General features: G+C 50.8%; 1 protein-coding gene and 1 pseudogene across 3 annotated transcripts; one reads left to right on the top strand and one right to left on the bottom strand.

Moving 5' to 3' along the window:
- Nucleotides 1-10058: 10058 nt before the first annotated feature.
- On the bottom strand, nt 10059-49009 carry HM13 (histocompatibility minor 13). Of its 3 annotated transcripts, none has more exons than XM_070420097.1 (13): nt 48724-49008; nt 39047-39145; nt 34185-34267; nt 28849-28937; nt 26527-26612; nt 26302-26427; nt 25554-25611; nt 22521-22604; nt 19351-19387; nt 17428-17530; nt 13203-13288; nt 11360-11506; nt 10059-10476 (listed from the first exon to the last, which is right to left on the bottom strand). In XM_070420097.1, exons 1-13 carry the CDS (start codon nt 48949-48951, stop codon nt 10377-10379), a joined length of 1326 nt encoding a protein of 441 aa, XP_070276198.1. In that variant the 5' UTR covers nt 48952-49008; the 3' UTR covers nt 10059-10376. The 3 variants fall into 3 exon arrangements, 2 of the variants coding, with proteins under 2 accessions (XP_070276198.1, XP_070276199.1); XR_011472123.1 differs by having other exon boundaries at nt 10389-10476; nt 11304-11506; nt 48724-49009; XM_070420098.1 differs by lacking the exon at nt 11360-11506 and having other exon boundaries at nt 48724-49006.
- LOC139014271 (small ribosomal subunit protein uS15m-like) lies at nt 42412-45048 on the top strand (annotated as a pseudogene).
- Nucleotides 49010-70648: the final 21639 nt, after the last annotated feature.

Raw genomic sequence — 70648 nt, 5'->3', positions numbered from 1 at the left:
TCTGCACATTTTAGATTTTGTTTCGTGCACACGTCTTACCTATTCAAAAGTGAAATTAAATTGAAGCAAGAAGGAGAGCGGTCTGGACCCTTAAACGTTTAAGGGAGAGTGCGATGCCCCTGGGGCTCCCCGCTCCCCCCCAGACCGTGTGATTTCAGGAGTGGAAGAAACCCCCCTGGGTCCATGACGGGGCCTGAGGACTGCTCACATCATTGCCACCTGGGAGAGGTGTGAGCACCTGTCACTGGGCGGGGAGCTCAGAGACAAGCATTTCTAGAATTTACTTTTTTCCTTTTTGACAGCTTTGAGATTCTTATTCTATTGAGATATAATTCATATATCATACAATCCACCCATTTAAATATACGATTCACCCAAGCAATGAGTTGTGCAATCATTACCACAATTTTCAACAGCCCCCCCCCCCCCCAAAAAAAGAAGCCCACACCCATTAGTAGTCTCTATAGACTTCCCTATTCTGGACATTTCATATTAGTGGAATCGTATAAAATATAGTATTTTGTGACTGGCTTCTTTCAGGTCACATAATGTGTTCAAGGTGTCTCTAAAACATACTTGTTAAATGCCCAGACCCCAGCAAGGTGTAGAGGGATTACCTTGCGGGGGGGTGTGGGATCATGTAGAGGATTCAGATGGAAGGTGGACCCTCCCCTTTTTGTTGTATGTACCTGCAGGATTTTTTTTTAAAATATATTTTATTGATTTTTTACAGAGAGGAAGGGAGAGGGATAGAGAGTTAGAAACACTGATGAGAGAGAAACATCGATCAGCTGCCTCCTGCACACTCCCCACTGGGGATGTGCCCGCAACCAAGGTACATGCCCTTGATCAGAATCGAACCTGGGACCCTTCAGTCCGCAGGTCGACGCTCTATCCACTGAGCCAAACCGGCTAGGGCAGGATTTGCTTTTTTGTAAAAAGATATTCCTTGTATTAAAGCTGTGTAAAGTGACAACGCATATTCATCACAGAGCATTTGGAAATACAGAAGGGCTCTAAACAAAATTTAAATACTCCTTAATTGTATCCCTACACCCATAAATGCATAGAGAAAGCCTCCATTTAAATATTTAAGGTGGGGGCTGGATTTGCACCAGGTGCAGGAGAGGAAACTCATACACTGGGGAGCAGCAGTGGTGGGGTGGGGGAGCCTGTGATTTCCATGATTCCATTTAAAGAAGCAACGATCTGCCCAGCCTGTGTTGCTCAGTGGTTGAGCGTCGAACCTTGCACCTAGAGAGCCTGTTCGATTTCCGCTCAAGGAACATGCCCGGCTTTTGGGCTTGATCCCCAGTAGGGGGCAGTGCAGGAGGCAGCGATGGATGTTTCTATCCCTCTCTCCCTCTCCTTTTCTTTCTCCCTCTCCCTTCCTCTCTCTGAAATCAGTAAAAATATATTTTTTAAAAATAAAGAAGCAATGATCCGTTTTTCTGTTACCTGCGGTGAATGCCTCCCTCTGCCTCTTCCCCAGCCTCTGTGACTTATCACCGGTGGAATTATGTCTTATTAGGGGAGCATTTTGGTTCCTGGAGGGTATAAACCAGTGATGGCGAACCTTTTGAGCTCGATGTGTCAGCATTTTGAAAAACCCTAACTTATCTCTGGTGCCGTGTCACATATAGAAATTTTTTGATATTTGCAACCATAGTAAAACAAAGATTTATATTTTTGATATTTCTTTTATATATTTAAATGCCATTTAACAAAGAAAAATCAACCAAAAAAATGAGTTCGCGTGTCACCTCTGACACGCGTGTCATAGGTTCGCCATCACTGGTATAAACCAATAGGAGAACAATTCCAGCATCACTCAGTTAAAGAGCATGTGGTAAAGTTTGAAGTCAGCCAGGCACAAGTCCTGGCAAACAGTCGGTGCCTTGGGCCTCCGTGTCTCCTCCGGCAAATGGGGTCCTAGCAGCGCCACCCTCAGGGTGTGGTGGGGACGCACTGTGACGATGATGCAACGTGCTGCACCCTATCCGGTCCAGCATACAACAGTGGTGATGACTGACAGCTTATCCTTGATCTCACTCCCCAGGTGTCTGCAGTGCCAAGTTCCCTGTGGCATTCTCCCCGCCACACTGTGACTCAGGACTATCACCTCCATCTGGCAGATGAGGAAACGGAGGGTGCAGACTGCTGAGGATGGCCGGGGAGTCCAGGACAAGGCGCTCTAACTGTCTGACTCCCAGGATCAGGGTGCAAGTGTGGCTGGGGGCCTGGGAGGAAGGAGCTCTTCTCCACCCTCCCTCCCTTCCCTGGGAAAATCCAACAGGTGGTGGGGCCAAGGCTCTGGGGGCCATTGTGTGCTGGCCTGGGAGGGTCGGAGGGCCCAGTGTGTGTCTGGGAGAAGATGGATGCCTTCATTACCATGTGAATCCTGGGAAACTGCCGCTGGGGCTGGGTGGTGGGTGGGCGTGGGCTGCAGGGGCGGGGGGCTCCGTGTTCTCAGGCCTGGACCACACAGCGGCTGGGATGGGGGTCCCGTGGAATCCTGAGGGACCCATTAAAAAAAAACAGATAATGGGATTTTCCCTCTTGTTTAATTTCTTATTTTAGTTCATCTCCATCCTGTGGGGCTCAAAAGAGACACAGATTGAAAACAAAAAGACTTTTTTTTTAAAGGAAGAAAAACCCTTTTTTCCCCTCTCAGTTGCAGCTTTCCCACCGATTGCTCTGAACATTTGGGCTTGAATAGTTAAAGTCCCAGCTTTTCTCAGCCTGCACACTAATCAGCATCTCCGTGGGGCATTTCCCAGCGCTATTTACTGAATGGCTTTTTCATTCATGTAAAATATGTCCCAGGTAAATCCAGGGTGATTAGCAAATAGTTGCTGAAGTTGTTGAGCAAGTTGGGGGAAAACAGGTTTTAGACTTAAAACACAAAGGTGTTATCAATTTAGTGGAGGAGAAAGGACTGGCCAGTGTTTACAAAGGAGCAGGCGGCAGAAAGAGAATAAGAGTAAACTGAGTAACAACAATAACCAGTCACTCGGTCCCCCCATTTTACAGATGAGAAACTGAGGCTTCAAGTTCGATGGCTAAGGCCACACAGAGAGAGGATGGCCGCGTTATAACTTCAAACCCTGTTTCTCTAACTCTGTGCTCTACCTGGAGTTCCTCTATGAAGCCAGAGAGCAGAGATGCAGGGAGACCCACGGAGACCCCGAGACTGGGGAGTGACCCAGGCAGAGGGGACGATGGACCACAGAACGAGACCTGGGACACAGCCTCACACACACACAGACACGTGGGCAGAAAGTCGAACAGCACACATTCACCAGCTCGTATAAGCAAAGCCTTTCCAAAAACCCTTTCCAAACGCACACACCACCACGCCAGAGCTCCCTCTCACACACACGCCAGTGCAGGCACTAGCTCACAAATGTTCTCACAAACACACACTCAACATATCAAGACAGATTCAGACCGTGAGCACACGTTCACAAACAGAGCCGGGTGGAAACGCACTGACAACACGCTCCCACATAAGATTTCAAGACTCTCACACCTACCCAAACCCTTGCACTTACACACTCTCACCAGAACACACACTCTCTCTCACACTCATAACTGCACAGAGAGCCTCTCAGGCAGAAAGGACCCAGGTCAAGCAGAAAGAGGCTGGGCCCCGCCCAGCAACTCCACACCTTGGCAGCTGGCTTTCCAACGGAGGCCCCGGGTTTTCTCTACCATCTGTGACACGTGTGTCCAAGTGCGCTCAGCTCCCCTCCCCCACTTCAGGGCCCCAGCTGGACCCCCAAGCGGCCGAGAGCAGGTGGGCAGCCAGCTCTTAGCAGCCATGTGGGGCAGGGGTGGGTGTGTGCCTGCCGGGGACAGGCACGTGGGGGCCTGGAATGCAGCACCAATGGCCTCCGTCTTATCTGGGTCTTCTCCCCCATCCCCTCAGGGCTGGCACCAGGCAGGCACAGGGTTCAGCCATTCACAGCTTTGAGGAGGGCAGGGCAAAGAGGGGAGGCAGGAAAGGCCCTGGGCAGACCCTGGCGGGCCTCATCCGCCGCCACAGCCACGCAGAGGTCTGCCTTCTCATGCAGATTCCTGTTGGGTGAACTTTAAAACGACAGAGCTTGGCTGCTCTCTGGCTATTCCAGGAGATGACAACTGACCAAAATGGGAAGCGGAAGGTTGTTGACTGTGAAAGCAAAATCGATATAAAAATAATATGCACCATAGATGTGATTTGCATTAAAAAATACATGGTTGGTATAAAGAAAATCTGAAATCTACATAAAATCGTTAACAGCAGTAATCTCTGGGTGGCAGGAATTTGCTGTTTTATTTCCCTCCCCCTTTTTAAGCACATATTCTAATTTTCTACAAGGCACAGATGTAGTTCCTGGATAATAAAAAGTTTTTATAGCTGTGGCAAGGTGGTTGGTTGGTTGGAACATCGGCCTGTGCCCCAAAAGTTGTGAGGTCCATTCCCAGGCGGGCACATATCTAGGATCTTTTGGGAGGCAACAGATGTTTCTCTCTCTCTCTCTCTCTCTCTCTCTTCCCACCCCCCGCCCTTCCTCTCTCTTAAAATCAATAAAAACATATCCTCAGGCGAGGATTTAAAAATTAAAAAAATTAGTTTTTATAAATGAATATTTAATGACATGAAAAATGACAAAGGGGGTGGTGGCCTCATGTGAGCCCAGAGATTGGGAAGGCTCTTGACTGCTGTGTGGACAGGTTCCTTCTCTGTGTCTTTGTTCCTTCATCTGGATAATGGAGACTCATCTGGGGAGTGATGTGAGTATTAAGGATGAAATGCATGTAAACACCGGAACCAGTGCTTGGCACATGGTGAATGCTCAATAATGGTAGCTGCTGTTCTTTGTTGTACAGATTGGACACCTCCACCTGCAGGGATAGGTGTGCACGTGTGCAGTTCACATTCACATGGGTCTGCGTTTGTGCAGGGTGCCTCATGCACACTGACGTCTGCATGTTGCATGAGGCAGATTGCACTTGCGTGGGGGCATCAGGCACAAATGTGTGCAAACAGGATCACAGGCCCTTGGCTCTGAGACCAACATTCTGGGTGGGGGCAATCCGGTTCTGTTTTCTACCCAGCACACTCATCTCCCTGGTTCCCTTCAGCTCACAGCTGCTGGGAATTTAGGCTTCTTCCTGGCACCTGACCAGACCCAGGGATGTTGAGGGATCATAGGACATTTTAAAGGTTGTCAGTGGTATGGGTTAAACAACCTCCAAAGAAGAGGAAATCAGTTAGTAGAATTGGGGCGCCTGGGTTTGTGGCCCTGTCATGCTGCTGAGGGACGCCTGGGCCCATGCTCTGGCCAGCCTTCCACCCCCATGGCCCTTGCCCTTTTATCACTCAGAGCAGCACCATCAGTGGCCTGGAGCCCCATCCCAGGCTTCCTGGTATTCTCCATTTCTCTTTCCTTTTTAAAAAACAGGAAAAAGTTTTTACTGATTTTAGAGAGAGAAAGGGAGAGGGAGAGAGAGAAACATTGATCAGTTGCTTCCCACATGCACCCTGACAGAGACCAAACTTGCAACCTGGGCATTTGACCAGGAATCAAACCAGTGACCTTTTGGTGCACGGGATGACATGCAACCAGCTGAGCCACACTGGCCAGGCTGGTCTTTTCCATTTCTAATGCTTAGAAAGGACTGGTCAGAATCCTCCCTTGGCTCCCCACTGCCTCCAGGATAAAACCCGAGTTCCTTGCTTTGCCTTGTGGGGTCTGCTCACCTTTCCCCATCTCTTACTCTTCTTCACTCTGCTGGTCTTTCCCCTCTGCTCAGACTGGGATCCCCTCCTGGCAGCAATGAAGAGTAAATGATGAACCCTAGCTCGTTGGGCTCAGTGGATAGAGCATCAGCCTGCGGACTGAAGGGTCCTGGGTTTGATTCCAATCAAGGGCACATGCCTCGGTTGCAGGCTCAATCCCCAGTAGGGGGCATGCAGGAGGCAGCCAATCAATTATTCTCTCTCATCATTGATGATTCTATCTCTCTCTCCCTCTCCCTTCCTCTCTGAAATCAATAAAAATATATTAAAAACAAAAAGAGTAAATGAGAGAGATGAACTTCTCCTCACTCCTCTTTATTTTTTATTTTTTCAATATATTTTATTGATTTTTTACAGAGAGGAAGGGAGAGGGATAGAGAGTTAGAAACATCGATGAGAGAGAAACATCGATCAGCTGCCTCCTGCACACCTCCTACTGGGGATGTGCCCGCAACCAAGGTACATGCCCTTGACCGGAATCGAACCTGGGGACCTTTCAGTCCGCAGGCCGACGCTCTATCCACTGAGCCAAACCGGCCAGGGCTCCTCACTCCTCTTTATATTTGATTTGAAGTCTAGCAACTTTGCATTCAGATCTCATCTTTGCCATTTCAAGCTCTTTGTGACACTGGGCAGGTTTCAGCCCCTCTGAGTTTTACTAGTAGATAGATGCCTCCTTTGCTAGATGGAGATACATTAATATTTCTTTTTGCTAGAGGTGGATTCATTTTTATTTTCAATTGTATTTGTTTTTAAAAAATATGTTCACTTGGCTGAGAACTTTAATGATATAAAATATACTCAAGATTACACATACAGCAAAAATTTCTTCCCGACACCCAGTTCCTTTGACTCTTTCTTGGCTTCACAGCTTTTACACATCTTGCACACGCTTCCATAAGTGTCATCTATCGAGGGCCTACACTACATGTGCTCGCCATGGCTATTTCACTCCGTGCTCACAGCCACCCGGCAGGTCGATGCGGAAACTGAGGCTCAGAGACGGGCAGCCACTTGCCTGAAGTCACACACTGGGAAGCAGTAGACCCAAGACAATGTGAGCGTGTGCACTTATGAAGTGCCTACTGTGTGCCAGGTCCCCAGGACTGTCCCAGCCTTGGGACATTCAACAAATCATTCAGCTGATGATGAGTGCCCTCATCTTTTGGGCGCTGGGCTGGGTGCTGGAGACGGCTCATCGCGGGAGCCATTTTCCGGGTAAGAAAACCAAGACACAGAGGGGAAAACCGCTCTGAAGCCCCAGAAGGGTAACCAGCCCCGTTTTCCCGGTGGGAAACTGGGGCACAGAGAAGGAGGGGACAGGCCCGGAAACCCAGGGGGAGAGGCAGAGCCAGACTGCAAAGCTCCGACGGCTACCCGGTCGGTCTCAGCGAGCGGCCGTGGCCCCGCCCCGAGGGGGCGTGTCCGAACCTGGACCCGCCCCGCCCGCCCCTCCGGCCGCGTTCCAGGCCGCCCCGGCCGCGTTTCCTGCCTGCGCCACTGGGCGGGCGGCCGGCCCATCTGGCGGCCCCCACGGGGCGGCGCGGGGAGGCGGCCCAGACTCGCTGGAGCCAGGCGCGGGCCGGCCCCCCTGCCGCCTGCGGAGCCCAGGTGTGGCCGCGGCGGGGGAGGGGGTGTGCCTTCCTTCCCGCTCGGCCCTTCCTGACGCAGCGGGCAGGATGCAGCCGCTCCCGCCCTCCGCGGCCTCCGCCTCCCACCGCCCAGCCTGGAACCGTGGAGCGAATCCGAGCTCTGGGGGAGCGGGCGCCCACGCCGTGTGCGACCCCGGCCAAGTCTGCCCCCTTTTGGGGGGAACTCAGTTTTCTCATTTGTGCAAGGGCAGCTGGACTCTGACCTCCTGGACTCTGGCCTGGCCCCGCAGGGACCCCAAACAGGATTGTGGGAGCCGGGGCAGCTTTTCTGTCCCAGGGGTTGACATTATCCATTTATTCACCCGTTTCAAGTCTGTCTCCCCATCACCACTCCGCCGGCCGCACCGGCGGGGCGCCGGCCCCGTGCTCCCTGCTGCCCAGCGCACACTGGTGCCGAGGCCGGACGGACGGCTCCAGGCTGCACCTCCCGAAGGTGGACCTGCTGGGAGGGACGCTCCCCTCCATTTCTCCGCTGAGGGAACGGGACCCAGTGGGCAGGCCCTTCCGGTCCCATCGTGCAGCCAGCCCTTCTGTCAGACTCGGACTTTCTTCTCCCACGTGCCCCCCGGAAATGGGACCCAGCGCCCAGCATCCTGTCAAACAGCACCGCTGGCCAACATCAGTCGCGGTGCCTCGGTTCCCATCCCCGCTGGGCGCTCAGTGTCTCTGCTTCAGTCTCCGTCTCCGTGACCATGATGGCACCTGCCTCCCAGGGTCGCAACAATAACATATTTCTGAAATACACAGCACGATGCTGGACGCGGGGTGAACGCAACCGAGAAGCGAGTCTCCCTCGCGGACTCCTCCCATCACCGCTGTTAACGGAGACCGAGGCCACGGAGAGGGAGACCCAACAAACCAGGCAGAACGCGGGGTTTCGGAGCCATTTCCCAAGAACCGCCCCCACCCTGGGGTGAGGCTGGAGCCAGGCCTGCCCAGGGCCCCGCCCCGACACCCGCCCCTGCTGCTCGGCGTGCAGGCCCACCCCGTGCCCAGCCTGGTGCCATTTTTCCACGGGACTCTGGCGGTGGCAGCTCACATCTGGAGTCTAGACTCGGAGGCTCTGCGGGCCGGGCCTACCGCCCAGGCTGGGCCACCGCTGCCCGCTGTTTGCTCAGCTGAAGCTGGTTAATTGGAATTAGAGTGGCCTCTGCGGTGCCGGCTGGCCGGGCGGGCCCTGGACGGCCGCTGCCGAGGCCTGTGGAACATCTGGCCCGGCCAGGATGGTCATTAGGTGGCGGGCGCCCGGCGCCACTGCCACCTCAGCCTCCGCCGGGGGCCGGCGGTGACTCAATGAGGCCTTTGTGGGCCCCGGGCCGCAGAGCCAACCACACTGTGTGCCTGGGCTGCCTGCCCCATGGGCCGCCCTCAGAGGGGCCTTGTTCCAGGACCACACGGCCTTCCCTCCGGAGGCGGCTGGAGTCGGGAGAGGTCCCAGAAGCCCCCGAAAGGGACCCCCCGCCAGGACAAGCCCCTGAGATTTCCTCCCCTGGCTTTTCTTCCCACAGAATCCTAGGCCCAGAGACGCTGGGTGGATGGCTCAGAGGTGCCCAGCACCAGCCACAGTGACCAGGCCCAGGAGGGGAGGAGCGGCACTGCCCTTAGGAACTTTAGAGACCGAGTCTGTCCACTGGGCGCCCCCACTCATCTCAGCTTCTCTGTGACCCCACTCCAGGCAGGCGGGTGAGTCCACGGGGTTTCCTGCAGGCCATGGAAGACCCTGTTCCTGGGAGCTGCAGCTCTTGGGCCCAGATGCCCGCTCAGGCACTGGCCCAGTCCCGCCCTGTGTTTCTCTAATGGCTCTGGCCCTTGTGTTGTGACCAGCACTGCTGTGGGAAAGTAGGTCGCTCCGAGCTTCAGGATCCTTCTGGCCCTGCAGGAGTCATTTTGGGAAGAACCCCAGGAACGACAGCGCTGGGGCCTTGATCTCCAGGACGTAAGAGTCAGGTGCTCTCCAGATGAAGCCATGTCCACACTGGGACCAGGGACAATGGTTCTTGCCTGGCCGTGGTTGAGCTCCTGGTCGGGGCACATGCCCAGGTTGTGGGCTCGGCCTCCAGTGTGTGGCATACAGGAGGCAGCCAATCAATGATTCTCCCTCATAACTGATGTTTCTCTCTCTCTCCCTCTCCCTTCCTCTCTGAAATCAATAAAAATATATTTAAAAAGAATTAAAAAAACAACTCTTCCCTGGGGACCACGAGGCCCTGCCCATTTCCCCACTTTACAGATACTGGTCCCTTTGCTGAGTGAGGTCAGCCTTTTGGTACCAACCCTCCACTTCCCTTGATGGGCTGGGTGGTAGTGAAACATCCAGAACCTGTCGATCCTGCTTGCTGCCCCCTAGTGTGAGGACAGTGGTGAGGAAAACTGGACGGCTAGTGGGAAGGAGGGCTCGTGGGCCCCCTCTGCTGGCCACATGGCATCCTTGGGGTTCAGAGCCAGGACTGGGTAGGCATCCGGGATGGGACAGAGGGGCCCAGAGGTCAGGGCACCCCCCCACCCCCCCGCCCCCAGTTGCATCAGTCCAATCCCCTAGAAGGGGCTTACAGGTCAGTTTCTGGGTGGGAGAGTGAGAGCTAGAAGACCCACTGTAAGATGCTAGGAGCGCAGGGGTCTGCGTGGGCAACGGGATGAGTTTTTAATGTGAGGCAGTCAGTTCACGATACAAAAATCTAAAAATCAGACCCATTTTCCCACCTGGCACCTGGGGCAGAGGGGACCTGGGGGCTTCCTTTGCCTGCAGGTGATAGGGAGGGGCAGAGGAAGGCCAGAGGAGGGGAAGGGGAACCAGGCCACAGAGGCGTCACTGCAGGGTCCTGCTGCCCCGCCCTCCTTGGAGCTGCCAGGCCTCGGGCACCCTCTGGCTGTGTGCGCCTGCGCTGGTCCATCCCCGCCTGCCTGGTCCAGCCCTCGGAGGGTCAGGCACCAGCACATCATTTCTCCTTCTTCTCCAGCCCCTCTGATGCTGACGCCTCTGCTCCCTCTTTGGATTCTGTCACAGCTGCTGGATCCTTAGGATTTGACTCTTCATAACTGACAAAAAGCAAAACAATAAAACGAACACATTTAGAGGTGAGGGAGAGAAGATTCCTTGTGCCCCGCCAGCCCACCAAAACCCGGGGCTCACGAGGAATGCCAGCCCTCTCTCCACTGCCCAGCCTCCTCCAGTGCTTGGCCCGCCCGCTCTGTGCCCTTCCCAGACAGGCGGCTCTGCTTTCCAGTGCCCAGTGGTGCCAAGAGGTGGCCAGGGCAGTGGCAAATGGAGGAGTGGTTGGGCTTGTGTGAACCAACTTTAAGCTTCTTGAACCTTCTGCTGGAGACAGTGGGGAAACAAAGGGGCAGCCAGGATGCAGCTCTGGGAGATGGCTGACTCCCAGGCCACATGGCAGAAGTCAAAGAACTCAGCCCCAGGGGTGCGGGCGGGCAGAGGGCTGCTCTACTGGCAAGTGGCAAGGCGCCACTCTCGAAGGCGGATACCCTGGCTTAACTCTTACTATGGGCTCCACTTATTGAGCAACTGAGTTCATGCCAAGGACAATGCCCACATTTCCTCACTAGATCACCCCCTGAGGCAGGAATATGCCCACTTACAGATGAAGAAAGAGGCTTTGAAAGGAGAAAGTGACTTGCCCAAGATTCTGCACAGCGAGTAGTAACAGTATCTACTACTGTACGACGGAGGTGTTGACACCCACTCTCTCCAGAGCCCCGCGTTCTCGGTGAGGACACCGAGGTTCGGGCTGCCTGGTCCCTGGCCCCACAGCTGGGTGCAGGGACTGCCTGATGCCTGTGCAGGAGCAGCCTCCTGCCCCTGGCAATGCTCCCTACCCCACTCACTGGGGCTGGGGTGTCTGCCCTACCTTGGGCCCTGGGGCAGTGGGGGGAAGCGGGCAGGTGGGCACCCGCTGGGCATTACATGGCGCTGGGATTCTGCGGGCGCCGGCGGTGAGGGCCAGCTAGCTTCTGCTGCATGGAGTCGGCCAGACTGGCTGGGGAGCCCGAGATCGTGGGGAAGTGGGTGAGCCTCGGGGTATGAGGCAGGATTTCCGCTGAGGACTCGTAGCTGTGTGAGAGACAGACAGACAGAAAAGAGAGATGGCGAGGAAAAGACTAGAGGACAGAGCCTTCTCTTCCCAGGAGCAGCGAGCAGAACTGTGTCTTTCTTTTACCTCTCTGCACGTTCAGCTTCTCTGGACAGAAGCCGCTATTACTTGGAGAATAAAAAAGAAAAGATGTACTGATACAAGGGGATACTAGACGTCTACGGGCTGCTGGAAACATTTCTCAGATTTGCTGCTGGGTGAAAAATCAAGATGCAGGTGCTCCGAGAATGCCACCATCTGTGCAGGAACACGTACCAGTACTTGCTCTAAGGTGCAAGGGTGTCTGAGTGTAGACACACTGCGACAGAGCTGGCCTGTGGGGTGTCTGGGCCATTGAGGGTGTTGTCCCTCTCAGTTAGGGGATTTTGTTACCTATTGGAAAGTAAATGAATGAATGAAAAAAAGGGGGGCATAACAATAAAGGGAAGAGTAAGACAAAGGATAAGGTGGAGAACTGGGGAGAGAGCTGGACAGAAAGAGGAGAGAGACCACCTACTTTCCCACCTCAATCTAAGAGCCTCCTGAGGGGTGGGGCTGGGGAGGGAGGGCTGGATGCCCCTGTGCGGAACATTTAGGGAAACCAAGTCCAATGGGTGAAGGGGCCCCCTCTGTTCTAGCTGGGGGTGCTCAGAGCTTGACTCCATGCGGGTACAATAGGACGGGGACTGGAGAGGTGACCCAAGGGGTGGGTGGGGGCTGAGATTGGACAAGAGCCAGAGGAGGAGGGCAGGTGTTCAGCTCAGAGGTGAGGTCCCACCTCTGCCCCCAAAGCGCCCTGATCTGTTCCCAAGTTCACCTGCAGTCTTGTCTCAAGAGTCCATAGACTTTACCAGAACAAGAGATAAGAGCAGGCAGGCTGGAGCCTGGGGCTTCTAGGCAGGGCAGGTACGGGGGAGGGGTGAGTCACAGGCTCCCTTGGAGGCAGCCAGGTGCACAGAAGGCCCTGGCAGGCGCTCGAGGGACAACGTAGAGGCTGGCAGGTGAAGCTGGGTGGAAGGCCCGAGTGGGCAGCTTCGATCGCAGCTGGCAGCTATTTCTGGGTCCCTGGCAGGTGGGGTCAGTGGTGCTGAGGAGCAGACACCTGTTGGAGTCACGAAGGCCTGGGGGTGTGGGTGGGGCTGTGCATGGGCGTGGCTGGAGTGCAGATGTGACTGACAGAGAACCCAACTAGCTGGGGGTGACAGCTACAGGGGCAGCTGAACGGGGACTGACACCTGACTTCTAACCTGGGGTACTTCCACCACACGGGAGCCTCCCTCATACTCCTATGTGACGACCGAGGCCAGGGGAGGGGAAGGACATGCCTGGAGTCACACGGTGGCACAGCACAGGTGGCACGGCACAGTCCGTGGGAACTCGGGACTCCTGACAGTGAGGCAGCCTGGGGGGGAAATTCTACACCAGCCAGTCCCTTCTCACGAGCAGCTGGCCTTTGGCTGTGGGAGCTGTCTGGAGAGGCCCGAGGCCTTGCCCTCTCCTGGCTCCGGCCCACAGAAAGGCTCCTGTGGTGCCCACAGGCCAGGCACCCACCTGCTGGTGGAAAGGGCGAGGGGTGGGGCTGGTGGTGGGAACAATGTTCCCCTGGAGACGTGTACAAACAGCTCCCCTGGCTGCCTGCAGGTGCACCTGTGCAAACGTCTGCTCCCTGCCCCTTACCTGAACATCTCTGTCACTTCGCCCTTAGCCAGTGCCACCAGGACGGGGAAGCCGATGCAGGCGGGGACCAAGTACAGGAGGGCAGGCTGCAAGAGGATACAGGCTGTGAGGCGATGCTGGGCAGGATACTTCTCAGGGCCACGCACCCTTTCCTTGGCATGACAGGGCCAGCTACTGCCCAGGTTCACAGAGCCAGTCAGTGTCTGGGCCTGAATCTGGGCTCCTGACTCCTGGACTGGGGCTGCTCCTCCCTAGGAGGGAAGGCAAGAAACCCAAAGAAACTCAAGTATGCAGGGCTCTAAGGGTGCTCTGGAGTCTGGCTGACAGCATCCCAATCACCTAGGACTTTAGTTTCAAACATGTAACCTCTTGGTTAGTCTTATTTCCAGAGACACTCCTTCCCTAGGTTTAATTAATTAAGTATTTAATTAATATCATTAAACAATCAAATAGTATATTTAATATGTATAATTAGCCCTAACCAGCTTGGCTCAGTGGATAGAGCGTCGGCCTGTGGACTGAAAGGTCCCAGGTTCGATTCTGGTCAAGGGCATGTACCTTGGTTGCGGGCACATCCCCAGTAGGGGGTGTGCAGGAGGCAGCTGATTGCTGTTTCTCTCTCATCGATGTTTCTAACTCTCTATCCCTCTCTGCAAAAAATCAATAAAATATATTTTAAAAAATGTATAATTAAATCCTCACTTGAGGATATGTTTTTATTGATTTTAGAGAGAGAGGAAAGGAGAGGGAGAGAAAGATCGATGTGAGAGAGAGACATTGCTCAGTTGCCTCCCGGATGCACCCTGACTAGGAATCGAACCCGCAACCCTTCGGTGCAGGGACAATGTCCCAACCACCTGAGCCACTGGCCAGGGCCTAGGAGTTTGCATTTTGGGCACATGCTCCAGGAGACTCTGCTTCAGTAACAAGATGATGATGGTGACACAGCTGCTGTGGGTGAGCACTTGCTGTGGCCTGTACTGAGGTCACCCAGGCGGTCACTGGCTCTGCCAGGATTCACACCCCAGTGGTCTGGGCCTGAAGCCTGTGCTGAGACTCCAGGTGAACCTGGGTTTGGAAGATGGCAATTATTCTAAGAGCCCTTGTTCATGGAACACCTACTGTGCACACTGAACTCAGGCCTCCCAGCCCATCTCCTCATCCCCTGTGAGTGTCCTCCTGGGCATAGAAGGCTGATGCTTTGGGAGGAGAGGGGGGACAGTTGAGGCCTCAGAGGTCTACATAGTAAACGGGGATTGAGTATTGGGCATTCTAGACTCTAAAACCATTCTTTCCCCTGTAGCATCTGAAAGTTGGATGTCATCCTACTGTTCAACTCCCCATGGCCCGCTATGCTCCCTTCTTCCTTCTCCACCTTCGCCTGCCCTGTCCCACTCCGGCCACACTGGCCTCATTCCAGTCCTCACCATCACCGTCAGCCTCGGGACCTCTGTGTGTATAGCTGCTGCTCTTCCCCCTTTGCCTAGATCTCTCGTTCAGTGCTCAGCTCAGCTGTTACCTCCATGGGGAAGCCTTCACTTGCATGGTCAGGTCTCTTGTTGGACACCCTCAGGGACCCCTGGAATTCTCCACAGCTGCCTGCTCATGGCTGGATCGCTGGCACCCAGAAGAGGCCCTGGCAAATACTAAGCAAATGGTGTCTTCCTGGATGTTCACAGTTAGGAGTGCTGGGAGATGACTGGGGAGGGTACATCCTTCCGAAAGCCAGCCAGCCCCTCACCAGAGAACAGGGCTCCACAGCCGTGGGAGCCTGACCTTCAGATCGTTTTTTGGCAACCTTCATGGGTGGGCTGCGAACCACACACACTTCACAATTACATTATCCTTGAATCTAATAACACCATAAATATTAGGATCTGAGTTTTATAGACGATGCTACTGAGGTTCAGACGGAAGCAATGACTTGCCCAAGTTAACACGGGGTGTCTATAAGAGGTTGAACTTGGATTTGAACCTGGGAAGCTGAGCTTCTCCCACTGTAGTAGGTCTCTGCTATGAGCTAGGCTTTGGGCCAAGAGCAATAGAAATCACAATGACAAAGGTCTACACCAGAACTTGCGAGGCAGCTAAAGCAATACTCAGAGCCGATGGGAGTGGCTCCTCTGGGAGGCAGGGAGTTCGAGATTATCATGAGGGCACAAGCCTACTATTTCCTTTCCTCTCAAGGCACCAGGGAACCTCTCCAAATAGTCAGTGCTGAAGAGGCTAGATGTACAAGCAGCTCAGGGCGGTGAGCAGGGATTAGGACTCCTGGCTTTTCATCCATCTTGGCTTTGCTATGTGACCACAGCTAAACCACACCCCTCTCTCTCTGTACAATGAGGTCACTGATCATCTCCAAGGGCCTTTCTTGAAGGCGTCTAGACCCCTGGCTTAGTGTGGCTTTTTGGTAGCGGTTCAGTGGGTTGAAAGCTGCACAGGCAGAGGACACCCCTACCTAGGGAACCGCTGGCATTGGGACTGCCTGTGTCTGGGAGAGAGAGAGACCTCGCAGAACAGGCCCCTTATGTCCTGGATCCCTTTCTCAAGATTTTTAGGGAGATGCCCACATGGATGACTGGGGAGAATGGCTGGGCTGCTGCTGGGGAGTAGTACAGGCCTGGGCCTAGGGGACAAAAGTCCAGGGTTCCAGCTGGGGCCCAGCTTGACTTGCTGTGTGACCCAGGAAAGTCTCCTTTTCTGTCTGGGCTACAGCGTCCCCCACAAAGAGAAGACCACTGTCTCCTGCCTCTGCTCAGCTGTGTGAGAGCTCCCAATGGAATCCTCTAGCCAAGGCAGAAGGCAAGCCTGCCACCTGGTGGCCGCCGGCGGAATGGCTCTGGGCTTGGAATCTAAGGTCTGAGAGGAGAAGAGATACCCAAGCTCCTTCCCCAATCCAGGTTCAATCACTCTCTGCAGCCTCCTTGCCAAGTGTAGGTCACTCTCAGCTTGCACTGACCCGGGGCTGTTTAGAGCAGAAGAGAATGAGAGATGGCTCTGCATTGGGTCTTGGTTTCTTCACCTATGGGGTAGAGGACCGTGGCCCTTCTGTAAAACAATACTAGTATCTACTTCAAGCATACTGCAGATACTAAATACTGTAACAACCAAACAAGTGAATGAGCGGAAGGGTTTAGGAGTGCCTGGCACAGAGTAACTGCTCAAAAGTCCTTGGCTGGTGCCCAGGAGGGTCAGGGAGGCGGGGAACAGCAATGACAGCTAATACAACGTGGGCCAGGCATGATTCTGAGCACGTTACTTATATTAACTCGTTTAACTTCAAGCAACTCCAAGGCGGCTACTACTATTTGCCCCGGTTTTCTGTTTTTATCCACCTATGAGGAAAATCAAGAATAAGTTCAGCAACCTGCCGGCGTCCCACAACCACAGATGGTGGGTTCTATATCTCCATCAGGGCTCCCTTAGCTCCTTTCCACACTGCCCTTCCCAGAGCCGGGGGCTCAGAGCCTGGGCTTGGTGTCCCCGTGACACAGGTTTGAATCTCAGCTCCACCACATACTTGCCGCCTGGCACCTGAACTCGTTTCATCTGTTCACAATGACCCTCGTGCAGTGCCGGGCAGAGCCTGGCACACAGAAGTGCTCTGTTGCCAGTAAAGAGCAATTCTGTCTGCTTGCTTTGCCTTCCCAGTCTCCCCCTCTTCAGGGCACACTGACAATGGCCCCAGCCCCCACCCCACCCTGGTTCACTCTGTGGCCATTCAGTACCCATTTTGGTGGGACAAAGAGGCAGAGCCTGGCCAGCTTGGGGAGTGAGGGAGGGGATCCCCCAATACCCTATCACTCATCTGGCAGGGCGGGCACTGGGCTGACACACCCAACACGCACCCCAACCCCATTCTTCTGTCTCCCCCCTACTGAGGCTGAGGCGTCACACCCACTCTCAGACTCCCTGCAGCTGGGGCCACGTGACATGGATCTGGCCCATGAGATGTGGGAAAGTCTTCTGGGAAGGTTCTGGGGAAGGTGTTGCCCTTCTGATGAAGGCAAACAGGCATGGCTGGTACTGTTTTTCCTCCTCCTCACCACCAATGTGTGTGCTGCCTGAAGCAGAGGCAAGAACCACGAGTGAAAGGTGGAGAATCAGACATGCTTGCTCTGACAGCAATGGGTACCGCCCACCTCTGTATATGACAAATACCCCCTATGACGGCCCTGTTACCTGCGTGAAGCATTCCCGATACACTGAGGGCGGCCCTGCTCACCTGGGCGTGCTTAAAGATGTGCATGATGAAGATGGTAAGGCCCAGGCCGAAGATATAGGCCGCAAAGCTGGTGTAGAAGTAGGTGTGGGTGTTCTTCTTCAAGCTTCGGGAAAGGATAGAAGAAGGGGGGAGTGTTAGATGCAGCATCCCTCTGAGAGAGGAGCTGGGAAGACCCTGGAGGCGTTGGGGTGGCTGAGAGCTCTGGACTGGGACAGTCCAGAAGTGGGCACACATTCTGGAACTGCTCCAGCTGTGTCTTTGGACAAGCCACTTTCCTTCTCTCAGCCTCAGTCTACTCATCTGCAAAATGGGGATCTATCTACCACAATCTATCTCCCTGATGGTTGTGAATATCAAATGCTATATTCTAGGACAGCCGGCACAAAAATCACCTGGAAACCTGGCAAAAAAAACACACCACAAGAGTTCTAGGTCCAATGACCAGGGAGTCTGATCTAATAGGTCTGGGGCAAGGTCCTGGAATCAGCATTTTGAAAAACCCAGGGGAATCTGATACAGGTGGACCATGCTTTTAGAGAAACTGTAAAGCTATTTAAGTGCAGTGCACATAATAATTCAGTTCCCTGTTGTGAATAATAGATGCTGCCTGCATAGATAAAATGCCAGTGGCTTCCTGGAGGTGATTCATCCAAGATCAGCTTCAGAACAGCTGAATCACAAGCAGCCTGGCATTGCCACGACATGACTTTCCTTTCCAATGCCAGCTTGTGACCTCTGCGTGTCACCAGCACTTGGGACAATGCCTGGTAACATCTGTGAAATGAATGAGAACTTCTGACCCCCTTCTCTCCTTGCCTTGGCGGCTTCTAAGCCTTGAGCTACAAGTACATTGAGAGCCACTCTGTTTGGAGGCCTGGGGAGCAACCGACTCCCTTTGGGAATGTTGCACAAATTCTGGAACCAGCTCTAATGGGCTTGCTTAGCCTCAAGTCCAGGCTGGGAGATCTGAGGATGCTGGCAGCTGAATGTGCGTCTCCAGCAAACAGTCCAGGGACTTTTGTGGGTTTCTCTTTATGTCACCTCTGAACAGCCAAGAGTAGCTGGCTGACACAGGCGTGCCCCAACTTACAAACTGGCCCTTTCCAGAGGCTGGCGGTAAGTCTGTGGTGGCACTACACAAACAGCCAGATGTATGCGAGTGGGGAAGGTTAAGTTTCGCATGCAAACTGGATTTCAGTGACGCTGGTACTGAGTTTCTCATGACCACTGTTAACACAATTACTGCTTTTGCAATATTTGGTATAAGCCACCTCAGAATTAAGGGCATACACTGCAAGCTCCCCACTGGGGTGACGGAATGCCACCTGCTGGCCAGGTGCATTATTAACTCAAGCGCGACCTTCCCTGTGTTTTAACTGGTGACTCAAGCTGGCCCCTTTCCTCCCCCTTGTGCTCCCTTTCTACAATGGACTGAAAAAGTCTGAGAAGGTGAGGGTGGGGACAGCTGGAGCAGCTGGGCCATGGCGACCTGCCCCAGGCTGATAAGAAACTCGAGGGCTGACTGCAGCTAGATCTTCCTGGGAGCTCCCGAGGTCAGATTGTGCTCAGCGCTCTCCAGACCTGCGATCCTGAGGCAGAAACTTGTTCACCACTAACCTAAGGATGAAGAGCCTTAGCTTTAAAGGTCAGGTCACTTGCCAAGGTCCCAGTGGGAGAAAGCACTATGGGTTCAAATCCTTTGGCCTGTGATTCTTAACTTTTTTTTTTTGTCACAGGTTCTTTGAACACTTAGAACCCCAAAATGCAAAATGCAGATAAAATCAGAACTGCCCCGGCTGCGGGGGGTGGAGGGCCTGGTCCCCTGAGGTCCCGTCTCTGGGCTCCTGGAAGGCAGTGGAGAAGCCCCGCTAGGGGAAGGCCCCTCACTCACGGAGCTGGATGGTAGGGTCCTAAGGAGCTTACCTGATGTCAAAACGCAGCAGCAAGGCAATGAAGATTCCTGTCGGGAGGAAGCCAGGGTTAGACAGTGGCGGGGAAGCCAGCACCTCAGAGCTGGAGCCCTTTGGCTTGGCCAGGGAGGAACTAACACACAACTGGGTCCCCGACCTGGTGTCCCCAGTCACAGAGTGATCACTGGGACCCAGGGAGTGGCCAATACGCCACTGCCAGCAGAAATCCTGTTTCCCTGCCATCAGGCCACCTAGAACCATGAGGAGGCCCCAGGACTTTGCTTTGGCTGGGACCACACTGACCTGGCACCTCGAGCACCATGCTGTGCCACAATGGCTCCTCTACCCAATGTTTATCGAGGGCTGCTAGTACCAGGCACCACAGGCAATAGGAGGGTAAGGAAACCACTGCACCCCGAGTTCAGCCAAGGGGGCATGGGGTACACACTCTGCTCGCCCAGAACCAGAGCCGATGTAAGATTAGAACAGCGAGAGGGCGCGTCCTGCCCCAGGGAAGGTGTATCAAGATGAGACCCAGGCTCAGGGGAGGGTGGTGGTGGTGGGGGAGAGTTCTTTGAGGAAGTGACATTTGCCAGGGAGAGGGAACAACATGTGCAAAGATCCTGAGGAAAGAAGGCTCAGGGGATGTGGCAGAGGTCAAGGACAGCCAGTAAGGCTGCAGCCCAGAGCAGGAGAGGCAGGGACAGACCAGCCATGCAGGGCCCACGGGGCATGAGGAGTTGGGTCTCTATGCTGAGCAAGGAAGCACATTGGAGAGCTCCAAGTAGGAGAACTAAGCATATTTAGAAAAAGACCCTGTGCTGGCTGCAGGGAGAGAGGAGAAGCAAGGAGATCACCGGGAGGCTCCGTGGGAACTCAGGCGAGGATGGTGAACTCTGTCCATCCACTGAGCTTCTATTTGCACTTCAAAACCCAGCCCAGACACCCTGAAGTCCCAGGACACACGGTCTAGTCCAGGGGTCCTCAAACTATGGCCCGCGGGCCACATGCAAATATAAATATTGTATTTGTTCCCGTTTTGTTTTTTTACTTCAAAATAAGATATGTGCAGTGTGCATAGGAATTTGTTCATAGTTGTTTTTTTTTTAAACTATAGTCCGGCCCTCCAACGGTCTGAGGGACAGTGAACTGGCCCCGTTTAAGAAGTTTGAGGACCCCTGGTCTAGCCTCTGCATGCTGAACACACCCCACACCAGCCTGTCTGTCTCCCTGACTGGTCTTTGGGCTCAGACAGGGCAAGGGTTGAATCTCATTTAGTTGAGAGCAACCTCTCAGGAACCAAAACATTCTTTGTTGATCAGAAGCACCGACTGACAACATATATTTAACTTTAAAGAGGGAATGAGTTAGTCCCCACTGTAGACTGTGAGTAGGGAGTTGGTGGGTAGAGAGCAAACGCTGCCTTTCTGTAAGCAAAGTGGGGAACTCAGTGCCCCCTGGCGGCTGGATTCTGCAACTGTTCCCCAACTGAACCAGGGGTCAGAGCTTTGCCAAGAGCTTTCACTATTCCTAATGCATCTGGTCCTCAAAACAATCCAGCGACCTGTTCTTTGAATATCACCGGGCTCTGTGAGGGGACAATCGGCTGCCGTCTACTGCGATTGCTGAAAGACAGGTACCGGTGGGCACACACGGAAAGGCAGAGATGTCCCTCCCGTGCGGGCCGCACGCCCAGATTACAACCAACATGGACACTGGGGAAGTCTGTGTGGGTGCCCGTGAAGGCCCGCTGCAGAGTGAGCTGCGTGCGCTACGGGACTCGGTTCTCTAAGGGAGCTGCCTCATCCCAAGGAGGACGTCTCCTTGCCTCACAGCACTGCCCGTTGTGGAGACACCTGGGTTCAAGACCACACCCCCCTATGCTCCCAAGCTATAGGCAAGACTCCCCGAACCTCAATTTCATTTGTAAAATGAAAGCACCTTCTATCTCATCGGGCTGCTGGAGTAGCAAAGACAATGTATGGAAGGCACCGAGCACAGTGCTGGACAAACGACAGCTGCTGTGATGATCTCACTGTTGCAATGACTGTTTTAACAGCAGCCCTGAAGGTGTCACCGATTCTGCAGTCAGACAGAGCTGGTCTCAGCCCCAGCCCTGTTGCTGGCTAGTGTGTGAAGTAGGGGAGCCCCCTCACTTTTGAGCCTCAGTTTCCTCATTGGCATGAGAGAGAAAGCCTCTGCCCCGCCGATAGATGTGTCACAAAATGAAAGTATCACCACAGAAGTACTTGTACACCCCAGGTTACCAGCACTGCTATTACTCTCCGCAGTGGAAAATAAACAGGCTTTTAATTTGTTGCAAACTTTTCTCGTATTAAGCCCTGGGATACTTCTAACCCCCCGGGACTAGGAGAACAAGTATGCCCTTTAGCTGTCATCAGGCCCAGATCTGTAGACACACATCCAGACCTTAGCCGCTACCCCTGCCCTCAGAATGGCAGCTCAGCTTTGCCCATAGTCTCTTTCTTTTTTGTTGCTGCTAATCCTCACCCAAGGTATTTCCCCCATTTTTAGAGTGGAAGGGAAGGGAGGTGGGGAGGGAGAGGGAGAGGGAGACAGAGAAACATAAATGTGAGAGAGACACATTGATCAGCTGCCTCCCACATGTGCCCCGACCAGGGCCAGGGATTGAACCTGCAACCCTGGTTCGTGCCATTGACCAGGAATCGAACCCTTGACCCTTCAGTGAGGGGGCTGATGCTCTAACCATTTAGCAACACAGGCATGTTCTGCCTGGAGCCCTCCCAGCGCTGGGAGCGGAGGACCAAGGGGCCTTCGGCGGTCCCAGCACCTCTGTAACACCTGCAAACACTGGTGAGGGGAGTGTAGTGTGTGGGTGTGTGAGAGGGTCAGCTTCTTTCACGACTGTCATGAAATGTGCCTTTTCGTGTACTTCAGCCTGTCACACACGCTTATTTTTGTAGTTCCTGAGTAACATCTTCCACCAAGCCAGCTCAGTGAGGACGCTCTTGGCACTGCTGTCCCTCCAGCGCCCAGCCAGGGCCTGGCACCCGACTGGTGCTCGATCATGTGTGTGGGGTGGATTCCTTCACCAAGCCCTGGGCTGAATCACCTTTCCCCTCTTTCCCACTGGGGAAGGCTGTCTGTTTCACAGTATTCCTCCCTGATCCAGGGAGCCCTCCCCAACCCCCGCCTGGTCACCTGGGATGACGATGTCGCCGAGTCCCAGCATGGCGAAGTTGTTTGCTTCGAGGCCCCTCTCCAGCAGATCCTGGGGAAACACCACTGTAGGGGAGGCAGGGAGGCGAGGCGTTGGTGCTAGCCCAGCTCACTGACTCCTAGCCCACCTCTGCTGTAGGAAGCTCACACACCTGCATTCTGGGTTGGGGGTGGGGGGTGGAGGGGGTGGGGACGAGAGGATGCTGACGGGCTGATGGGCAATGTCTTCACCTGAGACCACAGCTGGTCAGAGCAGGGAAGACTCTAGGATCATCTGGTCAAAGGCTTAATGCCCTCATGGATTACACAGCAATGGAACCCTTGGTTAAATGGGACTGACCCTAAGCCAAGAAGATAAAAGAGCCCACACAGTGCTGAGATGTGATAGGCTTTCCGTCTCACTACGACAGGGCAGTGGCAGTGGGATTTTTGTTCTAAAGCAGGGGAACCTGGGCTCTAGGCTCTTACTGCATCTGCTGAGGGAGAAAAGGTCACACGCCTACACATTCTTTGCTGAAAGCCTCTCACTCAGAAATCCCTCTGTGGGCTTTTCTGGATAAATAGATTGAGACACCCCCCCTCCCCCCATGTCCAGTTATGGCTAGAGGCGGCTGTAACTGGATTTTATCCTCAGGGCCTTGACAGCAGAGCAGTTAGGTGTGAGCTTCAGGGTCAGAATCCTGGCTCTGATGTGTGACTTTGCACAGGTGACCTAACGGCTCTCTGCCTTAGTTTTCTCACCTGTGAAATGGGTGTGACAACAGAACTGAGTCCATAGGTTTGTGGGGAGAATTGGATGATTGGCACATTGTTAACTGCTACCTCATGCCTTCTTTACTAACCCAGTCCCGACTTTGGGTGGGGCAACCTTTCCAGGTGATGGATCAAGTGTGCTGTAAGGCTAAGATGAGCAGGACAATCCTGGTCCTTGAATTCCTGACTTCCCTTGCTGCTGAGGGAGGCAGGGGTGGGGGCCGGGAGGTCAAATGACCCAGCTCTGGGCAATGATCTATAGGCAGAGGCACGCTGGGGGTTGGGGTAAGCTTGTGCTCCCCTAATAAACGTAGACGACCTTCCCTCCCTGCGGACTTCTTCCTGCTTTGAACGCAGTTACGATGATGTACAGATTTCCCCATTCAATCTCTCAGTCCTGGTACCATCCAATTCTGAGTGGCAGATGTGGAAACCAGGGCCCACAGAGGAGCAGTCTCTTCCCTAAGGTCTCACAGCGAGCAGCTGTCAGAGCTGGGATTCAAGTCCAGGCAGCCTGACTTCAGCATATGTGCAGGCAACCCTCTGCGATACCGCCTCTGAGCGCCGCTCCCAGCAGAAGAGGAGCCGGCCTTCCCCAGCCAGAAAACCAGACTCTAAGCACCAGAGACCAAATAGGACAGCCGTACGTACCCTTGCTCGACTGTCATATTTCCCCTACTGAGAAGTCCAAGTCCCTGGCATGATATCCTTGCCTTCCCCAAATCTGGCCCCTTTCCTGCTGCTCCCCTAACTCATCACACTCGCTCCCAGGGCCCTCCACGCAGTTCCTGTCTCCAGCCCTTCGCGGAAGCTGTGCTCATCAATCTTGCGCATGCCCACACTGCCCCTGTATGCTTGGTAAAGGCACATTCCTCCTTCATGACGCAGGAAATCTTTCCCCGACACTTTGGCTGGTTCATCCATCAAAGCATGTGGGGAACGTCTCTGGGGAACTGTCCCCACCGGACACCCTTGGTTCTGGAAGGCTGCTAACTAAAATACCTCAGGAGAGCAGTGGCCTGTCCCCCTGACCCTCCACCTCCCCAGCAGGAGTGCCTGGCTCAGGGGCCAGGGCAGGCTCCATACATTTACTCAAGCTAAAGCTGGGAGACACTGGTTTTCCTCGGGTCCCTGAGCTGGGACCAGGGCATTGAGGAGCCGTGTGTGGCCATGATTCCCTCTCTGGCTCATGGAGATGTCCTGTCTGCAGTAGTGCAGAATGAGACTGTGGGAAAGACAGCTCTTAACTGACTCTCTGAGGCCGACTTCACTCTGACTGCCGAGCCAATGCTTCCCATGGAGCCCACTCACTGCTCATGCCTTCCCAACGGCACCCTCCCCTTCACCTGCTGTCATGCCTGGTGCAGCCCCCAGTGTGGGTCTCCTGACCCCAGAGGTGACTCTTGAGCAGTCTAAGGCTTAACCTCTAAGCTAACCATGCTTTCTCTCATCCCCCTTGCTGACGACTGGTCTGGATTTGGGCCTGTGACCCAACTCTGGCCAGTGAAATATAAGGGAAGCTGCAGGGCAGATGTGGGGAAAACATTCCTCTTTGATGAAAGAGAGACAAAATTCCCCCCTTCTGCCTCTGCACATGGCTGTGTGTGGGATCCACACTGGGAACTGTGGCAGCCACCTTGGGACCATGAAGGGATGAGCTTAAGGGACAGGCGGGCATGCTGAGAATGGTGGGGTGGGAGGACTGAAGTCACCTGGCTCTTGGCGACTCCACCGGGGTCATTAACCCAACCCCGAGACGCTCTACCACTGGGCTTGCTATAGTGTGCATTACAAAATGTCCACATTGTTTAACGATGCTTGTAGCTGGATTTTCTAATATTTATAAATGATGGATACAGGAAGAACACGACCAGGCAGTGTGAGACACATGGGAGATGGTGCCCAATTGCTGGCATTAAAGGGATCAGTGAGGAGCTGCAGGTCTCTGGAGTGCCCCTGCGTGCCCGCCACATGTGCGTGAGACCCCTCTCCATGCTTGCTTCCATTCCAGCCCACCCCACAGCACACTGCACTGTGAGCAAGTGGCTAGAGGCCAGGGCTTGGGCAGAGGTGGCTGGGTGTGAACACGGCCAGATGAACCAATGAAGACAAGGAAAGGAGGTTGGAAACGCAGGAGAGCTTGGAGGAAGACCAGGTGTGTGGGGAGAGCTAACGGACAGGAATGACCAGAACAGGGACCACAGGGGGAAGGGCCACTCGGGTGGGGGCAAAGGGGCTCCCCATGTGGGGGTGGTCACTTACATTTTATTGGTGCTTCAAAGGACCTGGCCACTGTCACCATTACATTGGTGCCAAATACCTAGAAGGAGAAGAAAGGCGCCTAGAAGGGGGTGGGGGCCGGGAGGGACAGAATGGCTGACCTCGGAGCCTTGATGTCCTGCAGAGATCTGCAGGGAGAGGGCAGGGAGCTGGGAGGGGCTCCAGAGCAGATGTGAAGTTGAGCAGGTGGCCCCCGAAACTGGCCCTGGGGACACTTCAGGGGACTCCTGGTTCTGGGCAATTCAAAGGTGTCGGAAAAGGGCCTCTGACGTCCCTGGCCAGGCACCCTGTTTGTCTAGGGCTCTGCCCTTCCAAGAGATGCCCCTGCAGTCTCACCCACTTAAGAGAAGAGGCTGCCTGAGGCTGGAGAGAGGGCACCTGCATGAGGCTGCCCACGACCCCACAGCAATGCCTCTCGGTGTGAGTGTGGCAGGTCTCAGCCCAGGGCTGTGTAGCCAGAGCGCTCAGTCAACAGCAGCCTGTGCTTCACACATCAGTGCCCGTGCCAGGCCCACTGATCAGCATTAACTACCCCTGCCAGGGCCACCGTGAGAAAGAGACGAGGTGGGCTGCAGGCACCGGGCACAGGGGGGACCTGCTCTCTCCTCTGTCATGGATGAAGGCAGCTGAGCCCAGAGGGACCTTCGCTGGGGCGACTTCCAGGCCACACTGCTGCCCTCCGTCAGATGACCGCTGCCAGGCCAGAGGAGGGGAGCAGGGAGAGGCTTACCCAGAAGATATCGTAGATGAAGAGGCCGCCTAGCAGGATGCAGCCGGTGCTGACGTTGTTCAGGTGCAGGAGCTCCACCCCGTTAAGGGAGAAGGCCAAGCCGAAGAGGTTGTTGGCAATCCAGTGCTGGGGGGAGGTGGGAGTGAGACCGGTTCGTGTGCCTCCGTCCCATCCAGTGCTGCCCCTGCCCCCCCACGAACCTCATTTCAGGCCCTGGCTACTTACTTTCCTCAGCAGGTACCAGACGCCAACGATGCTGCTCAGGCCCAGGCACACCAGGTCCTTGGTGTCAAACTCATAATTGATGATCTCTGGGCAGAGAGGCCGGGTAAGTCCACTCCCCGGGGGCGGGGCTGCCCCTCCCACCTGTCAGCCCCTGGACGGAGGAGGGCATGGCTGTGGGCACTGTCAGAGGCTCAAGGGAGCCACCCCCAGTCTCTCCATTTTCCTAGAGGGGGGAATGGAGGCTCAGAGAGAACACAGGCCTGGCCTGGTGCGGGGTCAATGGGAGGTGGCCGGAAGCACAGTTCTACACTTGTAGGTGGGTGACCCTGGGGGAGGCCGTTCCCTTTCTGAGCTTGTTTCCTTATCTGTAAAATGAGGATCACATCACCTCCCTGATAGGCTGCTGTGGGGAGCAAGTGAGAGGGCCCTTACGAAGCTCCCAGCACGGTGCCTGGCACACAGTGGGAGGCCAATCAATGCCAGCTGCCACAAGCCCAGGTCTTTAGCAAGGTCCCCGTTCCTTCAGGAACCTTTCTATTTTGCCGCCAAAGGAATCAGGAAGGTTGCTGGCAGCCCTACATCACTGGCAGAGGAGGAAGAAAGTAAGAGATGGCGCCTGGAGAAAAAGCAAGAGGGAGTCCCCGAGTCGGCTCCTGTGGGGAACCCTGTGGCAGAGGCAGTCTCCTCACTTCCAAGTTTCCTCACAAGGAAGCCCAGGGCCACAGAGCACAGCCCCTGGTCCAGATTTCAGAGGGTAGGAGGCTGCTGCTGGGCCCATTTCCGCTTTTCCCCTGATGATTTTTAATAATTTTTTTTTCCTTTTTTTCTTAAATATATTTTATTGAATTTTTTTACAGAGAAGAAGAGAGAGGGACAGAGAGCTAGAAACATCGATGAGAGAGATCGATCAGCTGCCTCCTGCACAGCCCCCAGTAGGGATGTGCCCGCAACCCAGGTACATGCCCCTGACCGGAATCGAACCCAGGACCCTTGAGTCCGCAGGCCGATGCTCTATCCACTGAGCCAAACCGGTTCGGCTCCCCTGATGATTTTTATCTGGACACGCGGCCAACCAGCTCCTGGCCACAGTGTCCAGCTTCCCCTGTTGCTAAATGGGGCTGTGGTACAGCTGCCTCCCCTTCCATCTGGTGGGCCTGAGGAGTGACGGAGCACCATCCAAGGCCCAGGGTCATGGCATGAGGCAGAGCAAGATACAGATAGCGCCTGGGACCCCGAAGACTCTGGTGCAAGCTTAGCCTTTTTTAAAAAATTTTTTTTAAATCAACAGATGCACTAGGGATTCAAGAAAGTCACATAAAATTGCTGTTCTTTAGAAACAAGGTAGAATGTGCTAGGCTCCAGTAAGAGAGTGCGACATTCACAGACTCAGACTTTTACGAGAAACCCCTTCCGTTTGGTCAAGCCATTGTAATCCTGTTACAACATTCGAACCTACAACCTAACTAATCCCCAAAACCCAGGCTTCCCCCAATTCCCTGTAGTTTTCACTTTCTTTTTAAAAAATGTTTTATTGATTTTTTTCTTTTCTTTTTTTTTTAATAGAGAGAGGAAAGGAGAGGGAGAGAAAGACAGAAACATCGATTGGTAGGCTCTGGCTGCCTCCCACATGCTCCCTGACAGGAGATCAAACCTGCAACCTGGGTATGCGCCCTGACCAGGAGTCCAACTGGCAGCCCTTCGGGGCATGGATGACAATCAATCAACCAGCCGCTCTGGCCAGGCCATAGTTTTCACGTTTTATGAAGCCGTGGAGCCCTGGACAGTGCGGCTCGGTTGGCTGAGCGTCATCCCACGCACCAAGTCCTGGTCAGGGCACATGCTCAGGTTCGGGTTTGACTCTGGCTGGGGCTTGTGGGAGGCAACCAATTGATATTTCTCTCTCTTTGTCTCCTTTCCTTTCTCTCTTAGGAAAAAAAAGCCATAGAATCTCCCTTTCAAATCTTAGGTAGGAAAGTAATCCTACTAAAAACAGCTACAATAGCCAACTTGTACTGAGTGCTTACTCCAGCCAGGCAGCATGCTGAATGCTTTCCACTCATCACCTACTTGCCTCCTAACAACATACCTAAGTGGGAGGTAATAGATCTCTTTTATTTTACAGATGAAAAAACCCAACAAAACACCCAAGGCTCAGAGAGGTAAAGGTGCTCATCCAGAGTCCCCCAGGCAGGCGGTGGCAGAGCTGGGCTGTGAACACAGGCAGTGTGACCCAGAGCCCACCTTCTCCATCACTCGCTCTATCCAAGAGCCCCAACATCAGAGAGACTCAGGGGAGCGGAGGAGGAAGCGGGCAGCACTGACCTTCCTTGTTCTCCCCGGAGCCCTGCGTGAAGAGCAGCTGGTACTGTCGATTTGGGAAGTTGGCTGGAAAAAACTTACTCATGAAGGGGCTGGAAGAAAAGACAAAGCAGATTGGCAAACAGAGCCCCCGGGGGCACCCACAGACCCAACCACCCCAATTAAGCCTCCATGCACAGCTGTGGTCTCCAGCAGCCTCACAGCGGTCCCGACAGGCAGGTGTTACTGTGCCCATTTTACACATTTGGAAATCGAGGCCCTCAGAGGGTAAGTGACTGCCCAGGGTCACACAGGGAGTCAGTCTCTGAGCTGAGATGTGAACCTCGGGCTCTGGTGCTTCCATACTGCCTCTAGGTTATCACCCAAGAAACACAAAGCAGCCGACTTGCATGTAAAATGCAGTTTTAAGGAGAGCAATGGATCTCAAAGTCTGGTCCGTGCACCACCTGTATGAGAGTCCCTTGTCAAGAACGCATATTCCTGAACTCCCTTTCCAACCTAAGTTAGGTGACCTGATGGTCACCCCACTCCCTTGACTTGTGAGGCCTGAGATTTTTATGAACTCGTTGGACTCCATCAGCCAGACAAATCACAGCCCCATGGGTGGAAATACCCTCACATTAACCCAGCATGGGGTTGGCCCCTTCTCTTGTAATCCAGCATACTCTGCTTCCTGGCCAGGCAGGGAACAGACACTTGCTTTTCTGGATTACCTACGGAGCAAGATTAGCTAGCACACTGGGCTTCTGTGTGCAGCCTGGAGCGGCTACAAGCTTGGGGGGCTCAGCCCCGAAGCCTAACCTGCCACACACCAGCTGTGTGTGGGGATACTACCATCTGTGTGAGGTGTTGCTGTGAAGACAGGAGAGAGGGCAGGGAGAAGCTAGGCCAGCAGTGCATCTACAGTTGGAATGTAAGAACTGTGAGTTTCCCTCATCAGGAGCTTGTCTGGACTCTGAGCTCGAAAGCATTTGGCAATGCCAGATAGACTGACATGACTAATGAGGTGGGCAAATCCAGAACAGTGTTCCCAATGGCAGGTAAATGGAGGCAGGCCAAGAGGTAACTAGGGCACAGTGGTAAAGGCAGGGGAAAGGGGCTTGGAGAAAGATGTGGCATTAAGGATCTCTGGGCTCAGTTTCCCCACTTGTCAAACAGCCAATCCCTCCCAGTCTGCAAGGCTGTGCATGATGAGATGTGGCAGGCCCAAGGATGGAGTCGGGAGTGGGCTTCCACAGCGGGCTCTGAGGAGGTGGAGGCGGAAGCTGGGATGAGTGAGGATGATTCAGCTCAGTTTGCTGAACCACTTCTGGGAAAGTCTAAAGCCAGAGTGTATGTGTGGAGGCAGAGAGAAGGCCCAAGGAACTAAGCCCTTCACTCCAGCCTGGCCTCGTCCTTAGAAGCTTGATGCTCGCCTTCTCAACCAGCGGAGAGTAGCAGTTGAGAACATGGACTCTGGAGGCAGACTTCCTGGGTTCAAATCCCAGCTCTGCCACTTATTAGCTGTGTGACTTTAGGAAAGTTACTTAATTGCTCTGTGCAACAGTTTCCTCACTTGGAACACTACAATGTCCTCCTCATAGTCGCCTGGTGCCAAGAGGCTGCTGGCAAATGCTTGCTTGAAGGCCTTCAAATGCAGACTATTGTTCCAGGCAGATATTTTTTTCTGGTCCTTGATGGCCCACATCAAAGCTAAAGGTCACTGCTTCCTGTTGGGAAACCACATCCGGCTGCCCTCTCCCCTGGGGGTGGAAGGCACAGGACAGAGAAACTGGTGACATGGCCTCCTCTTCCTAGAGTGGCGAAGTTTGGCTTTCTGACTCCTTTTTTCCTCTAAAGGTGAGCTGGGGAATGAGCTCACAGGTGATAAAAAAAAAGTCGAGGTTCCTTGGCAGACAGGATTTTGGCATGGGCTCGAGTCTCAGTGATTGTGCAAGGTAAAGGCAGGCTACAGGCCCTGCCTTCCCCAAAACCCTAACCTGCGGTTTCTTCCGAGGATTGAGGTGGGCCAGGAAATGGTGGTGGAGATGGAAGGAATCTCACAAGCCTTGGGGCTGAGAGGCTCGGGCTCAGGTCTTACAACCTTTCAGCAGGTCTCCTCTGCCAATCCTCAGGGGCCGCAGGCCCCCTGGGAGAGGGTGGCTGGCCAACCCCCTCTTTAAGTTCTCTCTTCTCCCTTTCATTCATCCCAGTTTCTCATCCACATCACATTTTTCAGAGAACAGCTTTGGCCCTATATGGTGAGAACACCCCTTCTGCCCATGGCTATCCACTGTTATTGTATTATTAAAAATTTTTTTTTTGCCTGGCCGGTGTTGTTCAGTGGTTGAGTGTCGACCCACGAACCAGGGGGTCATGGTTCAATTCTTGGTCAGTGCACATATCCAGGTTTCAGATTCGACCCCCAGTAGGGGGTGTGCAGAAGGCAGCTGATCGATGATTCTCTCTAATCACTGATGTTTCTCTCTCTCTCCCTCTCTCAGTTCCTCTCTCTGAAATAAAAAAACCACACGTCTTTACAAAATTAAAAATAATTAATATGAGAGAGAGAGGAAAGGAGGGAGAAAAATATCGAGTGTTGTTCCACTCATCCTTGCATTCATTGGTTGACTCCTGCATGCACCCCAATCAGGGATCAAACCTGCAACCCTGGCACCTCAGGGCTGATACTTTAATCAACTGAGCCACCTGGCCAGGGCTTCACTGTTTTTATAAATTCTAATCTTCCCAGGTCAAACTCTGTGCTCTAAATTTTATCAAGAAAACGATTCTTCTTTATATATTGATTGATTTTAGAGAGATGAAGGGAGAGGGATAGAGAGACAGAAACATTGATGAGAGAGAAACATCGATAGGCTGCCTCCTGCAAACCGCCCACTGAAGATCGAGCCTGCAACCCGGATATATGCCCTGACCAGGAATCCAACCCTGCCCTCCTGATTCATGGGCCAACGCTCAACCATTGGACCACACTGGCTGGGCAAGAAAATGGTTCTTCCGATAATTTGTAGTCACTCACAAATGTTACCATGTGCAGTTTTAGCTGCTGTTGGTCCTATTTTCTGTTGATAATTTTTATCAGTAAAAATTATGAATTTGTTAAAAGGTAGACAGACAAAAAGGTAGTTGGACAACTGCTTCTTAGATAATCCAGGACAAATTTGGGACCATTTTCCTCAGTTATTGTTCAAAAGGGTAAAAATGATACAGGTTCAAAATATTCTATTTGAGCAGTTGGATGGAGCTCTCTTGCAGGGTTATTGAAATAAAAGTGAAATAATCAATGCCTCAACACATGGCCTACCAGTGGCTTTCAAAATATATTGTGTTCTCTCACTCTGTGATGGTGGTTGGGCTGTGGGGAGGGGTGGGGGTTTCAAGCTATTCAAAGATGGTGAGAACTGGAGCTGGAATGGGGTTTACAGTGGGTAAGAGGCTAATCAGGACGGGTCCCAGTGTCTGGAAGTGACTTCCTGGATCCCACCCCACCCGTGGTCTACCAGGAAGGGAGGTCTGTCTTTGAGGAAGAATAACTGGGTTTGCCACTATCTTGCTAGGGTCAAATTACAGAGGTGTCTTGGATTCCATAGGATGGAGGCTGGAGTAGAATCCTCCCAAGCTGCCTAGACAAGATTTTGTGGGTGAAGGTAGGTGGAGTTGAAAACACTGAACTCAGTTAAAAGACCAGAGTTCAAGCCCCTGCCAGTGTGGCTCAGTTGGAGGAGCATCGTCCTGTGCACCGAAAGGTCGCTGGTTCGATTCCCTGTCAGGGCACATACCCAGGTTTCAGGTTCCATCCTGGTTGGGGTGTGTGTGGAAGGCAACCGATTTTTCTTACATTGGTGTTTCTCTCTCTCCCTCTCTCTTTAAAATCAACGAAAACATTAAAAAAAATAAAAAAAGACCAGAGTTCAAGTTCCAGCTGTGATCATGGGCCAGCGCTCACTCGTGGTGGGTTAGCACTGTGCTCTAGGCAGGTTACAGATTTGTAACATGCTAGATCTGCCCCTACCAGGAGGTACCTGGAGGATCTCCATCTTGAAGGTGAAAAGCTGGTGCTCAGAGAGCTGGGGTAGTTTACACAAATTATGGAGCCTGCAGGGCCAGGCCATCTGCCTCTTGAGCTCACACTCTTGACTAACACTGTTCTGCCAACGTGCCTAGAGGAATGGGGCCAAACTCACCTTGGCTTTCAATGTCCTTGTGAGCAGATCCTTCTCTTTTTTTCTAGATTCTCTCCGACTGCTCTGGGAAGATTCTGACTCCCCCTCACCATGCACAGACCTTGCAGCTCCTGGCCTCTCCCTCCTTCACCCCTCTGCTGGGTTTCCTACCTTCCTAGCTGAGTTCACTACCACTTCCAGGGGCCAAATGTGAACAGACGGGGAGGCTCTCATAGTTGGGCGGGGGGCACACTCCCACGTGGTGAGAGCGCGAGGACTGCCCAATGTTTACAATGCACAGAGAACTGGCCTGTCCAAAATGCCCACAGCAGCCCCCGCGGGTCACTGTCCAGGTCCTTCATCACCAGTGAACTGACACCAGCATGCGGTAATCTAAGCAGTGACAGTGGGAAGAGGATGGGCTCTGGGGCCACACAGACCGGGCTTTGAATCTTGTCTCTGCTGGTTATCAGCTGTGTGATCTTATCAAATTTGTTAACCTCTTTGAGCTTTAGTTTCCAAATTAACACAGGATTAAAAGCAAAAGCTAACCTTATAAGGTTTTCTGGCAGGTTAGCGGTTATTGAGCACAGTAAGTGCTCAGTAACAGATCCTGTGATAAAAGCTTTCCACACGACCCATGAAGAAGGGTACTGGTATTTTCCTTCACATTCAGGTGAGGAAATTGAGGCCAGGGAGATTAAGTGACTTGCCCAAAGTCACAGGGATATTAAGTGGCAGAGTCTGGATTCAAAGTCAGGTAGTCAAATTCCAGAGCCGCACTCCTACCTTCTCACTACACCGCCCGCTCTCATGAAATAAGATCATGTGTGAGGCGCCTTGCATAGTGCTTGGCGCAGGGGCTCTAACAGCTGCAGGGACACTGCTATTACTCGGCTCAGTACTGTGACAAGTAAAATGACATTACTGCTCACAAATACTACTTTCCCAGCAACCGGGACACTCTTATCACTCCTTGTAAGGAAACTGTGGCCTAGAGAGGTTACGGTTCTTGTCCTAGGTCTCCCACGGGGTCACACGGGGAAAGATTCCCTTGGGTCTCTCAGCCAGGATTCAAACCTGGCTCTGAATGATGCCAAAGGTCAAGTTCTCATCCAGGAGCCTGTACTGGCTCCTGAAAAAGACGCTCCAAAGACTGCAGAGATGCCTTCTGACCTGATGGTGTGGGACAGGGCCAGGATTCCAAGCACGAAGAAATACATGGACAGCAAGAGGTTGATGTACTCCTGGGAGAATATCTGAGGCGGAAATACAAAGAGAAACAGAAAGTCAGGGTTGCCGGCGGCTGGCCGGAAACTGGAGTCCGCACTTCTCTTCTGAAGGCTGGTCACACCCCTCTGGAGTTGAGGCACAGCGTCAGCGAGAATCTGACAGCGTAGGGGACCGTTTAGTTTCTGTGGCCATCGGGGGAAAAGAGAGGACCACCAGATGCACCTCCAACGGAGCCTGTGGGTTGGCACTTGGTGGCCCCAATACCTGGAGACAGGCAACATTAGGGTTGTGTCTAGAGTCCTGCAGAGGAATCGTGGGGGAGGGAATCTGAGGTTCAGAGTCCCAAGAAAGCCATCTGGACCTAAGGAGGTACCCTCCAGTTTCCTTCTCCACAGTCCTGAGACACTCGAACGAGTCACCTGCGCCCTGCCCCACTCTCTATATCACACCCCCAGACAACTCCTCCATGGTGATGCCGGAGTCATGGCAGCCAGCGCTGACAGCTGCTTCTTGGTCTTATGTTGTTAGTGTAACTGAGAAGCATTCTCTCTCATAGTGCTCTGAAGCCAACGGTCACATGCTGTTCATTCTAGACTACGGGAAGGCTCTGCCATGTTCTGCCCCATTCACGGCATCGTCTTCTGAATTTGTTACTGGGAAGGTCTCTAACTGGGAGGCAATAATGGGCTGTCGGGTGGGCCCCAGGGACACGGGGCTCTCCCAAGTGGGGCTGTTCTGGAATCTGTTTAAACCCGCCCATCTGATCATGCTGCTCCCTGCTTACAGCTCTCAGCAGCAGCTTCCCTCTGCTCTCACAGCTCAAGGCCTCCATCCTCACCGTGGCCTCAGGCCCTCATGGTGACCACCGCGGACTTCTCTGCTCCAGCCCACACCACGCCCGCTCTTGCTCTACATGCTGCCTGGATGCGCTCCTCCTGTCACCTAGGCTAACACTACTCACCATTCTGCTCTCAGCTCAGAGCAGCTTTCCTTGACATGGCGAGGAAATTCCTCATTAATTCAGCTCATGTTTACTGCCTACTACATGCAGGGCATCATGCTAACCACTGGGATTCAGCGAGGAATAAGGCAGAAAAGTCCCTGCTTCATGGAGTTCATATGCCAGTGAAGGAGAAAGATGCTCAAGAGAAACCAATGTGCACTATAACAGGTGGTGCTGGGAGCCAAGAAGAAAAGCTAGCAGGGCAATCAGGTGAAGAAAGAAGTGGGGAGAAGTGGTATTTAGACAGGTGGCCAGAGAAAGCCCCCCTAACAGGATGACACCCACTTCTTTTGGGATAGAACCTTTAATGAAGGGAACAGCTGTGAGGATATTTGGGGAAAGAGCATTCGAGGTAGAAGGAAGGATGAGTGGAAAGGTCCTGAGGTGGGTACATGCTTATGTGTGCAGGGAATACTAGTGAGGGCCTGAGTCTGGAGCTGAGAGAGCAAGGGGAGATTGTCAGGGGATGAGGCTGGGAGGCAGGAGGAGACAGACTGTGCAGGGCTGTGAAAAGGCTGTGGATTCATCTGGGTGAGACAGGCTGGAGTTGGAGGGCTATGACGTGAGGGCCTGGGAGGATCCCTCTGCTGCTGTGGGAGAGACAGTGAGGAGGGCACTGCATAATCCCGTGGAGGGAGGATGGTGCCCTGGGCTGAGATGGAGGGAAGTGAGCAGTGGTCAGATGCAGATGTGTTCTGGAGTTGCAGATGCAGGATGTGCCGAGGGGCTGGTTATGAGGCTGAGAAGCAGGGAGCAAGATGGCTCCCGGGGGTTTTGGCTCAGGGGCGATGTGTATGGAGGCGCTGCTGTCTAATAGGGAGGGTCTGGGCAGGATGGTTCTGAGCTTCCCTGGTGCTACAGACCTCACCTCCACAGCTCTTCCCAGGACTAACCTCCCATTTACCCATGTGATCACTTAATAAGTGTCTGTCTCCACCATGTGACAAGAAACTCCTTGAGGGCAGGGATGGGTTGAAGGTTTTTCTCACCCTGGTGTCCCCAGCACCTAGCACAGGGCCTGGTGTATAGCAGGCGCTCAATCAATGTTTACAGAATGAGTGGGTGGACGGGCAAATCAGTGGCCTACATTGTGATCGCTACGAGAAAAAGACCTATGAACACAGACACGTGGATTGTGCTTTACTTGACGATGTGGTGTACCTCTCACATTGAAATATGTTCTGTCAATGGAGGCCCTTGGGGAAATTTCTCTCTGGCTGCACCTTTGAGCTTCTGGTTGGCCTGACTGTGTGGACTAGGAATTGTGCAACAGGTCTCGTTTCTTTGTGCCCTGGCTGCCAGAAAGTTTAATTTTCATGAGCTGCCTCAGAGCAATCAGTTTTGGATGAGATGGGATCAAGTAAATTGTATGATTTGAGAAATGTTATAAACTCCAGTGCCCCACTCAGAGGAGGAAAGGGGCAGCGAGACAGTCACTGTTAAAGAGACCAACCAACCAGCTGTCAGTCTGGAGCTTGGGAGGAGGCTGGTGGCTGTGTCCAGGCAGCCGCCTTTCAGAAATGTCAACGTGGACGTTGAGACATGGGGAAGAGGTGTACTGTGTCCTCGGGCACAAGGCAGGCTGGGGCTTACCTGTCAGGAGAGGAGGGCAGGCCAAGCAACGAGCAACGGCACCCAGTGCCTTAAATAGAAATGTGCATACCTCCGCTGCCAGAAGTCCCTTCCTGGGGAATCTGGCCTAAGGAAGGAATCCTAAGTATTAAAAATGTTAGAAGGTCTGGAGGCAAGGGCCTGGATGTGTGTTCCTGGAACTTAGCACAACAGAGACTTGAGAAATACCTGCTAAAAGCGAAGTCAGAGGCAATGGGCTAAATGTACACGGAACCCCAGAGAGATCTCAAAAGTACCGGGAAAGCAAAAGGAAACAGAGGGAGATGTATTGCACAACTCTGTTTATGGAAACTAGACAGACCCTCATCAATACACACTGATGCACCAACACCATAGTTTTTACAAGGAGACACACATCTAAGGACACAAATCAAACCATCAGAGCAGGTACCTCTGGCAGAAAGAGAAATGGAGGTGGGAAATGGAGGTGGGCACCAGGGGTATGGGGGGTGGAGGGATGGGGTGGGGCGGGGAACAAGGAGGGGGGCCTGGCATGGATTGATGCTGTTGCACTATGAACCAAAGCATTTGGTAAATGCTTCACCTGAGGTCCAGGAAAAAACAAAGAAATACAAAAATGGATGAATACCTATGGCTACTTGACTCACTCTTATTTATTGGGAAGAGTAAAAATCCAAATGATTTTTTTCTGTTTAAAGTGAGGGGGATGATATAAATCAACCATGGTGGATAGGCTTGGGGGGACATTCTAAAACCATTAAAAAGAGTAGTTCTGATCCAACAATGCGGGAGCAATGGACCAGGAAACAGGCATTAGCAATTCCATTTTACTGGTAAAAACAAAGAATCTGGCTGCTACCCAATGCAGGCGAGGATACAGGGAAGCAGCACACTTGGGACTGTGAGAGGGAATGTAAAAATGGTGCAATCTCTTTGGGTGGATGTGGCACTATCTGTCCCAATGACAAACAGAGATGCTATCTGACCTGGTAATCCTACTGCAGATACACTTGTCAATACACGCACGTGCCAATATACGTGCATGAAGGTGTCCCGGCAGCACTGCAGTGACACCCAGCACTCAGCGCCCCTCAGGACACACCCATAAAACAGAACCACAAGCCGCTGTCACAAAGAATGAGGTAGATTCAGTTGTCTTGATACAAAAATATCTCCATGATAAAAATCATATTATGTTTGAAATATATTTGTTTTTAAATTTTAACATAAATGTAGATCTATACAATCTTTTATGTAAAGATTCGTAAGAAATTATATTGAGGAGAGGATTATGGCTCATTTACACCTTCTCTTAGATTGAAAAAGGTTTTTAACCATAGACATGGTATTTTGAAATTGTAAATTAAAGGTTGTCCTTGAGGAATTTTCACTGATCAGGAAAAAACTGCTTGTGTGTGATGTATTATTAAAAAATATGCTTATCAGAAGCCTGAAAGGAGACAGGCTAAAATGTCAAAGGGGATTACATTTGTGTGTTTCTCTTGATAATTTTCCCTTCCTTTTCTTTAAGTTTCCTTTTTATATTTCTTTTATAATTAGAAAATAAGATACATTATATTAAATAGAGTTTAAGGAGAGTTTGCAGTAACATGAGAAAATGCTTATGATGTTATTAATGGGAAGTGAAAAAAGCAGCTACGAAACTGAAGACACCACATGGTCACAGTCACGGCAAAACCACGCACGGGAGAAACAGTGGAAGGACACACCTCCAAAGGGGCTCTGTGACTGCCTCTGGAAGAGGGGTTTGGGATGACTGCTGTTTTTTCCTTTTTACTTTTCTGTGTTTTCCAGGTTTTCAACACTGAGCCTGCGTAACTTTTATTAGGAAAATAAACCTCGATAAATTAAAAAAAAAAAAAAAAAAGCAATTAGTATGGTAGAGGTATGTCTGAGACACAAGCTATACCCCAGCCCAACATAAATAGTACCATGAAACCAGACGGGTATCATGCAAAAAACCCAAAAAGCTCCACGCGGAAAAGAAGTCAAGATTGGTGGGATACTGTCCCAAACACCAACAGTGGCTGCATCTCTGGGAAGTGGCTCTAGGGGTGAATTTTAAGGATTTTTTTCCTGCTCTTTATTTTCTATAAATGAACATGCATGTCTCCTGGGATGGAAAAAGTAAAACGAAAGAAAATAAAGTTATTGAAGCCAAATGACACAACAGGTGGCAAAGACTTACTTTGAAAAAGAGGTAGAGGCCCAGGAGCGTGCAGCTGGCGATGATGGGGAAGCGGGCGGCGTCCCGGCTGGTGATGGTCTCGGGCATGTCCGAGGCGTTCTAGAGGAGAGAGCAGAGGGGCCCACTGAGCAGGGGTGTGGTTCTGGCCTCCTAGGGCTGGACACTGGTGAGGATCTGATGCCCCAGGAGCTCATTAACCTCCTTCCCCCGCTCTGCCCCAGATCACTTAGGTGCTGCAGGAGCCCATGTCTTCTTAACTCCAGGCTTTGTTAATGCTGTTCCCTCTGCCAGGGGAGCTGCCCAGCCACTCTGGGGCAAGATGCTCTGATCCCACTCTTCTGCCATTGAGGAAATCTGGACCCTGACAGGGAAAGCCCAGGGAGGACCCCGTGCACAGGTGGCTTATCTGGGAGAAGATCCATGGCAGAGGCAGTCACTAGGTATGTAGTAACTGAACAAGAACAAGAACAAAAAACAAAAACTTTGGAAACTGGTGACAGCAGAGTTGTCCTAGAACTCATGAGAACGATTTCCAGTTTTCTTAGGGATTAGCTAAGAGGTAAATATGATCCATCTCTTATCCAGTAGGTAGTGAATACTGAGTGGAAAGAAACCAACAACCCACAAAACTGACAATGGCTGGACCCACACATGGGAAGGCACCAATAGTGAGAAGCATCTTTTGTGTGTGCGTGTGTGTGTGAGATAATCCTCACTGGAGGATATTTTCCCATTGATTATTCTTAGAGAGAATGGAAGGGAGGGGGAGAGCCAGAGAGAAACATGGATGTGAGAGAGACATAGATTGGTTGCTTCCTGCTTGAGCCCTGAGTGGGGAAGGAGCCTGCAACCGAGTTACGTGCCCTTGACCGAATCGAACCCAGGACCCTTCAGTCTGTGAGCTGATGCTCTATGCACTGAGCCAAACTGGCCGGGACGAGAAGCCAATCTTGACAACACTTAAAACTTAAGAAATTTGGGAAAACCGAATCTGGTAAGAGTGAAAGCCGCAACTAAATTTACAATGGCAGATGCCGTAGTTGGCAGGAATGTGATCTGGGTAAAGAGCTGACAGAGGATAAATGTTTACATGAAAAAGAACTCAATGCAATAAAAATAATTTTAGTGTTATAAATATGGAAAAATTGGAAATGGAGTAATAGTGCAACACAGGAATTAAACAGCTTTATAGATTTCATACCAAAAGGCTCTCTAATGAAAACTCATCAATAGTAGAATATTAAACACGCAAAGTGAGACGCATTAGGAATCATGATGCTCTCCAGGCCCTCTGCTGGGCAAAACCCTCAGTCTTCAAGGACCCAGCAAGTGTCACTGCCAGGAAGCGTTTCCAGATTCCCCCACCGGGATAAGCCTGCTTCACACGGCAACTCTCCCTGCACTTTATGCCTAATTCTATTTTACAGTGAAGCTACCGAAAGTCCTAGCAACACCAGATTAGACTTCTGCTCATGCCAAAGAGAAGTTCTCTCCACAAGAGCCACAGACTCATCAGGGTGCCTGATTCCACCATCACGTCCATCCTGTGAATAAGGCACCAGCATCCCTAAGAGAAGGGATCATGTTCAGCTGCAGTCTCATTAATATTTTGGCTCAAAGCTGCCTCTTAAAAACCAACAGGACAAAACAAGCTAAGGGGGAAGCTGCCTGGAGAGGTAGATTTGGCCCAGGGAGCCCTCACGCATCACGATGGAAGGTTGCAGAAGGCAAAGGGGATGGGGGCATAGAGCAGGAAGCCCATGAAACGATCACTCGGAGATGGAGGGGTGGTGAACTGGGACGCTTACATGCCACTCATTTGTGTACAAACTGGTCCAGCCTCTGGGGGAGGGCCACTCGGCAGGTTTGTCAAATTGTAACCTACACACGCTCAAGATACAAAGAGAGGATCCACCGATGAGGAACTACAAATGGTTCTCAATCGCAGGAAAAATGTTCACCTTTACTCTTTTTTCTTTTTCTTTTTTTAAATCCTCACCTGAGGATATTTTTCCATTGATTTTTAAAGTGAGAGTGGAAGAGAGAGGGAAAGAGAGAGAAACATCAATGTGAGAGAAACACATTGACTGGTTGGGGAGGAGCCTGCAACCTAGGTATGTGCCCTTGACTGGAATCTAACCTGGGACCCTTCAGTCCACAGGCTGACACTCTATCCACTGAGCTAAACTGGCGAGGGCCATCTTCACTCTTAATAAGAGAAGCTCAAATTACAGTACACTGAGATTCCATTTTTTCATCATCAGAATGGCAAAATCCACGTTTGATAATACACTGAGTTGGTGAGACTACAGGGAAAACAGGCTGACCCACACCGCTGACAGGTCTTCCCGTAGAGAGCACATTGGCCAATAGCTGCCAAAAGCACAAATGCACATACCCTTTGACCAAGCAATTCTACTCTGGGAATTTTTCCTAGTTATAATTCATGCATGTGCAAAATGATGCATATGAAGTATAGCCAAGGTATTCATTGCTCTCTTAATGGCTTGCTGGGTGACTGAGACCAACCACTTCTAAAAGGGGCAAGGGGCTTAAACCAAATGATATGGGATGTGTAAGAGCCTGGCAAACTGTGAAGTGCTGTGAACACGAGGAGCTGCGATTATCAGGGAGGCCCCCTTCATCCAACCCCCACATAGGCACGGCTGAGAGCCCAGGCACAGGGCTGGAAGGAAGAAGCCTCCCTCTGGAGCCCCCAGAGGCATCTGTGGGAGTCACTCTCTGGCAGCCTTGCTGGGAGGTGGCGGTGGTGTGTGTGTGTGTGTGTGTGAGAGCAACACTGGCACTGAGAGGCAGAGTGATCTTCCCTCCCTCTTCTCTCTCAGCCCTTGGTTTCTGCTTTTGGCAGGAGTGTGCCGGGGGACTTGGCCAAGTTCCTCACCCGCTCTGTGTACCTCCACAGATTGTTTCCTGTGTAGCAGTAGTGTGAGCACACACTCAGAACCCCCCCCCCCCCCCCGCCCCAAACTAGCTCCTGACCTCAGAGTTCACAGGCAAGTCGGCCAAGACCTTGGCAGTAAACAGAATATCACCATACACTGTGACACGTGACAAAATAAGACACGTACGCTGGTCTGATGCATGGCACGCATGCCAAATAGCTGAGAGAGCTCTGATGTCAGAAAGCCGTCTGCTTCCTGCTGCCTCCCCAGCTGTGGGACCTTGGGAGTTACTCTCTCAGAGCCTCCACTTCCTCAGCTGTGGTGTGACTTGTCAGGAGACTAGGATTTTTGCACTGGAAGCATTCAGTGCTGTGCCTTGAGCACGTCGCTCGAGCTGTCTAAGCGACGTGCATTACTACATACAAGGGGATCGTGAGAAAGCAAACAGGACACTGCGTCTGCATGGCAGTAGGGGCGTATCAGAAGTGGCTGGAGCAGGTGCCACTTAAGCAGGACCTTGAAGCCAAGCACATGGTGTGAAAGTATCCAGGGGACTCTGGCTTCACCTACCAATGTTAGGGCTCATTTCCACATATTCCTTTCATTTCAGCCCAGTAGCCTGGGCGGGAAGAGGCTTCATATTATTTGGTGACAAACCAACGTTGAACAGATGCTCCACCATACAAAGGAATTAGGTCTCCTCCGTGGGTGACTGTTATAAATAACCCATGCCGTAATGCTGAGTCAAAATGGGAGACTTGAAATTTGACCGACAGTAACAGTAATAAGGATAACATTTACTGAGAGCTTCCTAGGGGCCAAGCACTGTTCTAGGCATTTTACGTGACTTCATCCTTACAAAAACCCTACAAAGCAAGTACGCTTAGTAGCTCCATTTTACAGATGAGGAAACTGAGGCTCAGAGAGGTGCAATAACTTGCTTTGAGGTCATACAGCTGGCGAGCAGCAGAGCCAGGATTCACACTGCGGCCACTGGTTCCAGAGCCCAAATGCTTGGCTATTACTCCCTAGGCACCCTCTACCTTTCCTATCTAGAAATTTCTGCTGGGAAGTTGTGACAAGATGCTCAGGAAGCCTGAGAGCTTTCTGAGGAACAGATCCTGGCAACGGAACAGTTAAACATCATAGTTACAAAAATACTAAGTGCTGTTAGGATTCTCTCCTAATTCAATTTGGATTTTTTTAGAGCAGACACTCGTATGCGAATGCAATAGCTCCTGACACACGAAACATAATTAGAGAGAGGGGAGGGGGGGAGCTGACACAAGTGGCAGGCATAAATTTAGCTTCCAGTGACATTCTGGATGTTCCGTTATCAGGGCGGAAGCAAAAGCAGTGAGGAAAGACAGATGCCCGGCTTCCAGCCATTGGTTCAGCTCAGGCTCTGGGATACAGCTGCCAGCCAGGCCCTAGAAACGCTCTGGAACCCATGGACCATTCTGTGACCGCTGTTCCAGCTGAAGACTGAGGGTCTTCTCTCCTCCTTACAACGTCCACTCACTCATCCGGCCACAATTCTGCTTCCTAAGCATTTCCTGAACTAACCCCGCACCCCAACCCTTTGCCTCCCACCACCTCACCAGCCTCTTTCCTTTCTCCCTCCTGCCTATTACTGCCCGGCCAGGAGCGCGTTCTGAAGCTTAGACCTGACTGTAGCACAGACCTGCGCAAACATCTCCGCCAACGGACTACTAGGCGGTCATTCATTACACAGGAAGCCAGGGACTGGTGGCAGGTGTCTAACCTGGTATCACCCCTTTGGTGGACAATCTGGTAAAGTTAAAACACGTTGCCTCTGACCCAGAAAATCCATTTCAAGGAGTTTATCCTACAGATACACTGACAAGTGTGAAATGACTGTACGAGTCAGATTTCAGCCTGGCCTGTAACAGCAGAGGGCTGACACACCTCAACAAACCGCGGAGGACTCTAAGCCAAGGTCCTCACACTTAACACACATCAGATTCACCAGGACGGCTTGTGAAAACAGCCTGCTGGGCCCACCGGCGTTTCTCATTCAGAACTTGCAGTTCTCAGCCCATGTAACCCGGTCTGCACGGCGAAGGCCACGGCGCAGCTGCCCGCTGGGGTCAGAAGCCACCATGCTGAGGGCGCGTGGAGGGTGCTAGTTCCGTTCGGCCCCAGGCCCCCTGCCCTTGGGCTGCTGGGTGGAGGGTGCACCTGGCTTCCATCTGACCCGGGGTCCTCCCCTCCCCTCCCCCTCCCCAAGGTCTTGTCCTCCAGTTATCCAGGAACTAGTCCGACCCAGCCAAGAAGATGCCCCACCCCTTCCACGCTGCTCAAAGATTACCAGGACGTTCTGGAATTGAGCAGGCTGCTGTCGAGAAAAGACTCTTCTTTTTGGAAAAGGTGAACCGGAAGGAGAAGCTAAAAATCAAGCAACAGCAACAATAAAAATCACACACACACAAAAATCAAGTAAGAACAATGGATGAACAAGGTTGTGGCAAACCCTGAGGACACCAGCACCCTGAAGGCCCTAAGTGTTGCCTTGACAGTCAAGATCCGAAATTATGAAGAGCTTGTGTAGAAACACGGAAGGGACACAGCCCTCAAGCGCTACCTGCTGACGAGCATTGCTCAGAGGAAAACGATGCTCAAAAACCTCCCTAAGACCAACTACAATGTCTTTGAGAAGACATGCAAGGAGCTGGGGATTGAGTCCGCCTTCCCCTCTGTACTGCCGAAAAGCCCACTGCAGCTGGGTGACCAAGAAGGCTCTGTGGCGTCGGCCTGCGGACTGAAAGGTCCCAGGTTCGATTCCGGTCAAGGGCATGTACCTGGGTTGCGGGCACATCCCCAGTAGATGTGCAGGAGGCAGCTGATGGATGTTTCTCTCTCATCAATGTTTCTAACTCTCTATCTCTCTCCCTTCCTCTCTGTAAAAAACCAATAAAATATATTAAAAAAAAAAAAAGAAGGCTCTGTGCAACTGGGTTTACCAGAAGGTTTAAAAGCTGAAGAAGCAACAAAGGGCTTTAAAAGCAGCAGCAGCCCGGAAACAAGGCCAGATGAACCCAAAGAGCTCTTCCAGAGTCAGTCAAGGAAAACCAATAAATTTTGTTCAAGTTAAAAAAAGAAAAGAATTTGCATTTCTCACAAATTCCCAGGTGGTGCTGAGTCATGCTTTTGGCGTGCAGGCAGGACCACCACTCCATAGGTACTGATGTATGTATATTCAATGAAAAAAAGAAAGGTGCGAAAAAGTGCATATGAAGTATAACAGTTATATAGCAAAAGTGAGGAAAAGCATGTTTATTTGTAAGGGCACAGAATCTCCTGGAAACAGGTAACGGGTCTGCTGCCGCTGGGGAGGGAACGCGGGCCCCTGGTGGGGGAGGAAGACTCACTGTGCACCCCTCTGTTCTTTTGGAATTCTATACCATGAGCGTGCATTACCCACCCTCCTTGCCGTAGGACAATGAGGCAGATCCATGAGTGCTGACATAGGAAAATGACCAAGACAATGTTAAAGAAAACACACACACACACACACACACACACACACCTAAGTTGCAGAGCATTATGCCCTATAAATCCTAATTTTTAGAAAAATAAATTTACATATGGATATATACACGGGCACACACATATGTTTGTATAAACACAGAAAAACGTTCTGGAAGGTTACACACCAAACAGCCAACTGGCTTACTTCCAAGGAGTGGTATTGAGAAGGCTTTTCCTTTCATTTCTGCATGGTTTGAATTTTCCCCCAAGAGCAACTGTGCAGTACTTTTGTAACCATAAAGATTAACTATTGCATCGTCTTCAGGAGCCAGTACCTCAGAAAGCCTGTGGCTCCCTAAGCATCTTCTTGTCCCCCATCCAAGCCCCTGTACTGGGCTCACGTCACACTACTCCCCGCCTCCCCTGTGGTCCCAGGCCTCCCTCTCTTCCTGTACCTCCTGCTGAATTCTTACCCTCCACGCAAAGACAGCTGCTATCAACTCTAGGAGGCACATCAGCCTTCAGTTTAGTTGGCTGGTCGCACATCTGTTTCTCTTTGGTGACTGACACTGTGAGGGCAGGGCCTGGCCTTCTTCGTTCCGGCACCACTGGTACCCAGCCCAGGGCCTTGCACAGCGCAGGAGCCCAGTCCAGTTGGCTGAGGGGCTCCTCGGAGTGACAGGCTCGGCGCCTTTGAAGGAATCTGCTGTGCAGCTACTGCTGGGCCTGGGATCTGCTCTTTTCTGGGAACACAGGTCTCTGACAGGGATGGGCACCCATGCCTACTTCTTCCTAACACCCTCCTGGACGCCCCACTTCCTTCTCCTCCTCATTTCACTAATTTGCCTGTTACGGACAAGTTGGTCTCAGGGAGAATTCTGTCCTCACATGCCCTCTCTCAGCTGGCTTTGGGGTTTAACACTGATGAGAAATCAAAACTCTTGAGCCCCCATATTGACTTTCCTCTCTCCCTGCCAAATGACTGGGGTAGCATGACTCAGGGCAGAAAAAGGAAGTCATTTGGCCAGCCCTTTCCCTAGGCCAAAATGCCACTTGGGTATCATTTAGGGGCACCTCCATGGGATTCTATATTTAGGGGCACCTGTGTATCAAGGAGAGGGCCCCCGACGAGGACCAGCAGCACCCGGTTCTGTCACTATTTGGCAGAGTGATCTTGAGAAGCCATTTCTTTGACCCTCAGCTTCTTTCTCCGTACAATGGGATAATAAAACTGGCCCTGCTCGCCACACTCGGTTGCTGGGAGAATAAAGGAGGGTGAAGGCCTGGTAAACTTTAGAATATCCTAGTGGTGCAAGGCTACTAAGTAAGGATCGGGCCCTTTAGACTTCATGCACTGTCTTCCAACCCCTGCTGTCCCACAGATGCTGGGGGAGGTATGTGAGGCGCCAGTGGATCTAAAGCTCTCTTCTATCCAGACCCTCTCTCCAGCCACCCCATCTTCTAAACTGCTCCGCACCCCTACTTACCTGGTTTCCTCATTCCTAGAATGTCTTCTCAGCACAAAATCGCCCTACCCTGCCCTGCCCCAGGGGTCCCCAGCTTTCTCCTCAAACCCTGAGCACTACCTGTAATGCAGTCACAGAACTCGTCATTCCTCCCTCGTCCAGACACCTAAACGCCCTGGTCACAGGGCTCAGAACCACTCATCTCTGTAGCATCCCCACACCCTAGACAATGGTGCAAGTTCAGGGAATTTTGTTGCCTGAAGGGTGTTTTCTGAAGAGATTAGTGATCCCTATGCAGAGAAGCTGCCAAGAATTGCTCAGTTTTGGGAGCCCCTCAGATGAACTGCCCAGCGTACACATGCTGCCCCTCACCTCCTAGGTCCTGGTCTATTTCAGAACCTCTCCCTGCACCGAAGTGTCTGCCGGAAAGGTATTGTTAGGGGGGCTGACGGCCACCTGAACGCTGCTTAAAAGGGGCAGCGCAGAAAGGTAAATGGGACCAACTTCCTGCCTATTCCCCTCGGCATCTGACCACAGAGAGAACCAGCGGCGGGGCCCTTGCATCCTGGGGAAGAAAGGTGGCAGCTTCCGCCACTGCTCCAGTTGGGTAACGTTTCAAGAAGGCGGCGTGAGCAGTTTCAAAAGTGGCAGTTGCTCTGTGGGCCTGCCCGCTTGGGGTAAGGCAGCTTCCGCTCAGGTTCAACTTTAGGTCTGGGTGGGGAGGAGCAGCAGGAGCTGCAGAGCAGGAGGCTGGGGAGGACGGGATTGGGTACCATGGGCTAGAGAGGGCTTAATTTAGGGAAGGGTGGGGCAGGAAGAGGAGAGGTGGAAGGTGCTGGGTTCTCGCTGGTATCCGATGGGACAGGGGCTGAGGAAAGCCAGGGATGTGGTCTGGCCAGTCTCACCCGGGATGCCAACAGCAGCTCAGTTTCTGAGCAGGTAGGCCATTTGGTGGAGGGACTGTCGTGGGTGCATAAAGAGAAAGGCTACTTTGAGGTAGGGTCAGGGCCTGGGGTGGGAACAGGGTTTAGGCTCAGGTAAGACAAGGTTAGCTGGTTGTCAGGGAGAGGAAGCCAGTCAAATAAGGTGTCTACGCCTGGTTAAAAAGGGGGCACCAAGTTGCCGGCTACTGAGGGGCCTGCCGACTGAAACTGGTTCCAGAAAGTGATGTGAAAAACTGTAAGCTGGGGCCATCCTCCTAGGTTTTTAAAATTACTATTATTATTATTATTATTATTACTATTATTTTTGAGGCAGGGACCAGGGCCTGATCTGGGGATTGTGGGAGCGCACACTACAGGCCATGGATTCCAGTTAGACAGGTCCGAGTCCAGGGCTGGGCCTGGACGCGAGACAATGCCCATGCCCTGGGCTGGGGTGTGGCAGGGCTCCCGACAGAGGGATGACACCACCTGGACCACTCAGGAGTCCTCAGGACCAGCGCCCCACCAGGGGCAGAGCGGGCTGGTGCGGAGCCGGGACGGGGTGACGGTCTCAGGTGGGATGAACAGCCAGAGCAGAGGCTGGGCTGGGTCCAGTTGGCTCGGAACAATCAGTACCGGAATCAGAGTGAGGGTCGGCTGGCAGCGCTAGAACCCAGGCCCTATCCGGGGCAGGGCCAGTAGCCGGATCGCGGGTCGGGGCCCCGAGGGTGCAGCGCCCCAGGCCATCGCGGGAGGTGGGCCAGGGGTGGGGAGGGGTGGGGGTCAGGCGCTGGGAGGGGAGGTGTCTGTTTCTCCCATGGCGGGCGGGGCGGGCCCGTGTCAGCCGTCGCCCGGGTAGGGGTGGAAAGCACCGGTTTCGCCGCCGACCCTACCTTGCCGCGGGCGCAGCGCACGGAGCGCAGGGCGCCGAAGAAGATGGGCAGCAGCGCCATGAGCAGGAGGCTGCCGTAGGCCAGCGCGATGCCCTCGGGCGTGGAGGGCGGCCGCGTGGTGCCGTTGGCCGGGCTGCCAGCCTCGGCGCTGGCGTTATGCGGGTCACTGAGGGCTGAGTCCATAACGAAGCTGCGCTCAGGGTCCGATTCCAGTTCCGGCCGCTGCATCAGGAGATGGGCACTGCGGGGAAAGCCACGTTCCCCTAAAGAAACAGGAAGTGACGTGCCTCCCGCGCCGCCAGGGCCGCGCACGCGTGCACGTCTCTGCGCCCGAGCGCCCTCTAGCGGAGGCGGAGGGCCCGGCGGCCGGTTGCTAAGCAACTTGCTAGATGCGATCAAGAAAGGATCACGAGACCCCGGCGGTGGGCGTCCCTTCTGAGAGAGACCAGAGTATCCTATTCTCAGTCGCAGTGGACTTCCTCAGTCGACCAGACTGTCCCAAAGATCCCAATCCTCATAACTAAGAATTCATTTACTCACGCATGCATTCATCCAATATTCCATTGTTCCTTCACTCCTTAAGTATTTGAATAGCCCATTATATGCCAGGCACTGTCATAGGCTCTGAGGACACTGAGAAGGAATAATGTTAGGGGAAAAAATAGAATACTGGGGACTCGCTATAGTTATAAGAAATATTAATCATGCTTCTGTTAACCGTGATGGCCTTGTTCTGATTAAAGAAAGGACCTTCTAACCTGACTGGGATTTGTACGCCCCGCAACCTGGGAGTCAACTTTAGACCTGGCAGTCAACCTTGGACCTGGGAACCGACTTGGAACATGGTCCCTTCTCATTCAAGAACTACCTAATATCACGGAAGGAATACCGACCTTGTTGCCCAAACAATGGAGTCCCACCCCAGCCCAAATTGCATACTTCCCCAAGCATGTAATCCCTACTTCCCCATGTAATCTTTGCCCTTCTTCTCAATATAAGCAGCTGGCTTATGGAAGGTTGCAGAGTAGGTTTTTGTGGATGACCCGCTGCTCTCTCATACCGCTGGCATTATTGGAATAAACGTTCATATATGATTCAACCCTGTCTCTGCTTAATTGGCTCAAGTAGTGACAGGCAGCCCGGACCCACTGGTTGTCCAGTTTCAATAATACAGGCAAATGTCTGTCCCTGCCCTCATTAAGCTTGCATTCTTAGTTTGGTGGAATGGGTGGTGGTGGTGTTGGGAAAACAATATATAACATGAACAAAATAAAATATGAAGTCTATAAGATGCTAGTGTTTAGTTATATGTTACATAGCATGTTAATGGAGATAAGTAATTTAGAGAAGCCTCCCTCTCTGGGAACCCACTACACTTCTGTATATGGCTTGGGCCAGGGTGGTTCTAGACAGTTCCACAGGGTGAAGTTCAGGTGGCTGTCTGTGTAGATGAGCAGCCCTGTGGGGCTCCCAGGGTGTGTGTGGTCAGGGATGAGGAGCGGGTGTGGGTAGGAGTGACCTGGACTTGGCTGCAGGCCCATGCTGTCTGGGGCTCCTGGCTATGTTACTGCTGCCCTAGTTAAGAGCTGGAGAAAGTGTGTCAGACAAACTGGAGAAAGCTGCAACCTGCAGGCACCTAGCACTGGCGAAACTTTGAGCCAAGCAGTGGAGAAGAAAGCCTGCTTTCCAGAACCCAGGAAATGAGCCATCTAGAACCAGGAGGGGAAGATCCATTCTCCTCCAGGGCCTTTTAGTATACTCTACTGAAAAGGTTTATCGTGCCAGCTGGCAAAGGAGAATTTTTTTTTTTTACTGTAAGAGGACATTTATTTGGTAAATTACATGGGTAAAAGTAATTCCTAGAAGAAGCCGATAACCCGAATGGTGAGCTGAGGTATTTTCCGGGGGTTGTGTCTCGCAACACCAAAGAATGAGCTCCGTGGACCAGAAGACTTAAGCAAAAGTGTGGAAATTTATTACAAGCTGATTGAGACTCCCCTCGAGGGGAGGGGGGCCCCCAGTAATGGGCTGTCTGTTAAAGCCTTGTAGCCCAGGGGTGTATATTTGCTACAAGCCTGTTTCTGTATCCATGTCATCACCTGATTGATTCTCTCATTGTTCTTGCCCAGCAACGGACCCAAACTTTCCCTGTTTCTGTGTGTTCTTTCTCTGTCCCTATGCTGAACTTTCCCTGTTTCTATGTGTTCTTTCTCTGTCCCTAAGCTGAACTTATCTCTGTTTCTATGTGTTCTTTCTCTGTCCCTAAGCTGAACTTTCTCTGTTTCTATGCATTCGTACACCTTATTGTTGCAGGCCCTCCCTCGGTTTCCCTGGCCTCCCGCTTTGAGTCCAGAAACATTTTGTTATTCCTGCTTGGTTGGTTTCTGTGATTAGGCTGCTCAAAAGGCAGTGTCTTCCCCGGCTTATGTCCCACCTGCCTTTGTTTTCCACTGGACCCCTGCCCTGCCTGCCTGCGTTTCAAGTTAACCCTCTCAAAATGGGCTTAGGAAATGAGTTATGGAGGCAAAGGAAGGGCCCTTGGAGCTTGGGAGAGAGGAAGCTAAAGGTGATGTGAGTGGGGGAAGGGAGGAGGGGGGAGGGGAGGGGAGAGGGAAAGGCCGGGCAGGCCTGCTCCTGGGAGGGAGGGAGAGCACCCAAAGGAGAAATCTTTACGAGGCTCAGCTCCATTATCACAGAGCTGGCAAAAAAATGGGTTTAAAGCTGAGAGGCAATGAATTGATAGACGGCACGGATGGTGTAAAATCACACGGCTTGGTCCTAGCTTAGCAGGTGGTGAGGAGGGGCTGGAGCATGGGGTTCATGGTGAGGGGAGACAAAGGCAAGGAGTCAGACTATGGAAGTTTGAATAGAAGGTTGTTGCTGAGTACATTCCAGGCACTGTACTGATAACTTTATGGGTGTCTTCTCTGATCCCAATAATGCTAGTAAGAGATGATTGGTCCACTTTTATAGATGACTCAACTAAGCCTCACAGAGGTAAACTAGCTAGCCCAGGCCATACGGTCAGCAGTGGGAGAGGAGAGACTTAGTGGGAGAGGACTCAGGGCTGTAAGACTCCAAAGACTTTGCTCTTTCCAACATTCTAGCTACACAGAAGGCGAAGGAGTTTGGACCAGAGTAGCTTAGTTCTGGGCAAATGGTGTCAATAAGCTGGACATACCTTAGTGAGTGGGAGAAGGCAGTGTGCCTGATGAAATCACTCATCAATAATTCAGGCCACTGGGCCTCATGGCTCTGAGCCTCCTCATCTGAGAGCTTACAACCGGAAATCAGAGACACCCCCGCTTTACGCTAGGCCGAGCACTGGATTTAGTTTGGCCCAGAGCAGATCTGGCCATCTCCCTCTACACTCCAGGGTGGGAGATTGTGACTGCGACCCAGGGAACTGACGGGTTGACCCAAGTTCAGAAAGCTCCTGTCAAGGGTTGGATTTCCAGCTTGGGTCTAACTGTCTTCATATTCTCCAGAGATGGGGATGAGACAGTCTGAGGGTGGGTGCCTCCTGTATATGGCTGCTTTGCCAGAGGAGATCTGAGCTGACATCAAGAATGGAGGTTGTTTAGAGCCTGGGATAGATAAATTACCAAATATTTGTTCCAAAGAAAAAATGCAGTCCTTCCCCCACCTCTTTTCTCTTATTATTATACTAGAGGCCTGGTGCATGAAAATTCATGCACTCGGGGAGGGGGGGTTTTCCTCAGCCTGACCTGTGCCCTCTTGCAGTCCGGGACCCCTTGGGAGATGTCCACCTGCCGGCTTAGGCCCAGTCCCCGGGGGATAAGGCCTAAGCTGGCAGTCAGACATCCCTCTGGCAGCCCAGGAGCCCTTGGGGGGACATCCTTAGTGCTGCAGAGAAGGAGGGAGAGGCTCCTGCCACTGCTGCTGCGCTTGCAGCTGTCAACAGGGCTTGTGGCTGAGTGGAGCTCCCACTTTGGGAGTGCACTGACCACCAGGGGGCAGCTCCTGCTTTGAGCATCTGCCCCCTGGTGGTCAGAGCACGTCATAGTGACTGGTCATTCCTGGTTGTTCTGCCTTTAGGGTCAATTTGCTTATTACCCTTTTATTATATAGGATTTAGTCACTATGAATTCGTTTACAATTTAAACATTTTTTCCTCACACACACACACACACACACAGACACACACACATACATTTGACACACAGTATTACATGCTTAAATAGTTCTGAATATAAGAAGCAAGGATCATCAATGGATACTAAAACTATTGAGAGAAAGGCTGTTAAGGAACAGGATATTTGTACAATTTTAAAGTGTTGCCCCACAGATTACTTACTAATTATAAAAGGAAGACATTTCCTTGACATGGAGTGATCTGGTGGGCACTCCCCTAACAAAAGGATCAAACTGAGCATCACCAGATAGGATGGGACAAAATGGCAAGATGCAATGCAATGTGGGGGACACCACCTGTGTAATCTTGCCAAACATGTTTAAACTGCATCTACTCACGAGGAAACCAGAAAAGTCAGGATTGTGGCACATTCTACAAGACAGCCTGGACTTCTAAAACATGTCAGTGCCGCCCAGGTGGTGTGGTTCAGAGGTTGACCCATGAACCAGGAGGTCACAGTTCCATTCCTGGTCAGGGAACATGTCTGGGTTTCGGGCTCGATCCCCAGTAGGGGCTGTGCAGGAGGCAGCTGATCAATGAATCTCTCACATTATTGATGTTTCTATCGCTCTCTCCTTCTTCCTTCCTCTCTCTGAAATCAATAAAAACATATTTTAAAAAAAAGTCAGTGTCATGAAAGAAAAAAAAAATCCATGAGATTGTTGTAGATGAAAGGAGACTAAAGAAAGGTGAAAACCAAGAGTAATGTCATCATTCTCGATGACACCATTTTTCCGAAGAAAATGCTCAGACAAGTGGGGAAGGTTGAATACGGATTGCTGGGATGTGACAATGGCATTGTGGCTCTGCACCCCTTTTTAATCCAGGTGTGGTCCCCAGATCAGCAGCATCAGCATCACCTGGGAGCCCATGCAGACGTTCAGGGTCCCCCCAGACCTACCAGGTCTCTAGATGATCTACATGTCCTTTTAGCTTGAGAAGTGCTAGTGTAGGAGACTTCCTTAATTCGTAGAAGGTATATTCTCTCATGAGTCAGGTGGTCCTGGGTTTTTGATCCTTGTGAGAGAATGGGCTTGAAAGCAGTAAAACTCTGTATAAATGTTTACTGTCCTTATTATCTGTTGAGACCACAAGGGCCTTTAAATATATGTGCTCAATAAATATTTGTATAAATGAATGAATACATTGTTTCCCCACTAAACCTTTTTCTCACCCCACAACCCTGGTTAACCCTGAACCATCCCTCAGAGCTGAGTCAAATGTCATCTCTTTAGGGAACCTCAGGAGCTCCTGTCTTTCTAGCAGGGTGGGGCCCCCACTAAATGCCACGGGGTTTTACTAAAGTAGAAGAAACAGGGAGAAACCCGTACCCTATAGCTCCTTGCATTAGGGCTGGAATCCTCACCTGGGGAAAATTTCTGGAGGCCCAAATAGCTCATGTGATTTGTGTCTTTAGCTCCACAATCCTAGAGAAATTCTCGAACAGGTCTACTAGGGGACATGTCCAAGGATTTCTCTGCAGTTTTTTTTTTCTTTTCTAAAATATATTTTACTGATTTTTTACAGAGAGGAAGGGAGAGGGATAGAGAACTAGAAACATCGATGAGAGAGAAACATTGATCAGCTGCCTCCTGCACACCCCCTACTAGGGATGTGCCCGCAACCAAGGTACATGCCCTTGACTGGAATCGAACCTGGGACCCTTCAGTCCGTAGGCCGACGTTCTATCCACTGAGCCAAACCAGTCAGGGCTTCTCTGCAGTTTTGTTGTTGTTGTTTGTTAGTAGCAGGAGGTTAGAGCAAACCTAGGTGTGTGTCACTGGGGAACCAATAACAAAATGTGCTGGATGTGTACTGTAGGATATTAGGCGGCAACAGGCAGCAACAAGCCAAGTGATGCTCAGTTAGTGGATGTCCTGGTTTGGGCAGGATGGCCATGGTTTCTGCCTTTGTCCTGGCTCAGTTAGTAATAGAACCTCTTGCTCTCTTAAAAGCACCCAGCGTAGATGGTAATGTATGGTCACCACCACAGGTCAGATTCCCTAGAAGCAGAGCCTGTATGAGGATTCTTGTTTAAGTGACTTTGGGGAAAAGTGTACTTAGGAGGAAATGAATGAGGGAAGAAAAGGCTAAGGAAGTAAAAGGATAAGTGAGCAGGGGGTCTCAGCTGGAGTCTCACTTCAGCCTGAGCCCAAGGGGAGCGCTGGGCACCGCTGCAGCGCGGAGTTGTTCCCGCCTTGAGGCTAGGCCCTTGCACCCCTGGATCTCTCAGGCATTGGCCACAGTCTAGGGAAGGGGGTGGGGTTGTGTCCCTGGCTAGTTGGCTTCCGTTTGGCAGTTCTCTAGAGAAGGTGACAGCTGTGAGTGGCTTTTAGCCACCACTCAACAACAGCTGGGAGTCATGCCACGATGTCAGCTGGGAGTCATGCCACGAGGGCATCTGGTTGATGCACTAAATTCATCCCTTACAACCCCCCTAACATGTAGAGATCTTTAAAACGTAGAGCTGAGCATGAAGAAAAATATGCGATATGATTTATATAAAATTTTTTTTGATTTATATAAAAGTACATATTAACCCCTGGCTGAGTGGTTCAGTTGTTTGGGCATTGTCTTGTACACCCAAAGATTGAGGGTTCAATTCCCAGTCAGGGCACATACCTAGGTTGTGGGTTTGATCCCTAGTGGGGGTGTGTATAGGAAGCAGCCAATCTATTTCTCTCTCACATCGATGTTTGTCTCTCTCTCTCTTTTCCTCCCTCTCTCTCTAAAATCAATAAAAACATATCCTCGGGCGAGGATTTAAAAATAGTACATATCACATGGCAACATTGCAAAGCTAACAAGAATATTTACATATTAAAGAATACATATCAAGTACATTAGAATGGTAGCCTATAGAGGGATGGGAATGAGCGTGGAAACTGGTAATTAAAACAAACAAAAAGTATATAAGTAAAATGAAACAGGGGCCTTGGGGAAAACGGTGATGACAGTCTACCAAGAAGGAATGAGTATGATGGACACATCCCTCTGCTCCTGACATGCAAAAAAAGAACATAAAAGAGCTTTGAAGACTTATAAACAAAGCCGTCACTTCAGAGTTCCCTTTGTTCTTTGTTGGTAGGGGACAGGCTGGGCTTGCAAAGGGAATGGCAAGTGTCGTTCTGACAGTGAGGCAGGGTTCTCCGGTTTGCAGGGGCTGGAAGCCCAGCTCAGAGCACGTGAGGTGGGAATGTCTAGGCTCCTGAACTCCAGGGAAGAGGTGAATAACAAATCCCTGCAAAGCACAGGCAGGGACAGCGCTGGGCCTCAGTTACCCCCAGACCACGGCGTCCATGCTGCCAGCATCCTCTCGCTGCGTGTCCTCTGCTTTCCTCGGCGTATCGTCTTTGTTCTCTTTCACAGCTACAAATGCGTGCTACAAACGGCAGCCTTCAGGTCCTGAGTTAACAGGGTGGGGTTTGCCTCCGGAACCCTGAGGCTCCTGTGTGTGTGAGCCACCTTGGCTCAGCGTGGTCAGGGTGTCCAGCTCTCCTGTCACAGGCCTCTGGGTGGGTGAGACTTCCATTACGTCGTTTGAGTCTGGAGTTAGTGAGGACTTCTGTAATCTTGGGCCAATCCACAGGATGTTGGAATGATGGCAGATGTTAGTATCACAATGTATTCAAGGGTGAAAACGTTACTGCCTTGTCATTGGTATTTTTTTCTAGGAAGGAACTGTATATATATAAAAGGCTAATATGCAAAGTGTCCCTGCAGGAGTTCGACCAGGAGACCGGGAGTTCTAATGCTTGCTATGATGTGCGCTGACCACCAGCGGGCAGCGCGGAATGAAGGGAGGCTCCGGCCAGTAGCCAGAAGGCCTGGTTAGGCCCTGATCACTGGCCAGGCCTAGGGACCTTACCCATGCATGAATTTCATGCACCGGGCCTCTAGTACATATATAATATAATATATGTATGTTATATATGTATATACACACATATATGTATGTGTGTGTTTGTATATTATGGGACCATAATGACAATCTGCTTGCGGGCAATGTGAAACCTTAAGAACTCTGGGTGGTAGGTGCCCAAGAAACAGAAATGGCCAATCTGCTTTGCATTAGAAATTAACAGGGATTGTGGGAGGGGGAGAATGAGACAGACACAAGTGAAGGAGGATAGAGGAAGGAGAGGAGCCAGTGAGATGGTGTGAGGCTGGGACACCACATGGAGAGAGGAGTGGGAGGCCAAGTGCCTGTCTGTGAGGCTCTGAGGTGAGCTCTCCTGTCCGCCCTCATCTTTGTAGTTTTCCACGCCTGCAGTGAGCCCTGGGTGGGTGGGCCTGTGTGTGTGTTGGGTCCAACAGTGGTTGATGTGAGGAGTTATAAACGAGGAGAAAGGATTGTGGAATCAGAGGATGTCAGGAGCACTCTGACTGCGGAGCGGGAATTGATTGGCCAGGACAAGAGTAAAAGTGAAAAAATAGAGCAAAGAAGAGATGGTGGTGGCTTTGGCTAGGGTGGGACCGGTGGGGATGGGGAGAGCGGATGGGATTAATAGATATTGAGGAAATTTATGATTTAGGATTTTATTTAAAAAATAGAATCAGCAGGACTCCCTGATGCAGAGGAGAAACTGAGTCCTTGGCTTCTGAATTGAGCTACGGGATGACGGAGATGCCATGAACTGAGATGGGGAAGATTGGTGGGAGACAGGCGTCCTCGCTCTTTCAATCTGGAATTGGGAGGAGGGCCCTCTTCTGCCAGCAGAGGGCAGCCTAGGCCAGTCAACAGACAGCTCCGGTGGTCTAAGATGGGCCCAGGCACGCTGGCAATGGGAAGGCTATACTGCATGGCTATGGAAAGCATCAGGTCTGCTCTTAAATCCAGCCTTTGACATAGAGTTCGATCAAGACACTGAAATCTGGGGCTGTCTGTGCCCAAGGCTGCTGGCCCTCCAGGCCACCTGGTCTCTCTGACGCGATTTCAACAGCTTCTCAATTCATCTCCAGGAGTTAGCTCCACGTCACACCGCTCAGCTTGAAACCCTCCAATGGCTCCACATTGCCCTCAAGATAATTGGATGATCTTCACCACGGTCTTCGAGGCCCCTCTCGAGCCGCATCTGCCTAGATGCCCAGCGCATCCATTCCTGCTTGCCTCTTGGGCATCCAGCTCTTCCCTGCCTCAGGCCCTTTACGTGAGCAGCTCTTCCCTGCCTGGTCTTCTTTCTCTCTATTTAATATGCTTCATTACATATTTTATTTTTTAAAATTGAAAACATATATTTTGGAATGCTTTTCTGTCTCTCCCTGATGCTTTTGTTGAGCTAGCTCCTTCTCCTGGGTCTCTGCTGAAATGTCACCTTCCCTAACCATCTTCAACGTGCAATGCGCCACCTACCAGGATAATCTGATATATCCATTTGCATTTTCTCTCTCTATTTTCTCCTGCCCTTTCTGTATCTATGTCTAGGGGAGGTTTGGTCATGGGTTCAAAGCAAAGACTGCCTCCAAGACTCCTTCCTTTCTGGCTTCCATTTTTGATATGTTTCAACAGAGGAGATATTGCAAACCGCCAGTTTCATGGGCCCGATCCTGCTCATAGAGGTGTTTTGTATGATCTTCACCAAGGTTTAACAATTGTTTTCACTCAGTTGCCAATGTTAAAAAAAAAAAGGGCAATTTCAAAATAAAAAGTTGGTTATTGGACCTCTTTTGAATATTTAAAGATCTGTCCATCTCAGCCTGCATTTTCATGTGATGGGTACTGACATTTATCGAGTACCTACCAGTGTCAGGCACCACTCGAAGTGCTTTCTTACATGAAGCCACACGGATGGGTACAAATATTATTCTTTTTCATGGTTAAGGAAACTGGCACCGAGTGGATAAGTGACTTGCCTAAGAACTCAGACTTTACTACAGACAGTAAAGAGCAACCCCAGAACTTGAACCCAGGCAGCATAGCTCTAGAGAATGGACCTCTAACCATTAGGCAACACTGCCTGGTAGCATCTGGGTGAGCTGAGCTGAGCTGTGCTGTCCTCTCTTTGTGGATCATGTGCTTTCTGATCACCAAGTCTCAACTTTTTGTTAACTTCTGGGGTCCTGGAGACTGAGTTTGACAACCCTTGGTGTAGAGACGGTGCTCATTGCTCCCGAAGGAAGGACAAGGGGAGAGAAAGGAGCTCTTGGAGGTTCTGAAGAGAAGGAAGGAGGAGGGAGTCTGGGATTGGGGGGAATCTTCCTGTCTCTTTCTTGGCAGCGCCCCAAGAGGTGGCCAGACTCTGTGGGGATGAATGGACAGTGTGCCTGGGAGGCTGGACCCAGGCTCAGTGGTCCTAGCTTCCAGCAACACTTCCTCTCTTGGCTTGGAAGCGGGGGCTACTGGGCTGCAGGGGCAGTTGAGGGTTTGGACGCTGTGGTCAGAGGCCTCCCACGGTCCAGTGCCAGGGAGAGACCCTGGTTTTACTCCTTGTTCCCTGGCAGATGAGGATGAAGAGTGAATTTCCCTCCAGTCCAGAAGGGTGGAGAATAGGAACAGAGTTTATTTATTTTTTAAATTTAAATTCTTTATTGTTTAAAGTATTACATGTGTCTCCTTCCCCCCAACCGCCATTGACCTCTCCCGGCCATTCCCACCCCCCAGCATATGCCCTCACCCCACTACTGTCTGTGTATGCTCATATGCATGCATACAAGTCCTTTGGTCGATCTCTTACCCACCCTGCCTTCCCTCTTAGGTTGGGTGGTCTGTTCGATGCTTCTGGCTCTATTTTTGTTCCTCAGTTTATGTTGTTCATTGTATTCCACAAATGAGTGAGATCATGTGATACTTATCTTTCTCCGACTGGCTTATTTCACTTAGCATAATGCTCTCCAGGTCCATCCATGCTGTTGCAAATGGTAAGAGTTCCTTCTTTTTTAGCGCACGGTAGTATTTCATTATGTAGATGTACCACAGCTTTTTAATCCACTCATCTGCTGATGGGCACTTAGGCTGTTTCCAGATCTTAGCTATGGTGAATTGTGCTGCTATGAACATAGGGGTGCACATATCCTTTCTGATTGGTGTTTCTGGTTTCTTGGGATATATTCCTAGATGTAGGATCACTGGGTCAAATGGGAGTTCCATTTTTAGTTTTTTGAGGAAACTCCATACAATTCTCCACAGTGGCTGCACCAGTCTGCATTCCCACTAGCAGTGCATGAGGGTTCCTTTTGAAATTTGGTTTTTGAGAAAATAAAGAAATGAATGTTTTTTTTGCACACCTGAGTTTGGGGGGGTTAAGATTTACATTTGATGCAACAATTTGTAATTATTTTTATTATTTATGTTTTTTTTGAAGTTGGTCTTTTAAAGTTTTTTTTTTTTAATTAAATCTTTATTGTTCAGATTATTACATTTGTTCCTCTTTTTCCCCCCCATAACTCCCCTCCTTCCAGCTCCCACCCCACCCTCCACCCTCACTCCCCACCCACTGTGTTCATCCATAGGTGCATGATTTTTGTCCAGTCACTTCCCGCATCTCCCACACCCCTTTTCCCCCCAAGAATAGTCAGTCCATTCCCTTTCTATGTCCCTGATTCTATTATAATCACCAGTTCATTCTGTACATCAGGTTATTTATTCACTTGATTCTTAGATTCATTTGTTGATAGATGCATGTTTGTTGTTCATAATTTGTATCTTTACCTTTTTCTTCTTCTTCCTCTTCTTAAAGGATACCTTTCAGCATTTCATATAATACTGGTTTGGCGGTGATGAACTCCTTTAGCTTTTCCTTATCTGTGAAGCTCTTTATCTGACCTTCAATTCTGAATGATAGCTTTGCTGGATAAAGTAATCTTGGTTGTAGGTTCTTGGTATTCAGCACTTTGAATATTTCTTGCCATTCCCTTCTGGCCTGCAAAGTTTCTGTTGAGAAATCAGCTGACAGTCGTATGGGTATTCCCTTGTAGGTAATTGAGCCTCTTTCTCTTGCTGCTTTTAAGATTTTCTCTTTGTCTTTTGCTCTTGGCATTTTAATGATGATGTGTCTTGGTGTGGTCCTCTTTGGATTCCTTTTGTTTGGGGTTCTCTGCGCTTCTTGGACCTGTAAGTCCATTTCTTTCACTAGGTGGGGGAAGTTTTCTGCCATTATTTCTTGAAATAGGTTTTCAATATCTTGCTGTCTCTCATCTTCTGGGACTCCAATGACTCTGATATTAGTCCGCTTAAAGCTGTCCCAGAGGCTCCTTACACTATCTTCACACTTTCGGATTCTTTTTTCATTTTGCTTTTCCAATTGGGTGTTTTTTGTCGAATCTTTTGTTTGATTATTGTGCTCCTCTGGTCTGCTATTGGGTATAATATTCTTTATTTCAGTCCGTGTATGCTTACTTTCTAATTTCTTTATCGTAGCATCGAGGGTCTCATTAGTTTTCGTGAGGTTCTGCACAAATTTATGGCAAGCCCTCAAAATTGCGATTCTTAGCTCCATATCCTCCATTTCTGTCATGTTTTTTTGTCTCCGCATCTTTTATGCTTTCTTGGTGCACCCCCTTGTGGTCTCTGTGCGCAGTCTTGTTCTAGCCAAGCCTTAATTGTTGTAGTTAACACTAGAGGGGTTTGACCACCAGGCCGACTGGCTATAGGAATCAGCTGTATGGAAAACGTCTGCCTTCTGGGGAGGCGCTAATCCAGCCTTTGCCTGAGGCGATCGGCAAATGGCTGTGCGCAGGGTTTGGGCGGGGCGGGATCAGCAGGGCGGGCGGAGGGAGCAGTTATGGCCACGCTCAGTCCCGTTCCCAGAGGCTCTGCTTCTCAGAACCCCGGCAGCCGCTGCAAACTTCGGAGAGAAAGCTGCTCTCAGGTTCCAACTGATGCCGGATAATCCCGCTTCTCCCGTTTGAGTCTGGGTCCCTAGAGACTCGCCCGGATCTGGAGCCCAGAGTCTGAGACTCACTCCCGACAGAAAACGACAACCGCGCCCTCAGCCACCAGCCCGCTTTGCGCGCGCACCTCGGTACCTTTGTATTTTCCACACTGCGCCGCCTCTGAGCCTCGATTTGCTGTTCTCTTTCCTTCTAGTTGTAGAGTCTCTCTTCAGCCAGCCTTCCTGTGGTTCTGGGTGATGTCCGTTCAGTCTTTTAGTTGTATTTTTGAAATGGTTGTTTGCGGCAGCGGTCTCCGGTGTTTACCTACGCCGCCATCTTGGTCTCCTCTTTTAAAGTTTTTTTCTCCCCTCTTAGACTGTGAGCCCCCTGAGGGGGAAACAATGTTCACACTGTACATGTACTGTCTAGAGAGCATCAGGCACATAGCAGATGCTCAATAACCATCATGATAATTACCATGCACATTCATGGAGAACTTAATCCCATGCAGGGTGCTTAATATTTACCTGTATTAATTCACCTGATCCTCACACCACCTACCTATGGGTAGACACTTTTTCTTCCTCATTTTGTGTTTATTTTTTAAAATCCTCACCTGAGAAAATAAAAAATAAAAGAAAAAAATATCCTCACCTGAGGAGTGAGGATATTTTTTTCCATTGATTTTTAGAGTCTGTGGAAGGGAGTGGGAGGAGGAGAGAGAAACATTGATGTGAGAGAGACACATAAATTGGTTGCCTCCTGCTCTTGCCCTGACCGGGGCCGGGGATTGAACCTGCAACCGAGGTACGTGCCTTGACCAGGAATCGAACCGGAGACCCCTGCGTCTGCAGGCCAACATTCTAACCACTGAACCAAACCAGCCAGGGCTCCTCCTCATTTTACACATGAGGGATCTGAGGTACAGAGAGGCTAAATAATTTGTCCAAAGTCACACAGCGTGGATTGTATCTAATGAATATTCATTGAATGACTGGCTGAGTGAATGATTTCCTGGCATGCACCATGTTTTCTTGGCACCAGGCTGTCCCTCATCCTACACAGTGGTATGCCGCAGCATTAAAATTAATGGAGGCTGTCTCAGAGCCTTCAGTGAGACCCTGAGGCCCATGGGGCAATGTCCTCACCCCTGGGATTTGATGATTAATCCTCTCCTTCCAGCGTACTCTCTCTTCCTCCCCAGCCAGCATTACACCCTACACTTCAATGCACTAATTACTCACAGGACCCTAGATTCTTCTCAGCCTCCTGCTTTTGCTTAAGCTCTTCCTCTTGTGGGGACCACCCTTTCAATCCCAAGGTTCCATTATTCTAAAAGGAGGTACCAGGAAGGTAGGCCAGTTCTTGTTTAATAATACTAAAATGCTAGATTGTATCTGGTCGCCAGCAGCCTTATGATGGTGGTGATGAGGGGCCGGTGGTAGAACAGTGTTCCCATCCCCATCTCTCTAGTGCAGTGGTTCTCAACCTTCTGGCCCTTTACATACAGTTCCTCATATTGTGACCCAACCATAAAATTATTTCCGTTGCTACTTCATAACTGTAATGTTGCTACTGTTATGAATCGTAATGTAAATATCTGATATGCAGGATGGTCTTAGGCGACCCCTGTGAAAGGGTCGTCAACCGCCAAAGGGGTCGAGACCCACAGGTTGAGAACCGCTGCTCTAGTGGGATACGGAGTCCCAGAGAGAAGAAGGGACTTGATAAAAGCAAAACGTTTGCCCTGGGCGGTGTTTCTCAGTGGTTAGCGTATTGTTCCGTGCACAGAAGGGTTATGGGTCTGATCCCCGGTAGGGCGTGTGTGTGAGACAACCTATCAATGTTTCTCTCTCACATAGAAGTTTCTCTCTCTCTCTCTCTCTCTCTCTCTCTCTCATCAATGAAAAACATACACTTGGGTGAGGATTAAAACAAACAAACACTTTTGATCAGACTTAGTGGGGCCCGAATCCAGGCCACTGGCTTCCTAGCCCAGAGCCCTTTCACAATGGGCAGCTGCTCTAGTTGACATTCCACAGAGAACAGGGCCGCCAAGAAGAGTCCCTCCAGCCTGAGCTAACGGTGCTTGCCATGCCACCATTGCAGATGACTGCCTTTGGAGGTAAAGGGTGTTGAGGACTTTCTGGTCTTCAGGGAGTCTCAGCTGATGGTGAAAACCCTGCAACGAGTCCTGCGTTCAGTGCATGTCAGCCGTTCCCAGGAGGATGCACTGGCTGACAGGCAGCCAAGGGTGAGATGCCGTGGGAAGGAGATCCTGAATGAGGGCTGGAGGAATGTGGGAAGCACCAAGGCAGGCAGAAGGATGGGGGCAGGGAGTCAGCCATGGAAAGGGTGGGGCTGCTGTGAGAGCCTTGGGCTGGGGAGGCTTGGCTTCACCACCACTTGCTGTGTGGTGCTGGGCAAGTCTTTTTCCTACCGGGAGCTCCGATCTGGGTCAGTGCTGTGGAACAGACGTGTTTCTGGGTTTATCTTCAGGCTCTTGGTGTCAGGAAGTTGGCACCCCCCACCTCCCAGTGGTGGTTACCGTGACAACTATCTCTGTGGAACTAGTGACCAAGGGGATTGTTGCTAGGACTACAGTTACAAGGTACAAGGGCCAAGTGATTGGCTATCAGTTCTGCATTGAGACAGGTTCCTCCCCTTCACCTCCTTCAATCACCCCCTGAAGTTCAGTGTGTGGGGCCAGATAAGTTGACACCCAAGGGAAGTGTCAGGTGCCAAGGACCTGTGTTCTAATGTCTTTTCGTGTACAGACAGGCATGGACCTTGGGCAAGTCTCTGCTTTTCTCTAGGCCAGCGGTTCTCAACCTGTGGGTCGTGACCCCTGAAAATACATCCCGCATATCAGTTATTTACATTACGATTCATAACAGTAGCAAAATTACAGTTATGAAGTAGCAATGAAAATAATTTTATGGTTGGGGGTCACCACAACATGAGGAACTGTATTAAAGGGTCGCGGCATTAGGAAGGTTGAGAACCACTGCTAGGCCTTAGTTTCCTCATCTGGAAAAGTAAGAGGTTGCACAGGGCCCTTTCACGTCTAAATTTCTACCAATTTGCCTTTCAACAAAAGGCAGTTTTAAGCCAAAGGGTTGTTTCCAAGAGTAATAGGAAAATATTTACAGCCCAGCCGGTGTGGCTCAGTGGTTGAGCGTTGACCTATGAACCAAGAGGTCACGATTCAATTCCTGGTCAGGGCATTCGCCCGGGTTGCTGGGGTTGCAGGCTCGATCCCCAGTGTGGGGCGTGCAGGAGGCAGCCGATCAATGATTCTCTCTCATCACTGATGTTTCTCTCTCTCTCTCTCTCTCTCTCTCTCACACTCTCCCCCCCCTTCCCTTCCTCTCTGAAATCAATAAAACTATATTTAAAAATATTAACAGCTGTTATGACTGTCATTCACCAATCTATCCACAAGACCTGGACTACGCTGCTATGGCAGGTGTTAATCTTTCAGTGCCTGTAAGTGAGGAGGTCTGGGTGGTCCCAGAGGGAGGGGCTGCAGTGGCCTTTATGCTTGAGGGTACGCGGAGGGAACTTGGGACAGGGGTTATTAATAACCAGTTAGGACGTATCTAAATATTTTGATGACTGGTATGGCCACGCCTTTACATACTGAGCACCAGCCTTGTTTGTGTGTGTGGTGGTGGGATAACAGGCACTGTGAGCAGTGAAGGGAGGTTTTCTGAGCCAAGGGGCCACCCTGATATCACAGCGATCTGGCTGCTGCTGAAGCCGATGGATCACGCTCCAGGCAGCTCTGGTCAAGATCTCCGCTTGTAGGATCAATCCTCCTTCCTGGCCACCGCACCTCCCTGAGTCAGCCGTGCACGCTCCCCAGAGAGTCAGATTTGCCAGCATCTCAGTTCCAGGATGGCCGATGCCCAGACGAGTGGGCAGGGCACAGCAGGAGCTGCCAGAGCGGGGGAGCCCAAGGAGAAACAGGAAGCTCGGGAGGCCTGCTCCTCCTCTCCCAGGAGACCAGGCCTTGGGCAGATGCCAGGTCCTCAGCCTCCCACAGCTAGTCCCCCCCCCCCCCACTCCAGGCCCAGCACCCCCCTTCCCTATACCCCCCTTTCCTCTTTCAGCAGGACTTTGCAAACAGCTTCTCCGGATGGATGCGGCTGCCGCCTCCTCCCTGCACACTTTCCATTCCCAGCCCTGAGCCTCAGCCAGGGTTCCTCAGGAAAATTGGCTGAAAGAGACATTTTCCATGCTCTCGACTCCTCTGCCGGGTGGCTGTCCCTGCCTCCACTCCTGCAGTCTCTTCTCCAGCCGGTCACCCAGACCCAGGAGGAAAAAATATTTGGTCAACTGGTTGCGGCTCACTCACCATTTAACATATGTCATTTTATCTCTCTGGGTCTCAGTTTCTTAATCGGTGAAATGAGCTAGCTACCCCGGGAAGCAGGATGGGGAGTCAGACATTTTTTATTTAGTCCTTAGCTCTGCTGATTACTGTGTGACTTTGGACAGGATACTTACCATCTCAGAGCCTCAGTTTCCCTCATCTGTAAGATGATGTTGTCTCTTACTGTTGTGAGGATTAAAGAAATGATCTGAGAAAAGGGCTTGACTCAGTGTTCTGCACATGGCAAGTGCTCAATTAATACTTTATTATTTTTTAAAGCCAGTTGACTTCTTTTTCTAAAAATATGTTTTTATTGATTTCAGAGAGCAAGGAAGGAGATCCTGAATGAGGGCCGGAGGAATGTAAGGGCTGGAGAGAGAGATAGAAACATCAGTGATGAGAGAGAATCATTGCCTCCTACATACCCTCCACTGGGGATCGAACCCACAAACTGGGCATGTGCCCTGACCAGGAATCGAACCATGACCTCCTGGTTAATAGGTAGATGCCCAACCACTGAGTCATGCCAGCTGGACTGAATACCAATTTTTTAAAAAATTAATTTGTCATATTAGTATCTACGAGGTGCCAGATGCTGTGCTAGGTGCTTTACATACCTGCTTTCTAATCCACCTAACACCTGTGCAAAATGTTTGTCATCCGTTTCGTAAAGCTGAGGCTCCAAAGGTTCAGAGAGGCTAAGTAACTTGCCCTCAGTCACACAGCTGTCAGATGGCTGAGCCAGAGGGAGTCCAACTCAGGTTTGGCTGATTCCAGACTCCCTGTTCTAACCAAGGCTCTGGTAACTGGAAGAAAAAAAACACATCCTTCTACTCCAGGCAGATAATGAAGAGTGGAACAGCCTCGGCTAAGAATTTAATCCAGCCCTTAGGAACTGTAATTTCAAAGCTTCACTGGGGGTTTTGGGCAGCTAAGGGCACAGCATTGAAAGGAATATTACTCAACTTTGTTATAATTAGGGGAATGCAAAGTAAGCAATGACACACTTTCTTTCCCAAGAGAATATCAAATGAGAAAAGACAGGTCTTTTGGTCCTGAACCCAATTCCTGTGTGTGTGTGTGTGTGTGTGTGTGTGTGTCCAGACTAACAAGCAATTCTCAGACTATCTACCTGGAGATAGATCGCATCAGACTCCACAGGTAAAGGGCTCAGTCCCACAAGACTGCCCTCCAATTCAGACTCCAACTGCAAGCTGAGGTTGTTACCTGTGCTTCTGACTGATCCACTACAGACAGGAGGTTCCAATGACTCCCTCCAACTCAGGATGCCAATCGCAAGGCCGGCGTGTTATCCCTACCTCTGACCGACTGGCTATGAATCAGAGGTTCTCATGACCCTCTCTTTGTATTTGGTTAATTTGCTAGGATGGCTCACAGAACTCAGGAAAACCCTTTACCGACAAAATAGTTGATTTATTACAAAAGGATATGAAAGGATACAAATCAATAGCCAGACAAAGAGATGCACAGGGTGAGGAGTGTCTGTCCCTGTGAAGCTGGGGGCCTTGTGCGCTGGCTCGTGGACGTGTTCTGATTCTCCAACCGGGAGGGTCTCTGAACCCCCCGAGGCTTCATTACTTAAGCAGGATTGAGTGACTCATTGGCCATGGGTGGGTGACTCACCTCTAAGCCTCTCTCTCCTCCCCGGAAATCAGGGGGTGGAACTGAAAATTCCACACCTCTATTCATGGTGGGTTCCCCTGGCAGCCAGACCCTGTGCTTAGGTGCTTTCCAAAAATCACTTTCACTAACATAAATCCAGTTGTAGTGGAAAGGGGCTTGTTATGAATAATAAGACCAAATATTATATCAAAAGATGCTCCCATTGCCTTCTCATTCAGGAAATTTCAAGGATTTTGGAAGCTGTGAGCCAGGAATTGTATGGTTGAAGACCAGATATATCTGAGAAATATATTTTGATCATCTGAGTGATCAAATATGTCTATTTCAGTATTGTAATACTGTAACTGGTGATATCTGTGTGGATCCTGGCGTGGGGAGTTGGGCACTATTGGTATGAATATGAGCAAAAGCAGTCCTTTTGGAGGGCCACTGGGCAGTGTCTGTCAGCATGTGAAATGTACATGCCCTTTGACCTAGTAATTTTGAATTTGGTAATTTCTCCTATGTGTGCAAGAATTCAGTGCCACACTATAAGGGCAAACCATTTACAATAGCCTTAATGTCCTCTAGAGGGGAAATGTGTATATCCATACTGAGGAATATTTTGCAGCAATGAAAAAGAACAAGGAAAGGAAAAAATGGACAGACCAAAAGGAGATTTCAACACTCCTTTCTCAGCAACAGATAAGATAAGTAGGCATAAAATCATTTTGGATATGGAACACTTGAACAGCATTATCAATAACCTTGACCTGATCGACATTTTTAGAACCCTACAACCAACAATGGCTGAATGCATATTATTTTCAAGTGCACATGGAACATGGATCATGAAAGATCACATGTTGAACTGTAAAACAAGTCTCAAATTTGCAATAGAATTAAATTATAAATCAATAACAAAAAGACATATAGTAGTCCCACCCCAAATATCTGGAAATTAAACACTATATATCACTATACGTCTGAGTCACCTATGGAAAGAAGAAATCACAGGGGAAATTAGAAAATATTTTATTTTATTTTATTTTATTTTTATTATTATTATTTTTTAAATATATTTTTATTGATTTTTTACAGAGAAGAAGGGAGAGGGATAGAGAGTTAGAAACATCGATGAGAGAGAAACATCGATCAGCTGCCTCCTGCACACTCCCCAGTGGGGGTGTGCCCGCAACCAAGGTACATGCCCTTGACCGGAATCGAACCTGGGACCCTTCAGTCCGCAGGCCAACACTCTATCCACTGAGCCAAACCGGTTCGGCAATTAGAAAATATTTTAAACTGAATTATAATGAAGACACAACACACCAGAATTTGGTGGGATGTATTTAGAGCAGTGCTTAGAGGGAAATTTAGAGCTTTCTATAAATTATATAGCTTTTTTCTAATATAGAGTTAAATGCATGTATTAAAAAAGAAGAAAGTTCTCAAGAAGCCTAAAAGAAGAACAAAATAAATTTCCAAATAACAAGGTAGATTTGTATGTATTGGCTTGGATAGAAAATCAGGATAATTGAACAAAAAAAAAGCAAATTATATCGAATATTTACAGTATCATGGCAGATATATATTGCTTGCTGCCCTTCAATGTCTGTCCTATTTTTCCTTGAACATAGAATCCCTGATTTTGAGTTGGTACGTGGCTATTCAGAATAAAATACCCTAGACACCTTTGCATTAAGTGTGGTGATGTGACTAATGAGATGTAAGCAGTGGTAATGTGTGCATCTTCTGAGAGGCGGTGCCTTTTCTGGGCTCCTCACCACTTTCTGCTGGCTGGAGTTTAGGATGTGATGGCTGCAGCTTGAGCAGCATATGGGATGGAAGACGGTGGGCCCAAAAGATAGACGGAGCCAGGGTCGTGCACTGTGGAATGCATGCTAGGCTTGGGCTGCCTGCCTCCGAACTTCCTTTCCGTGAGAGGGAAATATACTCCTATCTTGTTTCGATCACTGCTCTTTTGAGTTTCATCCTTTGCAACTAAATTCAGTCCTAATGCATATAAGTGTGATCCCATTTATGTGAAAAAAAAAAAAAAAAAGCAAAAGAAGCCCAGCTGGCATGGCTCAGTGGTTGAGTGTTGACCTATGAACCAAGAGGTCATGGTTCGATTCTGATCAGGGCACATGCCCAGGTTGTGGGCTCGATCCCCAGTGTGGGGCATACAGGAGGCAGCCAATCAATGATTCTCTCTCACCATTGATGTCTCTCTCTCTCTCTCTCTCTCTCTCTCTCTCTCTCCCTTTCTCCCTGAAATAAATAAATATATATTTTTTAAACAAGCAAATTAAACCTATATACATCAGATGATTTTGACTTTGATACAGAAATCCTCAAGATAATTTGCTTCAGCATTGAAAACATGTTATCTAACATAGCAATAAGTTCAGAGGTGGCACAGCCTCAGGAATGGTTAAGTCAGTGGCTGGACTGCATTGTTAGTGACTTAGGCACTTCCCACCTTCCTGCTTTGCTGTTCTCTGACTAGATTCCGTCATAATTTCAGGATGTTGGCTACAGTTCCAGGCGTCAGTCATACATCTCGATGGCCAGTAGAAGAAAAGGGACTGTCCCTTTCTGCTGAAGCTCTGTTTTTGTTTATGTCTTAGCACTTTTGTGAGAGCAAAGAAACTTTTTCTAGAACCTTCCAGCCAACTTCCCTCACACCTCATTGACCACAGTTGGATTGTAGTCCATCTTTAAGCCAATCTCTGGCTTAGAGCAATCAGGTTTATTCTTGACCCATGAAAAAGAGAAGAACAGCAAAATTGTAGCCCTGACAGCGTGGAAGAAAAGAAAAATCGCTAAATGCCTGCTTCAGCGTATATGTAAGTGGGCAAAAACATCTGGAAGGATACATCATAAAATGCTGACGGTGGGTAACTCCAGGGAGAAAGTAGACCTGGGGGGAAGAATGAAAGGAGTTCTGTGAC

This window comes from Myotis yumanensis, unplaced genomic scaffold (assembly GCF_028538775.1).
Source record: "Myotis yumanensis isolate MYYU_CA2020_CCGP unplaced genomic scaffold, mMyoYum1.0.hap1 SCAF_7, whole genome shotgun sequence".
Taxonomy (NCBI): domain Eukaryota; kingdom Metazoa; phylum Chordata; class Mammalia; order Chiroptera; family Vespertilionidae; genus Myotis; species Myotis yumanensis.
The sequence above is the reverse complement of the archived record's forward strand: the minus strand, read 5'-3'. Positions and strand labels throughout refer to the sequence as shown.

Coding starts and splice junctions, on each gene's coding strand:
- HM13 (XM_070420097.1), bottom strand. CDS start 48,951: ATGCAGCGGCCGGAACTGGAATCGGACCCTGAGCGCAGCTTCGTTATG. Junction 17,531..19,350: donor CTGCTGCGTTTTGACATCAG/GTAAGCTCCTTA, acceptor CCTTTCCCGAAG/CTTGAAGAAGAACACCCACA. Junction 11,507..13,202: donor GAAGTGACAGAGATGTTCAG/GTAAGGGGCAGG, acceptor TCTCTCACACAG/CTACGAGTCCTCAGCGGAAA.